Genomic DNA, 72,089 nt, shown 5'->3' with positions numbered 1-72,089 from the left:
ATATATATATATATATATATATATATATATATATATATATATATATATATATATATATATATATCTCTATCTCATCAACTAATGCAAATGTATTGGGGGGCGCACTTGTATGGTATAGACCAGACTACTAGAGATGATGCTGCTATCAGAATACCTGTAAGAAGGGACACTGGACATAAATAAAATGATAGACACACGCAATATATGCAACAAAATGTCTTTTAGTGGCCCAATGTTTTGGCTTCTGCTCTTGATAAAGAACCTAGATTAGACGGTAGCCTAAAGACACTTTTTTTTTTTTTTTTTTGCATGTTTTTGATGTGCCTATCCTTTTGTTATATTTAAGATTCCAAATCTTAAGAACTTGCTGGGGGGAAAAAACTAGCAGCCCACACATACATTGTTAGGGTTATAAAGTAAGTCGACACATGCGCAAGTGCCAATTTCCTGCAAAAGTAGCCTGGCTTTCTTTCTCAGGCTGGGAGAACAGGAGTCTTTCCTCTGGTAATAGAAAAGGGTAAGCACGTATTGTGGCTCCGTAGAACCCTTTAAAAATGTTGACTTTGTGCAATCCCTGCATACAGTACTTAAAGCAGCAACCTCTCCCCCAGAAGACTATATATAGGGTTAACTGCTACAATATTAGTAACCTGCACCGAAAGCAGGGGTGCGCAAACTTTGAATCCTACGCTCCCCTGTCTGCACTCCTCGCACCCCCCTCCTTACCATGTCTAAGGTGTCAAATGACGCCGCGGGGGTCATGTGACGTCACGTTACCATGGCAACGCAATATCACATGACCCCTGTGGCGTTATTTGACGCCATGGCGACGTGTCGCCGGAGACCAGGTAAGTGAAGTTGCAGAGGTCTCACATGATCCCATGGCAGCACAGATCTGACATGCCGGGGAAGATCTTGCTCAATCTACTCGGGGTTAGGTACCACTGGAATAGGATTTTGTAAATATTTTCTTTTGTAATCGTACAAATTGAGGTCTTGGAGGCTGCCTCCCAGACATCCTTCCAATCATCCATATCTAGTTGTAGGTTGAGGTCTGTACACCACTTTTTTGCATATATGCGTGGCTTGGTTTCTCCGATGTAGACTCTAACCCCCTATAGATCCCTGAGATCAACCCCCTCTGGTAGGAACCATTGACGCAGAGGGACTCAAATTTGGTTGGTTTGGGAAATTTGGCATTTTGGGAGAGCGCTATAAGAAAGTACCTAATTTGAAGGAATTTAAACGGGTTGAGATCTCGTATCTGATGTTTAGTTTGGAGCTCTTGTAAGGACAAGATTTCCTCTTTCTTCAGCAAGTCTGCTACCCTCCTAATATTGAGGTCTTGGAATTGTTGAAATTGTCTTTGAGAAAACCCGGATTTCCCGCCCGGGTGATCAAAGATGGGGGTAAGTTGAGAGGGGTTGGACGACAGGGCATACTTCCCTTTGTTTCTAAGCCAAATGCCCCACGTACACCTCATTGCCCCAAGATCATATTTCCTAGACCCTTTCTCCCTATCGTTCCGAGCCCATAGAATCGCCGACAGGGGTAAAGGCGCAGCGTAGTGGGATTCTATCTCAAGCCAACATGATGTGGCCGGGTTGTTATTCCAAGTCACCGCTTGGCGTAGCTGGGCTGCCTTGTAGTATCTAATCACGTCAGGGACCCCCGGTCTTCCACCCAACTTGGGAGATAACAACACAGACCTCGGAACTCTTGGTTTTCGGTTATTCCATATAAATTGGAATATGTGGGCCTGTATATTTTTAAGTTCAGACATGGGAATGTCTTTAGGGAGCGTTTGAAAGAAATATAGAAGTCTAGGGAGGATGTTCATTTTGGTTGAATTGATCCTACTGTACCAAACCAGGAGATTTGGAGTTTGTTCCAGGACTCTAGATCCTTTTTGATTTGGTTAAATAACGGGGGGTAATTAGCCTGGTATAGAGAATTGTAGGAATTTGTTATTTTAACTCCAAGATATTTTATCTGGGAGGAGTTCCATCTGTATTTATAGTTTGATTGGAACATCTTCAAGGTCGGCTCTGAAAGGGATAGATTTAGGGCTTCAGATTTGTCTGTGTTAATTTTGTAATCTGAGATTCGGCCAAATTGGTCCAAGAGTCTTTGGAGGTTGGGAATGGTGGTATGGGGATCCGTGAGTGTCAGTATAATGTCATGCACGAATAGCAAGATTTTATGTTCAGTCTTGGCAATCTTAATGCCCTGTATTCTTTGATCGTTTCTGATTTTGGCTGCCAAAGGCTTGATGGAGATCACGAATTGTAAGGGCGATTGGGGGCAGCCTTGTCTAGTGCCATTTTTGATCTGGATTGGTCTGTTAGTCCCCCGGGAAGTTTTATGTATGCTGTGGGGTTTTGATAGAGGGCTCTAACAATATTATATTTTAATTCATGAGTTAAGTTATGTTCTAAATTAACAATATAAAACATCCACAAACTCCAAATATTGTTTAATCAGTAGACCCAGTAATAATTACAGCATCTTTTATTTTTCGAGCTTGTGCTGCAACTTCAAAGGGATGACACTCTCGGTCTCATTTTTCAAATGTTACCTGACATACTGTACACTAGCAAAAGATGATCTTGTATGTTACCTGTGTCTGTGCAGTGAACATCTCCCGTTTTCCTTCCCACATTTATTTTACTTATAAAATGTTTTACCAGGAAGTGGTATACAGAGTTAACTTTCGTTTTCAAGTATGTCCTGGGCACGGAGTTATAATAACAATACATGGTTACATTATAAGAACAGGGTTGCACAGTCCATTCAGATATTTCATGGACCGTTAGAGTTGGAATATTGGGTACAGGAATAAAAGGACTGGTGAGTTTCAGATTGAAATAGAGCAGCTTTAACATCCGCAAACGGCTCACACCCTTTAGCTGCCCTTCGGCTGTGTCCGCCTTTGGGGTGACGCAGATGTAGACTGAAGGTATTCAGATTGAATGCAGCTGTGGTTTTTAAAATTTCTTTGTCCTCCTGGGTCATTAACAGTCCAGAGGAATGGAGCCCCACCCCATATAAATCCTGCGTTTCCAGAAGACATTTTTTGGGGGGTATTTGGCATTTGTGCATTGTGTAGTATTCTAGTTGTTGTTATTTATATTTAAGTTCTAAAACTTTTCATTTTAGCAATATAGTAAAGAAAGTAACTTGGTCCTACCTAGTCATGTTTGGGGTGTTGTGTATGGAGAACGATCATTCTGCGATAAATAAGTAAAACATTCAGAGCTCCTCATTAAGGCGGCAATCCTCCCGTACCGCTCTTTTTTTCCCCTGATTGGATCTGGGGGAGGGGGGATTTCCAGAGCTTAACTGCACTATTTTCAGCTCTGGGGACACGCTGGTTCACGAGATACTTACAGGTTAAGTCACTGGGATTACGTTCTGGTTTTTATAGGACATTTAAATGGCAGTCCAATTGGGAGCTGTACCATGATGTTGCGGCTTGCTTTTGGCCATGATATGACAGCCCTTCTGTTCTGAAACTTCACTGCTGTGTCTCTGGACCTGTAACTCCCCCAGCGCTAAAAACGGGGGAGTTAAGTTCCAGGTCGAACCCATCTGTTTAAAGAAAAGAGTATGGGGTGTTTGGTACTTTAGGCTACACAATAAATGATCTTTTCTAGAAGACCAGGACTATATTAACTATGCCCAGGACATACTTGAAAACGAGAGGTAACTCTCAATGTATTGCTTCCTGGTAATACATTTTATAAATAATGTTATATCGTACCAACATAACACACACTTGTACTTGTACTTGTGTCTTTGATCATCTTCAAATGGGACACAAATTGGAAAGGGAAGTTTTGTTTAACGCAGCCAATACAATTTAAATAAGTCTTCTGCTTCGTTCTGCAAATTAATATTGATGTAACCTGTTCAGTATTCGAGGGGTCAGCAGCGCATTGTTTCCAGCATGTTGTTCAAGGATAGTGTTAATGTATATTTTGGTAGGGGTCCAAAGTTTATATGTTTAAGAATATATGCTCCATTTTTGTCAGCTCAGGTACAATGTGTATAGCTGTAGGGAAAAGTATAGGAACTCTGTTTTAACACAGAGAGCAAAAGTCACTGCTAATACAGTTGCTCCTTGCTGAGATCAAGCCCCATATATCCTGTTTGACCAGAATCCTGATATATTCAAACTGTCTTGTCAGCAATGTACGATAGCCACGGCAACTGGGGGTTAGCTGACAGAAAATAGCTTTGTTAAGGATAACTATAGCAACGACAGCTCGGCTGGGGGGTAACTGAAAGGGATATGGCATTCTTAAGGATAACTATAGCAATAACAGCTGGGCTGGGGGGTAACTGAAAGGAATATGGCATTGTTAAGGACAACTGGCTTCTGTTACGTGTACATGGCACCTCGGCAACCTGAATGAATTGTAACTATTTGACAACACCCCGAAAAAGCTATAAGAACTGATCTATATGCCTATTAAATCAGACCAGTGAGTGAGAACGATACCTTGTGTCCGAATTATTCACTTTTCTCCAGGCGCCTGTCCAGCTATCCTGTCCAGCACATTGAACCTGAAAGGGACCTCCCGGGAGGCAGTCTAGTCCACAGGGTAGACCTGGTACCGTAGGCGGAAAGCAGACCATATTTTCAGATAGTGCCCGAGTAACTGTGTGTAAATCTGGAAATGTAATCGATCAGTTATTTTTGTGTGCGCTGTATTCTAGGTTGTACCATCAGCCCCTGAGAAGTGAGCTCCACTGCGCAGCAGCACAGACACTGTATCCGTTTGCTCCAAGGAAACCACAGCTGTCAGTCACAGCATGTCGCAATCCAGGTAGCTGCTTGTATTCCTGTAATAGTAATATTCATTAGTAGTAATAACCCATGCAAACTGCTGCCTTGATCTCCGATTAGTAACGTTATACCGTAGCTGCCACTTTTACAGGTCATTTGTTTCAGATGTGCTTAATTGCCTTGCAACTTAATGCCCTGCAGCTCCTTGGATTGTAAGCTCTTTGGGGCAGGGACTCCTTTTCTTTTTGTTACTTTTATGTCTGAAGTGCTTTTTCTCATTGTGTGGTGTGTATATAGGGGGGGGGGGGTTGCAACTGGGGCGAGACATTTTGGGGTGGGGGTTTAGGAAGGGGGGAGAGCGCGCAAGGCCTCTGTATGTCTCTTACCTTCTCTCTGGCGTGGAGTCCAATTACGCTTCGGGGTCAAATGGCAACGCTTTGTCATGGCAATAGGATGACGTGACATCAAATGATGGTGCCGGGGGGAAGAGCAGGCAGGGGGCACAAACCAAAAAGTTTGCTTACCTGTGTTATGTTATGTTGTGTATTACTTCTGTGAAGCGCTGTGTTATGGATGGTGCTGTATAAATAGATATACATACAAAAAAATACATTAACAAAAAAAAATCTGTTATGGCACATATTCCAAAATGGCAGCTAATAGGGCTGTTTTTAATCAAACAAAAATAGTACATTTTTACTAAAAATTGATGATTTCTCCGTTACCATGAAAAAAAGAGCAAGTAGGAAGGCAATTGATACCAACTCCATGGGACTGCACGTTTTATACCTTTAAACAGGGGTGTGCGAGATTTTTCGGGGGGGGGGGGCGGCGGCATCTTGGCTTCGGTTGCAGAGGCCTTGCTCTCTGCCCCAAGGCATTTTAATTAAATGCCGGGGACCGCGCGTGGCCTCCGTAACTCAGTTTGCAGAGATTCAGCTATGACAACGCGGGTCACCTGTAGTCACATGACGCTGTGGCGTCATTTGACGCCACAATAAGGTAAGGAGGGGTGTGAACACTGCGGGAGACCAGGCAGGGGGGTGCAGCAATAGATGTTTGTGCACCCCTGCCTCACAAACATAGGAAAAGTCAGAAATGCCTGTATGCTGCTGGAAAAGTTGTTGCTGTTAGAAAAAAGTTGTGTTCGAGGCCAGACGGACCATGAATTCACCATTCACTTTGCTTTATGCCATTGTCTCTGTTTTTTCAAATAGTGTCAAACTGTACAATTCGGTCCTATACTTCCAAAGAGAAATCTTCAGAAATGTGTTTTTGGTAGCATTTTTAAGTGTCTTACAAACACTTTAAAGTATGAGATCTGTAATGGTCCTTTGGCTTAAACCTGTTTAGAGAGGAGCTTAACACAAAGTGGAAAGTTCATACAGTACTGGGCTTTATTAATGTTTAAAACATCTTTCCTTTTATTCTTGATATTAAAATGCTGTCTAAGAAGGAGATACCCTTCCTGAACAATGTCGGTAATTGATGTTCCCTTCTGAGCATGTTATTGAATAGATGAGCAAGTAGACTCATTTCACATCCGTAGATAGATTTCTGAAGATTATCCGAGTTCTTTCCCTGTTTTCTGTGAATGAATGGTTTGAATAACATGGACAAAGTTCAATGTGGGACGTTCCTTGAATGTATATGGACTGCATTAAAGGTGTGTGCAGCCGGTACAATAAATGTCTTTATTAGCTCAACGTTTCAACCTCACAATGGAGCCTTTTTCATGAGCCTACACTGAGCCGAAGTGTTGAGCGAGTAAAGACACATTTATTATACCATTTGGCGTACCTGTCTTTTTGACCCTTCTATATAGAACAGTTTACTGCAGTAGCACCTGCTCCAATACTTTGGGTTATTACAGTTATTGTGTGCCCTAACTCTTTTTTTACTATCTATCAAACCGTGCTAATGTTAAAGGGGGAAATCCAGTTGGGAGATTTTGGTTATAGTAAAATAAGTAACCATGAACAAGGTTTTAGGTTAATGAAGCTGAGTTAAATGAAGTGTTTATGTATGGTTAGTATGTATTAAGAGGCCAGTATGGTGCCCATTGAAGTGCTCCTGCTCAAATAGTGGTCCTGTAGTAACATGAAACGGTTGTCTCTGTCTAAAAGATGAGCGCAAAAAAATGCTTCCAGTGGCGTAATAAAATGTAATCACTCAATACAAGGTAAATAAAAATTGCACTCACAATTTAATTGCATAAAAATCGCATGTTAGGAGTACAGGTCCTTAAACCTAGAAGAGTCCTTGTCTTGGTCTGGTGAGTAGGTCGCTTCCTACCGCGGAGGGTGCTGCCCAGCATCCTAGCCGATTCGGGGTTCCTTTCCATCTGGTCTCTGGAGGTGCTGGTGCCAGCGCTGATAAAGTCCTCATGATCTGATTATACCCCTGAGGAAGTTGGTGTCCCACAAAACTAGCAGGGCAAAACCAATTGAGGCAGGCTTGGTTGAGAGGTCATGAGGACTGGGACGTCGGCATCTCCAGAGACCAGACGGAGAGGATCCCCGAATCAGCTAGGATGCCGGGCCGGACACCCCGCCTTAGGAGGAAGCAACCTACCCACCGGACCAAGACAAGGACTCTTCTAGGTTGAAGGAAATGCAATGATATTGTGAGTGCAATTTTTAATTTACCTTATATTGAGTGATTACATTTTATTACGCCATTGGAAGCATTTTTGCACTCCTTCATATATATCTATATCGCCAACTACACCTAAGGTGACTACCTCACTAATAAATACTGATTTTATTCAATGCTAAATACTAGAACCAAATGTGTGTTTGAATCACTTTTACCAAAAAAAATTCACTTAATTGCATAACTAGTTCCATGCAAATATGCAAAACTGTAGCTGTGATCAACCAGTGTAAATATAAATCTAGTGATATTAATAGAAGTAGAATACTAATGTTACACTGTGTCAATGTTGATAAGTTTAAATCTCGCAAGGTCAATGTTACCAAGAGAAATAGAAGTCCAATTGTCCATGATTGACAAAAAAACAGATATGATACTCCTCCAGTTGTCCTCAATGGACAAAAGTCCCCACTAGAAACAATTGTATAAAAAGTCACAGGAGTTTCAAGGCTGCTTTTTACAGGCTAACCCAAATCCAGCAACGAAAATCTTAAGACAAGCGCTTGCTGCATAGTGTAAAAAGTATAAAAAATTGTAATCAAGACCAAGGACAGAATAGATACACTCACAAAGGTAGAGTGTCAAAGCTCATATTTTGAGTGATTCTCAATCACCAGCCTGATAAATAAGGTCGGATGTAGGTGGGTGTTGATTCCTTCTTCTGAACAGCCAGTTGGGTTGACTCCAAGGCGTTCCTGCAGTCATCTTGCGAATACCTCCAGCACTGAGATCACGGGATGACGTGTGCACCGCCCCTACACGTTTCGTCTCATAGATTGCGACCATCAAGGGATATCGTGATGACTGGATGACGTCCTTTAAATACCTGTGCATCAACACAGTCACCAAATGAAAAGCTGCTGCATATAAAGATTTAACTGAACCAGCTGCAGACAGCGTCACTGTATGCAACATTTGTACGAAATCAATTGAGCCACACAGAGCCATTCAATGTTATACAACAAGTAAAGCACAAAAAATACATATGATTATAATATAAACCGAAAATATAATATTAATAAAAACAATATTCATTAAGCTGGAGATGCCATGAGAAATGAGACATTGCATAGATAAATATTATATCGACCCTAGATAGTAAATAAGGATCCAGATATACATCTCTGCCTTGTGTGTAAGTGAAGATTAATCAATAATTGTATGATGACAGATGAAAGTTATGACCAATTTGGTCCACAGAAGATGGCAAATGTACTGTAACTGTGCTATATCTGATTCGTATATTGTATTCACACAATAACAATGTAAAAATCCCTATTGGGGAATTTATCATGCCAAGAATTAATGGTAAATGACGAAAATGTTAATTCGATAAAGGAACCATAGCCATTAAAATAGAACCAAATATCACACCAGAGTGTTGGTGTCCAAATACGCATTGAAATGCTCCGGTAAATAGTAATGAATGGTGTAAAAAAGGTTGCTGGTGCACCCTATCGTGGAGAATGGTTTTTACTCCTACCCCAAAGTAAGGAAGGTCATTGTATTCTTATTTGGACATTATTGTACCTCCCCACGATACCTGGAAATATATAAAATAAGGAAGAGGGAGAAAAGTAATCCATACCTGTACTTGTTTTTTTTTTTTTTTTAAAGCATTCATTACTATTTTTTTTACAGATAAGGGAATGAAATCTACATAACTTCAATGAATTATCCTGTTTATTTGGAGTCCACACTGTGCCACTTTATGGATTCTAATGTTATTGATAACTAAGTATATTGTTTCTTTAAAGTAGTAATACCAACTATTCTTCATAGTAAGCTGTACTGTACTTGCATTACTGTATACTGACTATGCCTATTATTTACTGAAACAAGTGATTTGAATGCTATAAAATTAATATCTGGGTATTTGAGCGAGTCTACATTGTCACTTTATTGATTCTTATGTCATTGGCAATAATGTATGTTATGTTTCTGTAAATGTTTGGATCATTGTGTCATTTATGTATTAATGCATGTTTGGGTTTCCCAGAATCCTGTGCTGCAGTGGAAGCACTGTATGCTAGTTCAGTGGTGCGCAGACTATTCGTGCTGCACCCCCCCTGCCTACTCACCTCGGTGCTTGCGCCCCCCTCCTACCTTCATTTCTGGTGTGCGGGGGTCATGTGACATCACGCCATGACCCCGCGGTGTCCTTTGACACCGCATCGCTGAAGACCCAGCTGGCAGGAGGTAAGTTACATAGGCCTCACACCGCCACCTGGGGGTGCGCCCCCCCAGTTTGCGCACTGCTGTGCAAGGTGATGGTGAAAGTCAGGGTTGCAGACCTGTCTTAAGACGTGAATGTGCTCACAAGTGATCTTTTTATGAGAGAGAGCGCGCTCTTATCAGCCTAGAAATCCCTAGACCAACCCTGTGACGCGAAATGCCTAGAGTTATTGTGGTCACCACGTTGTGATGTAAGAAACTGTGATGACAGACGCCTGACGCTGCCACGACGATGCTGCAAACAGCCACACAGTTTTAGCTGGGACATTCTTTGCTCTGGTGTAGTCCCGCTAAATCCATCCTACAGCCCGGTGTCCGCAGCTTACACCATCAGGTCCTCCGTGTGGGGAGATCATTTGCACATGATGTACTATCATCTTTTTTTACAAATGTAAGGTTTTTTTTTTTTTTAACTTGTTTATTGAATGATAGTGATTTTATATTTTTTATTGATTCAGTCTTTCCATGCGCTCTTTTATTCATATGTCGGTTGTCCTCTAGTTAACCCCGTTGATCGCACGGAAATATGAGCAGTAGGAACGACTGTGTTTTGGATATTGCTCGCGCGCCAACTATAAGACAAGCCTACTTCATCCATCAAGCGAGGACATGTACAATCAAATCATTATCATAGCCTTTAGTGATACAAGTGTTTTTTAATAAAGCTAAAACAATGGACAGACAACTGTTTGACAAGTGACAAATCCGAGAGACTGGCTAATTCTGGGAACAATAGTTATTCTTCTACTTGGGCTAATTATGGGCCTCCAAAATGTATTACTAAATGTAATCAAGCTGCTGATTCAATTAAGGGTGTTCTCAACAAACATTGGGACATTTTGCTAAGTGATCCCATTTTGGGCCCATACTTACCAAGACAAGCTCCCATTGTATTCAGGATAGCTAGCAACATCAAAAACATTCTTGCACCCAGTAGATTTTGAGAGGTTGGGATGATTGCTCCCACAATACAAGCAATCTCCTATGGCAATTACAAATGCTGCAGGAACCTTTGCATTTATACCAAAAAAGTTAAGGATTACATTTACTGTTTATATGCAGTATGTGATTTATTAGAACGGTGGTCCCCAATATGTGGGATGTACTTTAAGTACAGTATGAGATTTCTGGAACATAGGCGCCTATTAAAGGGAATAATGTGCATAGCCTTTCCAGACATTTCCTACTTAAACACAGCAAGGACCCTCTGTCCCTCTATCATGGGACTTGACTGTGACAGGTTTAGCATACTATGAAAGAGGAAGAATGGCTGGATTTACAAGTGAGATACTGTCCCTAGGGGTCTCAATGTGAGTGTTCGGACACAAACACCCCAGTGTGATATATTTGGTTCTATTTTTCTTGCTATGGTTCCTTTTTTCTTTGAGATGACTATTTATCCATTTACCATTAATTGTTGGCATTATAAATTCCCCAGTTGGGATTTTTACATTATGGTGTGAATACAGTACACGAATCAGATATAGCACAGTTACAGTACTTTTGCTATCTTCTCTGTGCACCATATTGGTCATAACATTCATCTGTCATCATACAATTATTGATTTATCTTCACTTGCACACAAGGCAGTGATGTTTATCTGGATCCTTATTTACTATCTAGGGTCCATGTAATATTTATCTATGTAATGTCTCATTTCTCATGGGATCTCCAGCTTTTTAATTAATATTGTTTTTATTAATATTATATTCTGTTAATTATTATATGTATTTTCAGTGTTTGACTTGTATAACATTGCATGGAATACAATGTACAGACTGATTTTGTACCAATGTTGCATACCATGACGCTGTCTTCAGCTGGTTAAATTGAATGTGCACCAGCTTTTCATTAATGCACGGGTATTGAAAGGACTTCATCCCGTCATCACACTACCCCTGATGAAGTCGCGATCTATACAACGAAATGCGTAGGAATGTTGCGCATGTCATCGCACCAGTAGAGGAGCACTGGGAGGTACGTGATCTCGGTGCCGGAGGTATTCGCAAGATGCCTGCAGGAACTCCTTGAAGTCTACCCAACCGGCTGTTCACAAGAAGGCATCAACACCCACCTACATCCGACCTTATTTATCTGACTGAGAATGATTCTCAAACATGAGCTTTGACACTCTACTTTTGTGAGTGTATCTATTTTATCCTTGGTCCTAATTAAATCTTTTTATACGTATTTAATGTGTACACACACACACACACACACACACACACACACACACACACACACACACACACACACACACACACACACACACACACACACACACACACACACACACACACACACACACAGTGTTGAACCTCTTCAGCTGTATCATTAAGTGCAATTACTTGTGATTTTTTTTCTTTTGTACAGATGCCTAAATGTCTCTGTAGTCTGTTTTTATTTTTCATATTTAAAGGAACAATCCCACATGTCTAGTGGAATCCATACGAAAATTAAACTCCCCTTTCAGCTTTCACTCATTTTCTCCCTGTGGGGTCAACAATGCATATGAATACGTTTCTTCTCTCCCTTTATCTGATGTCACTAATGATGTCAGCGTGATTAGTTTAAACAAATCTACTTAAAGGAGAAAGGCACGTGTCAATGATTTTACCTGTATGGGCAGCAATTTACAGTGTTGACAACCAAAGAGATTGGGGAAAGATTTTTAAAAAAAAAGACACCTTCAAAGCATTTACGTACAATGCAGACCATAAACCTTATTTTTTTTATATACAGAACTCAAACTAATGGTTTCTCTAGAGCTGAACTGTGCTATTTGTTTTGCTTTGGTTCCCGATTTACCGGTATAATTTCCGCTGTTTTCCTCCTCTTTAGGGAAATCAAAATGGCTTAACAAAACACAGAACCCCAGCAAGCTCTTTTTGGAAACCCCTGAGCCCCCACAAAATATATATATGTATATGTGTCAAAATGGAGTGCTATTGAGCGTGGCATATGTGTAGAACAGACGACAGAGAAGCCCAATGCTACATCCAACATGACAGAAATACACAGTAAAATACTTATATATTCTCTTGAAATAGGGTCATTTAGTTTAACCCTTTGGCCAAAGCGTTGTAAGCTTGCGAGCCACGTCAAGGCAGACACCTGTTCGCAAGTCCTAACACTACCAGATAAAATACTAATATACCTCTATTAGGATTAAAATTCTCATTTACCTCTATTAGGAGGGAGAAAGACCACAGTGGGTCTATATCCAGGTTTTAAGCCCGCCCCTCCCCACTTCCCTAGTTTGCAGGTTCCTCATTCTGCTGGATATAGACCCACTGTGGTCTTTCTCCCTCCTAATAGAGGTAAATGAGAATTTTAATCCTAATAGAGGTATATTAGTATTTTATCTGGTAGTGTTAGGACTTGCGAACAGGTGTCTGCCTTGACGTGGCTCGCAAGCTTACAACGCTTTGGCCAAAGGGTTAAACTAAATGACCCTATTTCAAGAGAATATATAAGTATTTTACTGTGTATTTCTGTCATGTTGGATGTAGCATTGGGCTTCTCTGTCGTCTGTTCTACACATATGCCACGCTCATTAGCACTCCATTTTGACACATATACATATATATATATTGTGGGGGCTCAGGGGTTTCCAAAAAGAGCTTGCTGGGGTTCTGTGTTTTGTTAACCTAAATGACCCTATTTCAAGAGAATATATAAGTATTTTACTGTGTATTTCTGTCATGTTGGATGTAGCATTGGGCTTCTCTGTCGTCTGTTCAAATCAAAATGGCTGCCAAATCTTGCAGGTGCTGCGGGCTAGTAGGAACCTGCAGCTTAGTGTGCATGACGCAGCTTCCTATTAGGTGACCATTTAAATTTTTACTGGCGACAAAACCAGTCGGTATCTCGGGAACCAGAGCAAAAATAGGGATTGCAGCTTTAAACATTTATTTAAAAGTACTCGCATTTATCTGATTTTGTTTTAAACATCATGTGTCACCTACATTGAATCCATGCAACATTCACTTTGGTCCTAAAAGTGACTGCACCTTTAACCGCATTGAAGTCTACAATGGTATTTTAACTTTTAAAGTGGCAGCTGTGGTTCTTTAGGGTTGTGGGGCCTTACTAGTGACCCGCTCTTGTTCAGGCAGGGTGGGAGCACTATCTTGCATCCGGTATTGTTGGGTGTGTAGTGTACGTAGAGTAGTATTGCCCCAATCTTTGGCAGAGGTGTTTTCAACACACTACACTCCTGCTACAAAATGTGCAGGGATAACCTTTAGGATGTGATGAGATCTTTGATACGTTCTCTGCTCCCCTCCTAGTGAGATGCATGTTCATCCAGACTCAAGACACGCCAAACCCCAACAGTGTCAAGTTCATCCCTGGGAGAGCCGTTCTGGAAGAAAGAACCATGGATTTTCCAAACCCTTCCGCTGCCTACTGCTCACCTCTAGCCAGGTAAGGTGCACGCAGTCGCCGACACTGAAAGGAAGAGGTGAATGTTTGTAGGAAGGGGGGTGAGCAAGTCATGGTCGAAGCCACAAGAAGAGATGCAAGTGGGGGAAAAAAATTGTCTGCAATGTGTTTGCGGATTAGTAGTTAAAGGTGCAATCCATGGTAGCTGACCCAAAAATAAGTTTGCAAATACTACTTAATCTAATTGATAAATATAACTGCTTAAAATACAGCTCTAGCTGCCTTGGGGAAGCGTTTTTCAATAGTGTTTTCTTTACCCTCAGCCCACCAGAGACATAAGGGGGCTCTGCCTGTGCATACTCTTGAACAAGCGGTGACCTCAAACAAAAGGGAGCAGCCAGAGGAAATCATGCCCCTCCCAATTGTCAGATCAGTGTCCACAAATTGAAGTAAAAAGAAATTATAAATAGGTTATAAAAAGAAAAAGGTCCCTCGTGCTATCTGCGCTCACAAATGGAAGAATTTAAAACATAACTTTTAATAAGTTGTTACTATTATGAACCATCAATACAAATAAAATAACCTAAACTGAGTTCCAGTATTAAATTAACATTTCCATAAAAGACCCCTTACTGGCCACAGTGATGAGATGCATTTTATGAAACTTATGTTTTTAAAGTCGCAATACAGTTCTGTTTTTTGTTTGTTTTTTTTTTATTACAAGATTGAAGCAGGGGCTGAACTGTTGGTTTCAACTCCGGGGACCCCCTGCTTCCTGAGATACCCCCGTAGGAGGTGCCAGTGTCTCTCTGTAGGTAGCAGCTTCAACGGGGCTTGTTGGGGGCTAATATAATGGCAGTGTTTAAATGTCACGCTGGCCAATAGGAAGCTGTGATGTCATCCCGTGTGTCTTCCTATTGGTGTGCGTGACCGGGACATTTAATCCTGCGCAGAGATACCGGCAGTCCCTACGGAGGTGAGTATCTCAGGAAGCAGCTTCAATCCTAAAAGTATTAATAAAAAAAAAAAAAGAAAGGGAAAGCAGGATTGCTGCTTTTGGCCAAGTTTATAGTAACTGCGTCGTTGCGCAGCGTTGTAGCAAGTACATGCACTCCATCGCGGGTGCCCATAATGGGCGTGATGGCGACAGGTGACGTCACGCAGTCTCGATTGCTAGAAGTCAAAGGATTTTTACTTTTGCAGCGATCGCTGCATGACGTCAGTGGCGCGTGAGCGGTTCAGCCAATGAGGGCGAACCACTCATGGCCTGGCCTCCGCCACGCCCACCGGTCGCTATCTCTGGTCTCCTGCACCAGAGTGCAAGAAACGCTGTGGCGACGGCTGGCGTCACACGGTCGCGTCGCCGTAGCCCCTTCTATCTCGGCCTTTGAGTTGAGCTTATGAGAGAGACCTTAATACTCAAAGGTGAATATAAATTTGTAATAAAAACGAAATCTATAATACAGTGAAAGTACTAAATGAATAACTCTGTTGTAATTGCAGTTGCAGCCACCCAGATCTGTGTTTATATGGATCTGGCTGGATCTGTAATTGTTACAAAACACAGAGAAATGCTTATCGATCTCCAAAAACACCACAATTAACATAGAATCCCATGGTGCATAGGGAATATAGGATATAGGAGCACAAAAATCTAGTCTGGATAATGATCCAAGATGGAGAAGAAACCCACTATTGCATTCTATGGGGGCAACAAAAGATGGGACCATGTATAATCCCAAGGTGGTAGCCTAAGTGCCCAACGACGCAAAAAAAAAAAGATTTATTGGGGAACAATAGATAGTGTAGCCTTTAAGTGTAGGGGATATCCAAGTGTATTAAAAATAAGGTTAGGGTGACACGGTGTTAAAGAGGGTTGATAGGGCTCCTCTAAGGCCCACCACAGGTATCCCAGATGCGTAGGAAATATAATCCCCAAATTAGTATGGTATGGGGTATAGATAATGCCCAATTGGCATATACATGGGGTTCCTGTGACGGCGCTCTGGTGATAAGCTGAATGAAAGCTGGTTGTTAGAAAACACTTTATAGATATGTCAATGGTGTTACACATTCATGAAATGTAACAAAAAACATACATATAACAACATCACCCAAACATATAGTTAAGCTGTCAGTCTAAAGAATAACATTGCAATAGCAACAGAGTATGCGATCATGGATAGTGTGTCTGTTTCATGCTGTGTCTGTTTTACACAAGCTTTACTCAGACACACTATCCATGATCGCATACTCTGTTGCTATTGCAATGTTATTCTTTAGACTGACAGTTTAACTATATGTTTAGGTGATGTTGTTATATGTATGTTTTTTGTTGCATTTCATGAATGTGTAACACCATTGACACATCTATAAAGTGTTTTCTAACAATAGCTTATGGGTTAAATAGACAACACATAAAGATCAGGCTTTTCCCAGCGATTTTAGAAAGTAGCTCTTGTATATATATACCTGAGTATATCTATATCTATAACTCACTCACTCACCCTCACACCAGAGCTGCTTTCTAAAATCGCTGGGGAAAAGACTGATCTTTGTGTGGTCTATTTAACCCATAAGCTTTAACAGCAGGGTGCCATGCATAAGGCTATCTCCACATAGCGACAGTGTAAGCAATGTGTAAAGACTTTGTCCCATCTTTTGTTGCCCCCATAGAGTGCAATAATGGGTTTCTTCTCTAGCTTGGATTATTATCCAGACTAGATTTTTGTGCTCCTGGATCTGTAATTGGCATGTTTAAATCCATTATATCTACTCTTATCAGTTCATTTACTAGATCTTCTGTTTTAATTGTTCTTAGGTTTGCTTTAAATTCACCAAGTTGAATACTCAGTGTGTATGTATTATGTATGTATGTATATATTATGTCATGCAGTGCTATTTCCCAATGGGACTTCACAATTACAGTATAGTTAATAAAATTGTAATTCTAGTATAGTACAGACAGTCCCTGCCCAGGTGATCTTACAATCTATGTTTTTGGTGCCAGTGGCACAGGGAGATAAAGTGACTTGCCCAAGATCACAAGGAGCCACCACCAGGAATTGAACCAGTTTCCTGTGCTTCAAACTCTGTGTCATTGTTTACCATTATTATTGGCTTAATAAGCCGAGAACTAAATTCTCCGCTTTTAAGTAACCGTATGCAGCCAATTGACTTATGGATACGGACTTGCTACTTTTCTGCTGTTATCAGTAGGACAGGGCTAAATTCTCACTGATTTTACAAATGTGTTGCCACTTGGATATTCTCGTGTGTGTGTGTGTGTGTGTGTGTGTGTGTGTGTGTGTGTGTGTGTGTGTGTGTGTGTGTGTGTGTGTGTGTGTGTGTGTGTAAAAATGGGTGTAAGATTTTGGTAACAAAGGTTTAACTCACACATGTGACCCCTTAAACATGTAGCTGCCATTAGTACACTTTGGTCCTAGCCGGGACTATCAATTTTGAAGTAGACCTTTTTAGGAGCAGATCATTTGTGGGCTGGGTAGGTGGAGCAGTCTAGTGGCAAGATCACATCCTTCAAAATGTGTCAACCCAGTTTGAATCTAGATCCGTGCTTCTTATGACCTTGTCAAATCCCTTGGCCTTGTGTGTTTGGGGGTCAAAGTGTCTGTCTGTCTGTCTGTCTTTTTTTTTTTTATACGTTATACTAAAATGTATTATGTGAATGTTTGCGCTGGTATCTCCTTTTTTACTTTTCTCTTATATTGATGTTTTGAGCCATCAACTTATACTAGCTGCATCTTTTCACATATTGAGCAAGAGTTTGCCTAACTGTTTACCATAATTGGAAATGGCGCCATTGAGCGCAACTTTCTCCATTTATCAACTATATAGCTATGTTCTTACCATTTCATCAGTAGTCTTTATTACTTTTTTTTTTTTCTTTTGACAAAAGCATTGTGGAGATATCAAGTCAATTCGCATAGGAGTATTTTACAACCTGTTTTTCCATTACGTTACCAAGAGTCAGAAATCCAAATCATGGAGATTCTAGGTGATTTTAAATGATAAATAAGACGCTGAGATCTATATATACTCCCTTATTATTATTACCTTTTAATCAGGCGTCTTTATTACCTTCTGTGCGTGTTACTGATGTGGCACTTACACAGAACAGCTCTACAGACCATGCAGGGTGGAGAATAGGAAACAATAAAGTAAACCTTATCTGCCAAAAATCATTTGCGCTCTGTTAACAAAAACAAAGACCTATGTATTAATTGTATTTCCTCTTCTATGTTCGACCTGTGTTTTGTAAGTTTTTGATTTTTTTTTTTCTTCATAAATAAACATGACCATTTCAAAGTGGTTTTTTTAAATTGCCATTGTTTTGATAGCCTGTATTTAAAGCAACCCCAGAGGTTTATGCTACCCGAAGCGAGGAGTCCTGGAGCTGTTCTGTGGTCCCCTGATGTCTGGAGACCCCCCCAAGCCTCCATAGATATTTGTAGTCTTCTCCCCTCCCCCCCCAAAAAAAACCAGCACAAACAAACTCCTCCAAATATGGCTGGGGGATCACAAGCTTACTCATGGCCATCTTGAATCAGGAGGGGTTCCTCGACGTCGGGTGACCACACGTGAGCTTCGGGAAACTTCCCGGTTCAGGTGGATCAAAAAATAATAAAAAATCAAGCGGAACTGCTGCTTTCAACAAAATATGTACCACAAATTATTTAAAGTATACGAAGGCACGACAAGATGATTTCAAGCTTGATAAGTCAAGGCAGTAAGGAGCGTCCACTTATACAAATCCTTTTATTTCAAATGGTGCATGGTCTTTGTCAGGAAAGACTAAAAGACCTTATGTTCAGTTTGGAGGGGGACATGATCGGATCTTTCAAATAAAGGGTTTTAACGAAGGTGCAGGAGGGAAGCGCATTTCCGAGGAAAGTGCTAGAACAAGGTCACACTCTGAAGCTGGAGTCTTGGGGAGCCGTGAGGAAGGACTTCTTCATAGAAAGGGTAGTGGATTAGTGGCCTAGCCTCCCAACATAGGTGGGTTATACAGTAAGTGAATAAAAAAATGCTTGGGATGGACATATAAAGTTATCCTAAATATGACAAGAAGCCAAGGATCAAATGGGGTCTGTGGTTTTACCGCAGGTGGAAAAATGGTCAGACTGGGTGGGCCAAGTGGTCCTTATCTGTCATCAAAATCTATGTTTCTATGTGAACGTTTATTTTTACAGACATCTGTTCCGGATTGAAGGGGTGAAAAGTGTCTTTTTTGGGCCAGACTTCATCACGATCACAAGGGTAAGAACAGTAAAAGATATCCCTGGGGAATGTAATGGGGCCATCTAGGTTTAGAATGGTAATGAGTGTATTGCAACCACTTCCATTGAAACAGGAAAGTGAAGAAACAGACTGGAACTTGATCAAGCCTGATATATACGCAACGATCATGGATTTCTTCTCTTCTGGGCTACCTGTAGTGACCGAGGAAGCTCCTCGCAGCGATACAGGTAAAATTTATTCATTAAACTTGCATAGATGACAAGGGTAACTATTAACCACAAGGCTGCAACATCACTCTTGTGTGCTACGGCAATGCTGCGCAGGTCCCTCTGGCGTTAATATAATGCTTACTCATCAGTTTAGTAGAGTGGGGGAAGGATGGATTAGTAATACTTCTCTTCTGTCTGCTGCAATAGCTGCTTTGGAGGACGATGACGAGGTTGTGGCTATGATTAAAGAACTTCTGGATAGCAGAATCAGGTAAGTGGAGCTCCTATTCACTGGATTCTACCAAGTGGCTAAATCTATATCGGCCAATGGTAATTTAGTCAGAAAACGGCATTGTTTGCAGTGGGTCCCGTATGGCCGCTTTGAACTATATAGAATTAGAGTCTTAATGTTTAGCCGGCAGGTTATTCCAGCAATTATTCTACCCAAGAACTGCAGTTGGAAGAGGTTAGATCCGTGATTCTCTACCAGGGTGTAACGGCCTTTGGTCTAGTGCAGGGGTGGTCAACTCCAGTCCTCAAGGGCCACCAATAGGTCAGGTTTTAAGGATATCCCTGGTGTCTCAGCATCTGTGCTGAAGCAGGGACATCCTTAAAACCTGACCTGTTGGTGGCTCTTGAGGACCTGGGGTTGACCACTCCTGGTCTAGTGTCACAAAAATGTGTTGAATCAGAAAATGGATAAAGGATGACAATAGATAAACACTTTAAAGTTTAAAAAAATAAAATGTAAACATTATGATTTTTTTTTTTTTAAATAAAACAACAAAAATCCCAGGAGTTCAAATAGTTCTGGCATCAAGAAGCATGGCCTAAAATGAGTGAGGATGTCGCATTTTGGTTAAATATAGCTTGGTGTCTCATTACATAAAGGTTGAGAACCACTGGGTTAGATTGTGACTTTCACCTCTGCAGCTCCTCTATCGAAGGGAGTGAAGTTGTCTTCGCTAAAAAGTTGAGGTGATCAAATGACTTAGTTCTCATATCGAGGCTGGGATCTGAATTGGCCATTGGAGTTCAGAAGTCGGGTGACATTCCGTGAACTTGAACAGGATTCGGGTCGGTGTGAATGAGCACCAACTCTGCTAACCCAACTTCACATGTTGTGGTCACAGGGTTTTGCAAAGCGGTTAATGGGCTACATCCGAGATGCAGTTAGCACATGAGCTTTAGAGACCAGGCAAGTCTCTTCAGCGGAGGTGGAAAAGCTAAGTTTCCCGCCCTGTCCCTCCCACAGACCGACCGTTCAGGAGGACGGTGGGGACGTGATCTTCAAAGGCTTCCAGGACGGCATTGTGCAGCTGAAGCTCCAGGGTTCCTGCACCAGCTGCCCCAGCTCCATCATAACACTGAAAAGCGGCATACAGAATATGCTGCAGTTCTACATCCCGGAGGTGGAAGGCGTTGAACAGGTAAGGGCAAGTCAGCATTTTTGTGCTCACCGGCCACGGCGCTAATAGCATTTGATCACGGATTCCTACAGAGCAGCTCCATATGTGAAAAGAAAGACACGGCTAATTCTATTCAAACGATTTAGAGCAACAACTGTCCAGGGACACCTGGGTTCTTGAGATGCTTACCGGTTAAGTTAGCATGTTTAAATCTCCCTGCAAACGAAACAAAATGGCTGCCAAATTTTGGGCCAATAGAACGCAGCAACATCGGTTGTGGCTTCCTATTGGCCGGTCATTTAAATCCCCTCCTTTTAAAAACTAGGGACAAATACCGTTGGGTATCTCCTCGGGAAGTAGTTAGTCCGTGCAGCTGAAAATAATGCAGATCATCTCCTGGAGGACCTTTCCTTGTTCCAATCTTGGAGAGGGAACCGCTGTTTTTATACGAATCCGCATCTCAACCAAGAATCTTGCCTGTGACCCAACCCCACGTCTCTAACTTAAGCTCTTAAATTCCCTCTGCTCTTGATAGTCAGAATTAAATATCACTTGCCTTAGCAAGTCCTTCTCACAGTTTAATCAAAATAGATTAAGTGTTACACGTAATTGTTAATAAAATATTAATCATTCAAAAAAACAGTCTACCGTACATATTAACAATTTTGGGGTGGAATCGACCTCACTCTATAAATCAAGGCAAAAATGCGGCAACAGATGTAGCAAGATGTACTTTTTTTTATTATTGTATGCACAATGTATCCCGGCCCCCAAGAGCTCACACTCTGATGTGAGGCACAGGGAGATGAAGCAAATTGCTCCGGGTTACAAGGAGCCGACACTGAGATTTTCGAGCTAGGTACACCCACTTCACTAGGCCCCGTTCTCACCGGTAAACGTGCACATTAGAACGTTTGCGCACGTAGTGTATCCTGGCTTTCCAACTGGTAAATATGTTTGCTGCCTTTGGCAGGACTGAATCGCACACTTGGCATGTTTGCATGGTCCCTTTGTGCTGTCCTGTACAAGGAAGTAGAGCACAGTGCAGATTACCATCAGCAGTCTATTTACAAGTCACAAGAGAGGATGTTTGAGATGAGACCGGTTTTATGCGTGTGGGATCTGCTAAACGTTGCAGCTTTGTTGTGAAGCCTGTTCAGCCCCTTCTGCACTACCAGGCTCTGCAACATTCTCACTTTCTTGGCCTATATTTTCCATAGACAAACTACCGTGCCCTTGTTTTTATTATCCCTGTTCCCTAAAACCTCTTTTACTGGTTTGGGCCACACCCAGGTCTGCTTGTGATAAGGGAAAATCACATGACCGTGCCTCATCTGCTTTGGTCTCATGCTGTTCAACATGTTGTTGGGGTAAACCTTAGTCCCTCCCAGGGTCAATGTGCTAAAGACACTTCTAAGGATTAAGAAATCATTTATATAAAATTCCGTTTGTAAATGTGGAGAGATGAAACTTGGGAGGGGCTGCTCCAGTTTGTCTGATTTGCTCCACACAAGGATTAGCACAGATACGGGGTCTCTTTCTTCCTCCCCTTATCTTTATTGGGTCTAAAGGTAAAGAACACACCTGGTTGACAAACGCTCCACCAGCTACGAAAGGAAATTTGGAATTAATTTCCGGAGAAACCAAAAAAGCCACACATTTTTGTTTTTAGCATGGCTAGATTGGTTTAGGAAGCCTATGTGTTTGGTAACTTGTTTAGAAAATGTCTGTTTATTTATAAAAACGTTTTACCAGAAAATAATACATTGAGAGTTAGCTCATGTTTTCTAGTATGTCCTGGGCCCAGAGTTATGGTGATTAATACAGTACCTGATTACATTAAATGAGGAGAGGTTATACACTCAATTTATAAGTCCTGTATTACTTGAACAATTCTTCTTATAAGGCCATACACTCCTCTGCCCCTCCTTACATCTCAGCCCTAATTTCTCGCTATATACCTGCACGACTCTTGTGTTCCGCTCAAGGATGTCTTGCTTATACACATATATACATACACATACAACTTACAGACATTTTATCGGCAGTTAGATGTTTTGTGAGCAAAGAAGGGTGGGTAGCCGTGCTGGTCCTTCCATGTAGTAACAAAGGAGGGAGCGGGTGTAACACCTACTACTCACTCTCCCTCCTTTGTTACTATATGTTTTGGGGAATTGTAACAGAGCATCTCAAACATCAGCGAACGGCTCATACATTTGGGGAGATGTGTGGCCTCATATCAGAGAGTCCTGATGTGAAGTGAGCACTTCCAGCTGCTAACAGACCCGCCCAGCAAAAGTGAAGAGGAGAAGGTGACAAATTCCAGGTTTTTTTTTTAAGCTTTCTGTCCTTGATAGAAATTATATCTGTCCATGCTGGATTAGTGGACCGGAGCAGTGAAGGGGGAGCATGGTGGGGAAACCTCTTTGGGAAGCTGCATTTGGGGAGAGTTGGGTGGTCTCATCAGTCCTGGTGTGAAGACTTGTTGTTTTTCAGCCAGCTACATGGGATTGCACCTTTTTAAAGATAAGTTTACTTTTGTTCAGGGCCATATATTTTTTGCAGGGGAGTTCCAACACCTTCCATTCTTTCTAAGTATTCTTCTTTTTTTTTTTTTTTTTTAAATATGTGATTAGCTGGCAATTTTATATAGCGGTTACAAAATTATTAGGACGTGGGCTGGACACAATAGAAATGGGGGGACAAATATATTTATATTCACATTTGCCTTTAAAGCTGACTTTATTGTTGTGTGTGTGTCTTTGCTTAAGGTTCTGGCTTACTTTTTCTACTGCAAAACCATAGTTTGTAATTAAAAATAAATTTTTGTAATTTCAAACGCCAATAAAATGTCTTTGTTCCTTTCCAGGTGACAGAAGACGACGATGATGATGAAGACACACTGGCAAAGAGCTAAACTCCCCTTGAACCTGCATCCCTAAACAAATCAAATTGTATAGAATAGCCTGGTACGCTGCACAATTGCACCAAGACAAAATAACAAGCTGCCACCTTCATCCGCATTAGTGGGACGGTTTGCTCTGGATATGTGTGTTATCCTCGAGGTCACAGAACATTTTTTGAGACCCTTGCATCAACTGAAGGGTTACAGCAGGTTTCTTTGGGAAGCGCGCACTCAGACATTGTGTTTTTACGTTTTATTTTCTGTCCCAGTCTTCTAAGCCGGGGTATAAACTCCCCGTATTTATCTGTTTTGCAGAATAAAATTTTGATCTTATCTGATATTATAGGAAAGGCTTTTCTTAAGTCTCCCAAAGTTATTTCCACATCATTGGAATCAATGCAGGGAATGCTGATGGGCTGCGCACATTGTATTTGCAGGGAACTTGCACATTCCCTCTTTGACACAGTGACAATCTGGTGTAGCAAAGAAAGGCATTAATATCTTTGAAACTGTTATATTTGTTATGTCAGTAGCTGAAGATCACGATTTAGAGAGATCTGTTTTTAAAGCGATATCTTCCTTTTTAGCGTGAAAATATCTAGGTTATATCCCCAATCTCTTATTTAATGATGCTGACAGTGTATCCATCGGTGTATAAGATGCTGTATACGCAGAGGTACCAAGAGGTGCAATCTAAGGATTAATGTCCAAGGTTTGGTGTAGTTCGGGAGCAGTAAGCAGAGCACGGCAGAGAAGGTTTCATTCCAATTTTTTTTTTTTTTTAATAGAGCTGATCTCTACTCCAGCACTGGGAAGTCTCTCAAATAACATTGAGTAGGATTAGAATACACTGCCAGGTTTCCACCTCAGAGTGGCTGCAAATATATGTGGGGGTTGGGGGGGGGGGGCGGGGGGGAGAGAGAGAGTTTGTGCAGCCATTCGGTATTGAACCCCACTATAGAAATAGACGCGATCAGCATTTTGTAAAGCCATTGATGGTGGGTAACCGCTCATTAAACTGCAGTGGATCAGGGCACTAGAGCATGGGAATTTTTAAATTGAAGTTCATATCTTTCCATTTGTCTACTCCCAACTTTCTCCCATGCTGCGCTGATGTTATCCTTTTAGATTAGGCAGTGTGTCATTGTATTGAAGCTGTAAACTAACTTGTGTAGCCATGTATCCTCTTGGCTACTAATCTGCCCTGCCTAACACATAAGCCCTGGTACCAGTGCAGGCAGTGTTAGGGTTAATCTGGGTTCCACTGCAGTAAACAACTCCCTTGAGTGGCAAGGGGGTTGGGCCTGAAGCCTATGTACTGCTCTATCTGGGTCTCAGACCTAGGACCTTCCACCTGGGTACAAAAGGGGCTGCAGAGCTGACTTTACTGGTTGTTGGAAGTGTGGAGCTCGGGCTCTGCCCACCTTCCTTACCCTCCCGCAAGGAAGTGGGATACTACCCTTTGCTCCACCAGGGATTAGGGGAGCAAAGGATAGACCATTTGGGGCCTCAAGCCCTGAGGGTTGAGTCCAGGGACCCCAAGAAGAGTGTACCTGTTGTATGCTGTAATGCAGCGGTGCGCAAAGTGGGGGGCATGCCCTGAGACTCACTGAGGGGGGCACAGGGTTTAGAGGCCCCCACACGCTTCCCGAATGCATTTAAATTAATGCCGGGGGAGCTAGAGGGCCTCTGTAAACTTCTACTTACCTTGTTTCAGACGCTCCTGGTCACGCGTCGCCATGGCAACGCTGCGTCAAATGACACAGCGGGGTCATGTGACGTCACGTTGTGGCGTCATGACCTCTGAAGCAAGGTAAGCAGGGGGCGCGAGGAGAGGGGGACAGATGGCAGGGGGGCGCAGGGAAAAAAGATTGCGCTCCCCTGCTGTAATGTGCTGTTGGACTATGAAGAATAAAGACCAGTTGCTGCTTTTATACTCGTGCCTCTGACTGCAGTTTATCAGGGGGAGTGCAAGAAGGTTTTCCCCACAGGGACTGCGCCCAGCACTGTGGGGCCTGCGGTGAATGGAGGTGCTGCACCCAGAAAGAGCTCTATGTCCTGAAAGCCTGTCCACTAACATCGGCGGGCACTCGGCAATCCTGTAAGCCTCACAGGTACAGCACAGCGAGAGTACAGGTAACGGTGACATCTCCCAGAGGGCGGGGGAACACAGCTCCTCAGCCACTATGTGCACCCCCACCCCTCCGCAGCCACTGTGTGCGCCCCCCCCCCTCTGCAGCCACTGTGTGCCTCCCCCCTCAACAGCCACGGTGTGTGTGTGTCCCCTCCGCAGCCGCTGTGTGTGTGTCCTCTCTGCAGCCGCGGTGTGTGTGTGTCCCCTCCGCAGCCGCGGTGTGTGTGTGTCCCCTCCGAAGCCGCGGTGTGTGTCCCCCCTCCGAAGCCGCGGTGTGTGTGTGCGTCCCCCTCCGCAGCCGCGGAGTGTGTGTCCCCTCCGAAGCCGCAGTGTGTGTGTGTCCCCTCCGAAGCCGCAGTGTGTGTGTGTCCCCTCCGCAGCCGCGGTGTGTGTGTGTCCCCTCCGAAGCCGCGGTGTGTGTGTCCCCTCCGAAGCCGCGGTGTGTGTGTGCGTCCCCCTCCGCAGCCGCGGTGTGTGTGTCCCCTCCGCAGCCGCGGTGTGTGTGTGTGTGTGTCCTCTCCGCAGCCGCGGTGTGTGTGTGTGTGTGTCCTCTCCGCAGCCGCTGTGTGTGTGTGTGTGTGTCCCCTCCGCAGCCGCGGTGTGTGTGTCCCCTCCGCAGCCGCGGTGTGTGTGTGTGTGTCCCCTCCGCAGCCACGTTGTGTGCGTCCCCCTCCGCAGCCACGGTGTGTGCGTCCCCCTCCGCAGCCACGGTGTGTGCGTCCCCCTCCGCAGCCACGGTGTGTGCGTCCCCCTCCGCAGCCACGGTGTGTGCGTCCCCCTCCGCAGCCACGGTGTGTGCGTCCCCCCACCGCAGCCACGGTGTGTGGGTCCCCACCCTCCGCAGCCACGGTGTGTGGGTTCCCCCCCCTCCGCAGCCACGGTGTGGGTCCCCCCCCTCCGCAGCCACGGTGTGTGGGCCCCCCCCCCTCCGCAGACACGGTGTGTGGGTCCCCCCCCTCCGCAGCCACGGTGTGTGGGTCCCCCCCCCTCCGCAGCCACGGTGTGTGGGTCCCCCCCCCCTCCGCAGCCACGTGTGTGGGTCCCCCCCCCCCTCCGCAGCCACGGTGTGTGGGTCCCCCCCTCCGCAGCCACGGTGTGTGGGTCCCCCCCCTCCGCAGCCACGGTGTGTGGGTCCCCCCCCCCCTCCGCAGCCACGGTGTGTGGGTCCCCCCCCCCTCCGCAGCCACGGTGTGTGGGTCCCCCCCCCTCCGCAGCCACGGTGTGTGGGTCCCCCCCCTCCGCAGCCACGGTGTGTGGGTCCCCCCCCCCCTCCGCAGCCACGGTGTGTGGGTCCCCCCCCCCTCCGCAGCCACGGTGTGTGGGTCCCCCCCCCCTCCGCAGCCACGGTGTGTGCGTCCCCCCCTCCGCAGCCACGGTGTGTGCGTCCCCCTCCGCAGCCACGGTGTGGGTCCCCCCCCTCCGCAGCCACGGTGTGTGCGTCCCCCTCCGCAGTCACGGTGTGTGCGTCCCCCCCTCCGCAGCCACGGTGTGTGGGTCCCCCCCTCCGCAGCTACGGTGTGTGGGTACCCCCCCATCCGCAGCCACGGTGTGTGGGTCCCCCCCCTCCGCAGCCACGGTGTGTGGGTCCCCCCCCCTCAGCAGCCACGGTGTGTGGGTCCCCTCCCCTCCGCAGCCACGGTGTGTGGGTCCCCCCCCCCCTTCCGCAGCCACGGTGTGTGGGTCCCCCCCTCTCCGCAGCCACGGTGTGTGGGTTCCCCCCCCCTCCGCAGCCACGGTGTGTGGGTCCCCCCCCTCCGCAGCCACGGTGTGTGGGTCCCCCCCCCTCCGCAGCCACGGTGTGTGGGTCCCCCCCCCCTCCGCAGACACGGTGTGTGGGTCCTCCCCCCCTCCGCAGCCACGGTGTGTTTGGGTCCCCCCCTCCGCAGCCACGGTGTGTGGGTCCCCCCCCTCCGCAGCCACGTTGTGTGGGTCCCCCCCCTCCGCAGCCACGGTGTGTGGATCCCCCCCCTCCGCAGCCACGGTGTGTGGGTCCCCCCCCCTCCGCAGCCACAGTGTGACGGTCCCCCCCCTCCGCAGCCACGTTGTGTGGGTCCCCCCCCTCCGCAGCCACGTTGTGTGGGTCCCCCCCCTCCGCAGCCACGGTGTGTGGGTCCCCCCCCCTCCGCAGCCACGGTGTGTGGGTCCCCCCCCCTCCGCAGCCACGGTGTGTGGGTCCCCCCCGGTGTGTGGGTCCCCCCCCCTCCGCAGCCACAGTGTGACGGTCCCCCCCCTCTGCAGCCACGGTGTTTGGGTCCCCCCCCCCCCTCCGCAGCCACGGTGTGTGGGTCGTCCCCCCTCCGCAGCCACGGTGTGTGGGTCCCCCCCCCTCCGCAGTCACGGTGTGTGGGTCCCCCCCCTCCGCAGCCACGGTGTGTGGGTCCCCCCCCTCCGCAGCCACGGTGTGTGGGTCCCCCCCCCCCTCCGCAGCCACGGTGTGTGGGTCCCCCCCCCTCCGCAGCCACGGTGTGTGGGTCCCCCCCCCTCCGCAGCCACTGTGTGTCCCCCTCTTTTCTGCAGCCGCCGGCCCCCCATGAGCAACAGTCCCGACCTGACACCATCCCCAAGGCAAGTCTGAATTTTATTGGGGAGGTGGGGTATTTTGTATATGTATTTGGGGGGCGTGGGGATATATTTTATGTATGCATGGGGGTATATTTTATATGTATACAGAGGGCGTGGGGTTGCATATCTTACCATTGTGTCCAGCATTTTTGGACAAGCCACCTGGCAACCCTACACCCAGCACTGATGGGGCCTGCGGGGAATGGAGGCGCTGCACCCAGAAAGAGCTCTATTGCCTGAAAGCCTGTCCTGTCTTCCCCACTAACATCGGCGGACACTGCAATCCTGTAAGCCTCACAGGTACAGCACAGCGAGAGTACAGGTAACAATGACATCTCCCAGAGGGCGGGGGCAATCCTGTTACACTTATCTTAATCAATGATTATTGTTGCACTGGGAAGCAGTCATTGTTAAGCCATGTGCCCTGTCTGCTTTCATTTATCATATTTGGGTTACATTAAAACAATGCTAATAAACACTGATTTAATTTAGGTTCAGATATTCTCTCTGACCGAGATCCACCCCTGAAAATCTTAATACCAAATAAAACAGGTTTTCTTTGCACGCTCTCCCAGTACTTTTCATGATGTATTATTAATGGTGCCTCATATTGAGAGACTTTGCAAGTGTGATTATAAATAGTGATGATCATTAATTATCTATTTTAATTTTAGTAATTGCTATCATTTCAAAAATGAATTATGGCCATTATATAATAAAACACAGAATGACAACTATAATGCTAATCAAGATCATAAATAATATAAATGATCATACGGCAGGCATAAAATGGAGAAGCATAAGGTCACTGGTAGTACTGTCATTACCCAGAATCCCTAGCTGCAGTGGAAGCATTGTATGCTAATAGATAATGGGGAAAGGCAGAGTTGCAGACCTGTCTGAAACATGTGAATGTGCTCACAAGTGGTATTTTTATTTGATATGATCATGTAATAATGAGTGAGAATTCCAATCACCCTAAAGTAACAAAGGAGGGAGAGTAAGGTGGTATACCTTTTTTTCATTGTACCAAGAAGTAGTTGATATTTTCCAAGCTTTCAACCCTTGATCAGGTATGAAAGAAATACAGAAATAAAATAATATACAGTATATGTAAGAGGGATATCTGGTTGCAATGGATGTTGTTTGGAAGTGGGAATAAGATAAGGTAGAAACAGGTAGCCAAGTGTGAAAAATTAACAGAGCGATAAAAGGCTATTCACTATTGAAATGCAAAAGGTCTAGACAGTAAGGAGACATCAGGGGGGAGTGGAATAGAACAATTGATGGGACAATACCACCCCCTCCTCATGCCTCCTTACTGTCTAGGCTGCTTTTGCATTTCAATAGAGAATAGCCTTCTATGTCTACTGTTCATTTTCACACTACCTGTTTCTACCTTATCTTATTTCCCACTTTCTCATAACATCCATTTCTTATCCCTCTTACGAACTATGTATGTATGTATGTATGTATGTATGTATGTATGTATGTATGTATGTATGTATGTATGTATTTATATAGCGCCATTAATGTGCATAGTGCCTCACAGCAGTAATACACGTGACATAATCATATAAATAACAAATACAAATAACACAAAAATGCTTCAAGTTCAGACATAAGTGCCATTTAAGAAAAGGAGTCCCTGTCCAAAGCGCTTACAATCTAACCATATATTTTATTTCTGTATTTCTTCCAAACCTGAATAAGGACCCTGAGCGGTTTGAGAGCTTCTAAAATATCACCTACTTGTTGGTCCAATAAAAGGTATCATACCACCTTCTGTCTCTTGCCCTCTTTAGTTACTACATGGAGGAAAGGACCAACACAATATAATACACAGCTATCCTTCTTTCGTATAACAATGCATACTGTATGTGTGTGTATATGTATATGTATGTGTATTATTATTTTTTTTGTTAATTTTTAAAATTGTGTTAAATGTTTTTATATGGATTAGAACAATTTGCATGGGCTCCTTTTTAATATACATGCCTTATAAAATGATGACTAAATAATAGTTTGGGGCCTTTACAGGGTTCCATTGTTGCTGTATTCCCAGATTTGCTGGGATACACATGCGAAAGGGTTAAGCGCTATTCGAGCCACGCCCACTGACGTGTCTCCCCGTTCCTTTGCCGAGTCAATGCTGGACAGGTGGATCCGGCCACGTCACTGCTGCAAACAGTTGCCACGCCCCCTCCACTAGAGGCAGACCGCCAATTAAGAGCGCTCGCCGGGAGCTCTGGGTTCCAATCGGAAAGCCCGCCATGGTAGGAGGCGGGGCCGTGAAATCTGTGCGCCCAATAGGGAGACAGAAGGGGAGGCAGCCAATGGGGCGCTAGGAATACGGGGGGCTCGGTTTTGACGTCACGGTCCGGGTGAGACCCTATGTATTCGCTGTGAGGCGTACCCCGGACAGCAGAGCAGGACAAGCCACAGGAAAGGCAGGACCGAGAGGAAACTGCTGCGACCATGTGTGGTGAGTGCGGCGAGGTCTATCCCAAGACGCACACGCCAGTGTCGTCGTCCCCTCACCCCCCCATCACTCACTGTGTCATCTCTGTCCCCACCCATCACTCACTGTGTCATCTCTGTCCCCCCCCCATCACTCACTGTGTCATCTCTGCCCCCCCCACCCATCACTCACTGTGTCATCTCTGTCCCCCCATCACTCACTGTGTCATCTCGTGTGTGCAGTGTCCCCCTATCACTCACTGTGTCATCTGTCTGTCCCCCTATCACTCACTGTTTCATCTCTGCCCCCCCCATCACTCACTGTGTCATCTCTGCCCCCCCCATCACTCACTGTGTCATCTCTGCCCCCCCCATCACTCACTGTGTCATCTCTGCCCCCCCCCATCACTCACTGTGTCATCTCTGCCCCCCCCATCACTCACTGTGTCATCTCTGCCCCCCCCATCACTCACTGTGTCATCTCTGCCCCCCCCATCACTCACTGTGTCATCTCTGCCCCCCCCATCACTCACTGTGTCATCTCTGCCCCCCCCATCACTCACTGTGTCATCTCTGCCCCCCCATCACTCACTGTGTCATCTCTGTCCCCCCCATCACTCACTGTGTCATCTCTGCCCCCCCATCACTCACTGTGTCATCTCTGCCCCCCCCACCCATCACTCACTGTGTCATCTCTGCCCCCCCATCACTCACTGTGTCATCTCTGCCCCCCATCACTCACTGTGTCATCTCTGCCCCCCCATCACTCACTGTGTCATCTCTGCCCCCCATCACTCACTGTGTCATCTCTGCTCCCCCATCACTCACTGTGTCATCTCGTGTGTGCAGTATCCACCCCATCACTCACTGTGTCATCTCGTGTGTGCAGTGTCCCCCCTATCACTCACTGTGTCATCTCTGTCCCCCCATCACTCACTGTCATCTCGTGTGGGCAGTGTCCCCCTATCACTCACTGTGTCATCTGTCTGTCCCCCTATCACTCACTGTCGGCTCATGTGTCCCCCACTCACTGTGTCAGCTCGTGTGCAGTGTCCCCCTATCACTCACTGAGTGTCAGCTCTTGGGCCAAGACACGCTGCCTGCTGGCTTCCCGTCACGGAGTTTCCGCTCTTGTTCTCTGGCCCCCCCATGTCCTAATAATACATTTATACCCGGGTCTTCTGCCCAGTGATATATTGTCCTGGAGACGTTATAATGTGTTTAATATGACGACACCGATTAGCAAAATCTTCTTTTGAGCTATTTCCCCCCCCCCCCCCATCCCCCGTCTCTTCTTACTAATTAATGTATGTATTATTGTATGGCACGCATTGACCTTAAGCTGTTCTACTATCCCTCATTTCTGTGCCTTTTAATAATTGTTTAATAGTCCGTGGTCATTTAGTAGCTTTCAGAAACTGATCATTTTATTAACTGAATATCTGTAATTGGTATTGCTCCAAGCATGGGAATATATATATATATATATATATATATATGTCACAATAGATGGACACTCCAACCAACCGTCTAACCAACTAACCAATAGAGTGGTGCTTAGTAAACCAATAGACTAAATGGGAAACTGTATAATCTACAGGGTGGGGACTCGCTTACATATTGTTGCTGTCATGTCTGCAGCGCTTATTCCCCTAGTGTTATATTAGTATGTTCAGTGTATTATTGCTGTATGGTGCTATATAAATAAAGATATACATACAAAATTGGCCAAATTCTATGCAGTTAGCAATGCTTCAGTTAATTGAAGTCCGATCAACGTTGACAAAGGCCCTGCTGGGGCCGAAACGTTGATCGGGCTACAATAAACTCTGAAGCATTGGCGATTGCAAGGAACTTGGAATATGTATGTTATTGTGTGCCCTGACGTACATGCAGAAAAAGGGAAAACCGAAGGATTTAAACTCTCCGCACCAGACAAAGTAAAGCAAAAAAGGTGTTTATTCACCAATAAAACACACGGCTAACAGTGTTTTTTTTATCTGTCCATAAACAAAGATTGGAGCAGTTGCTACTAGTAAGGTATTAAACTACTATATAGAAAGGTGTAAAAAATAAAAATAATAATAAAAAAACACACCAACTGGTACAGTACAATAAATGTCTTTGACTCGTTCAACGTTTCGACCTCAATGAAAAAAAAGTTGAGCGAGTAAAGACACATTTATTCTACTGTGTGTGTGTGTATTTATTTTTTCACTGCTCACACAGAGGTAGTTACGATCTGCATTAAAACAAATACATAGCCATATACACTCTGGAAAAGATATTTAGCCTTTCTGCATGTAGTGAGCTCCTGTGTTTTACAGTAGAAGAAGGCGGGGATCCTCTTTTGCCTTGTAACACTGTGTCTGTTTCTCATTACACACTTCATAATACTGCAAGATGCTGGGCCAAGAAAGGGGCAAAGTTGTGATTTCTTTAGCACTGGTTCAGTAGCTTATTTCATTTATATTCCATCTCTGCAGCCACCTCCTGGGGTGGAATGCGTTTGTGCTGCATCTACAGTGTGGATATACAGGAGTGATGTACGTGGAAATTACCTGGTATACCCGGCACTATTTCCAGTACCTGGAAATTACCCGGACCCAGCACCATGGGGCTGGAACCCGGTGCCGGCTAATGTCCGTTCTGCTCTGCTCCCTCGGTCCTCCTCTTGGAGAACGGCAGGAGCAGACCAGCACAAAACATACCTGCTGAGGGTGAGGAAGACCACGGGCGACATCCTTCAGGCGCTGGCATCATCAGCCGATGGGAATAGCAAAAGACGTTCTTCACAGCCGTGGGAGCGGGGGAGCATGTGGCAGGAGCGTTACTATTGGACAGTCTAGGAGGAGCTCTGCCCTTCCAATAGTCACCTTCCCCTGCTCCCACCGACACCTGCTGTGAAGGACGTCTTCTGCTGCTCCCACCTGCTGAAGAATGATGCCACCGCCTGAAGGATGTCTGCCGCTGCTCCCACCGCCACCAGGATGTCGCTGTGGTCCACCTCACCCTCCGCTGCAGGCAAGTGAAAACGACCCAGCAAATCCTATTTTTTTTCCCCAGGTTACCGGTACCTTTTAGGACCCTGTACAACACTAATATACAGGGCTCCAAGAGAAAATTCGAAGTGCAGTCATACTTAACGTGTGTGTGTGTGTGTGTGTGTGTGTGTGTGTGTGTGTGTGTGTGTGTGTGTGTGTGTGTGTGTGTGTGTGTGTGTGTGTTTGTGAAACTGAGCTACAACTCGGTCTTTGACTATTGCAATATTTGCATCATTGCCAACCTCCCCCCAAAAATGATCTTCCAGGGAAAGCAGTGTGTATTATATATTTTTATGCTTAGATGTCAAATTATTATACTTATTACTGTCTGCTTATTTGCATGTAGTTTCCCAGAATCCCTGGCTGCAGCGGAAGCACTGTATGCCAAGAGATAATGGGGAAAAATAGTGTTTCAGACCTGTGAGACGTGAATGTGTTCACAAATAATCTTTTTTTTTAGTTGCTGTACAGTGGAGGGGTTTTGTCACTTCTTTTTTTTACATACTATAACTTTATTTAATGTGGGGTTGATACGTATTAAACAAACTTTAAATGTTGCCAAGTAGGTCTGCAGCTTCAAAACTGTGACAGAAGATCAATGACTGTAGTACAATTTGCATCTGTGCCATGTCAGGGGAGTGGTGAAGAAAGGGGATTTTTATGGGTTTATGGGTACACTCCCAAATATGGGTGGTGCTTGTTAATCAGCTTGTGAGTGTGTGTTTGTGTGCGTTTTAAATATGTTCAGTGGTGCTTTGTATCTGAAAGGGTGCTTGAAACCTAAGCGTGCAGGGGGCAGGAATCCAGCTTTTAAATTTAGGGGAAATTAAGCTCGTATTTCCCCCCCTTTTATCCTAAAATAAATTTTAAAGGGCCATAATTCTCTTCTGTGTGTGTCACATTAGTTGCAATGCCACGTAGTCGGACACAAAACAACCTTTTGTAAATAAGGGAAGTCTAGTTGAATTCCCTAAACAAATCTAACTGTTCTCAAAGCAAATATTTTTCTGCTTTAATGTTGTTGGAAATTAATTAAAAATTGCATTTGCTCAAGGCCTGTGTTTCCACACTGAGTAAAACATTTTTTTATTAAAAAAACACTTATAGGTGTCAGATTTAGTTAAATACTAAGCACGGAAATCGTCTAATTGGGACCCCATAACATGTCCCTAGCATTCATACACTTTGGACCTAGGCGCGGGACTGCCCCTTTAAGAGGGAGTGAGCACATATAGCTGATTTAGGTCATGGTTCACTTAAGACTTGTGGTATTCATTTAAACATTTACATCCTTGTTCCTGATTCTTGATTACCTGACTATACCTGAGCTACATGTTAAAGCTGGTTTGTTAGTCAACAAGTGCTCAATTCAGATGGGTGGAGAGATATTTAGCAACCAAGTGGAATGATTATTGGTGCCTATTTGTTTAGTGGTCTTACATTGTTGTCTGTTGACAAACTGATGAAGCTCCGGACAAAGCTAATGCTCAAAAGGAGAATCATTGATTTAAACCAAGTAGTGTTCTTTACCTGCTCCACCTCTTGTGCAATTTTGGAGCATTAAAAGATCTACATTAAGCGTGGTCAGAAGAAAAATACTCTTGATCATTTAATAAAAGATGGGTTATGTGATATGTCAATGGAAATGTTATCTCGCTCACCTGAGCTGGAAATACATTTCCATGTATTTTTGTGGCGGTTTGGCACCTTTTATTTAATCAGAATTATCAAGAAATGTATATGGTGATTCTGAAATTAATAGGTATGAGGCTGGATTTGGACATTGAGTGGGTGAATGATTTAACAATTTTTTTTGTGTGTGTATCCCGGGCGTCTAAAATTTCCCAGCTGTGTGCAGTGATGACTGTCCTGCCAATCGCCACAGCGCTCCCCAGTGACGTTAATGCTGGATCTGGTGTGCTGTAAGCTGCAGCAGTGGTGGTTGGCAGGTCACGTCACTGCCACTCAGTGAGCTGGTTGATGCGGGCAGAGACATCCTCATTGGAGAGTGGGAGGCAAAGACTGCATGAGGTCTGGGGGCAGAGTTAGGCCTCGGCCATGTTCCCTGCTGGCGTGCTGAGCTGGCCTTGCGGTTGCTTACCGCACGCACTGTCAGGGGGCGGGCCGGGGGTGGGCGCGTCACTGGCCGGGGGCGGGCCAGTGACGTCACGGAGCTGGCTCGCCCTCATTGGGCGAACCGCTCACGTGACCGGCCTGTCGCGCCGGCAAGCGGGGAAATTTAAAATTCCCCTAAGACTTGCGCCCCTACTTGAGCCCCTACTAAAGCCGCTCTAATTGCGGCTGTAGGGGCACAGTGCTGAGCGGGAGCGCGCGTCAGCACGCTTCCGCCAGCAAGTGCTAAACATGGCCAAGACCTTAGACACGCTCCCTATGAGACGTGCGCTCTCCCGAACTGGAAGTGGGTAGCCGACACATCTCTCTAATCTCTTCCTCCCCCCCCACCCCCCCCCCACTAGTGCAATGTGGCAACTGGGATGTATGTCCCTCTTTTTACAGTATCATTCACTTTGATTTAACATTGACCGCTATTTATGTTATTTAATCTGCCCCCAGCACAGTAAACCTTCATTGTTGCTTTTCTTGCGTGTTTGGGTTTTAGATGGGTTTTTTTTTTATTATTATTTAGATTTTTATGTAAGACAAACCCTTGCTTAAAAAGCTTATTCGAAGCGTCTTATTCTATAGAAGTGTCCTTTTCAGGCTGTTTTTTTTAGGGGGAATAGCCCAATTTCAAATCGATAACCACATTCGTCCGAAAACAACCCTAACCCGACGACTTCGGACAAAGTGGACTTTCCCATTACATGTTGGCCTCTTCACTATGAGCAGCGACGGCTTTAATAGAGAGGTTGAAAGATCTGCAGCTATTGCGACACTTAAGTGCTGCTCCTCCTGCTCATTTAAGGAGAAGGAGTGGATCAGTGAGTAAAGACACTGACTGGCACTGAGAGTTTGAAGCAGGGGACCCTGGTTCAATTCCCGGTGTCGGCTCCTTGTGACCTTGGGCAAGTCACTTTATTTCCCTGTGCCTCAGGCGCCAAAAAATAGATTGCTATAGAAGCTCCACAGGGACCTGTGCCTGCAAAATGTCTCTGTAAAGCGCTGCGTACAACTAGCAGCGCTATACAAGAACATGCTATTATTAGTATTATTATTAACTTCCATAAGGCCCCTGTGCTGCATAAAGCTGACGCCAGGGGGAAAAACGCTGAAAACCTGTTTCATTGGCATTTGGCATAGTTTGCTCCGTTCCAGGTAGGGCAGTTCATATCAGTCACGGCTTGTGCAATGGGTATCCTATGCTCGTACAGCAGCAGTGCCAGGTGACAAGGAGGAGTTGTCACAACGCAGTGAGACTCTCTTTGGCCTTTGAAATGTGATTGTTTTGGTTTCTTTCATCGCAATCCTACACGTTTCTGTGTTTGTGGCATTGAAACGTCGGGTGCGGTGGTGATACACAAATGGTCTCCATATATACTGCATCTCGATCATTTGTCACACAAACCTCCGTGTGAAGTCACTTCATTTTATGGGTCACACACACACGTCATAAGTTCAAGTGTGTATTGGAAGTTCATGGTTCTTTGTAGGTGACTTTTCAATTGGCGTACAGGAAAATTAAATTCCATTTGGCATTTTAGTTGTGTTATAGTGAAAGCCGTTCCCAGGGGAACCCAGAACATTAGTTGATTATATGAATTAAGTTGCTTTTTCTGATGGCATGCTACCAAATTGTTTTAACTTTTTAATACCCAAAGTATTTGAAGGCCAAGTCCCAGATAATGGGTAAAAGAAAATGTAAACTTGTAATAGTAATTTAGTCTACAGATTTAGTTTGTGTATTTAATCTATTAAACATTTCCCTGCAATTAGTTAATTTTGGTACTTCCAGTTAATAAAGCAAATGTTTTGTGCTGATCGCAGTTAGGCTGGGCCTATAGCGACGGTTTGGTCGCGATCGCTGGATGTCATCTCAATTTGATTTCTCCAGCAGCCGCAGCCTGGCGTCAGCGTCGCCGGCACTATAAGCGCTGCCTTAGTTTGCAACGCTGTTGTTATTTTAAAAATTGAATTCTCCTTGTCAGGAAATATAAGCGTTTGAAATAGTAATTGTCCTGGATTTTACAATGGATCTCCCCAAAGATCCCAATGCAGTGTAAATGTTCCCATGATAACTTCAGAACCTAGAGATTAAGAAAATCCTGTCTCTTTATTTTTACAGGACATGGTGAGAGGGGCAATATACTGACATTCTTATGGGGGGAGGGGGCAATTGCTGTTTTAACTATATCTATAGTATGGTCCGATAAAGACAGCTCTTGGTAGCTGTCGGTATACAAAACTATAATACTCTGTGACTAATAGTACAGGATATCTTGGTCCATGAATCACCGGTTGGGAACCAATTAATAGATTAAGGCATGCGATCTGTTGCACAATTTAAGCCGTGGAGAGACTGTCTTTACTGGAAGAGTGTGTTTGTTCAAAGTGTCTATTTAAATGAGCAATCCATGCAATATCCTACATGGTTTTTTGTTGTTGTTGTAATCACTTTTGTACTTTTAGATAATACTTACATTTCTCTTTCTCCCTCCCCCCCCCCGCCGCCCCCAACTCAAAATTCAACACTTTCAACACTTTCCAGTTTGTGATCAATATTCCCAGCAGTTTGAGCTGCAAACTGTAACAATAGATAATGTTACCTTGGTAATATTAGAATACATTGTAGTTGCTGAGTTACACTGACTGAAGGATTGATTGAAACTGAAAGGCAGCCAGTTAGTGAACCCTGGGAAGCAGGATCTTTGCGGATCGATCACAGAATAGCTAATTGTTAGCTTGGGTTAATTCGTTTTCAATAAAGGTAATCAAAGGCTGCATATATTTTTTAAAGTATATTTTTATTTTACGTACCACTTTGAGTACCAGTGTAATAGGCAATCAGTGTTTTTCAATACATTTCCAAGTACAGTATCCCAGACTTCTTGTGACCTCGGTCCTTTTATCTCCTACCTTGGGCACAAAGTTAATTTGTAAGCATTTTCATAGCAGTGTTTAAGGGACAGTCTGAACTAGAACTAATTGTACTAATGACCATGACATGTTGATGGGGTTATTGCTCCTTTTTTTTTTTTTTTTAAAGCCAGAATTTGACTTTTATATTAAAGCAGCCGTCCCCTCTAGCATTTACTAATCGTGTGTGTGTGTCCCTAACAAAACACTGGCTCCTAAAACTGTCGGGCTCCTAAAGTGTCTTATATTGTTGTCACCCCACGATTATGTGTTACTGTTTAACGTTTTTTTTAATGAGGAAAACTTGATCCATACAATCCTTATGTCTGACCTGAAACTGCCACAGCTGAGCAGAACCACTGTAACTTTTGCCAATACACACCTGAATTGACACGCCTGTCTCTCCAGGGCAAACCACTTGGCCAAAATTCCTTAATACAACACTTTCAATACCTGTGATTAATCAATTGTTCTTAGTCAAGTGTTAGCTGGTCCATCCCTTTTTAAGGAGGAGGCGTGAATGTATTTCAAGATGAGCTTAATTGTGATTGAATTGACCTTTTTTAACGACTGCTGCCACCATGGCCTGCCCTGCATTGCTGTGTCTATTTGTTGCAGGCTGCTTCGGCAGCAATGATGGACCAATCCCTGCAATGCTGCGGATACGTGACATGCATTGAACACTAAAGGGGGCACCCCATGTCTTTGGTGCGGGAGGGGTAGAGGACAGACCATGTTTAATGATGCGTGTGAAACGACACTTCCAATACACCAAGCAGCCAGTCTCTACGTCATGTCTTCCGTATGTCTGTAGGGTTCACCAACGCGCACACGTTTAATTCCCTGTCCTCCGTATACACTCCGCTTCTATTCATTTACACAGCTATGTTTAAGGGAGATTCCTAATTGAAATGGTGTATCTGAGGGTGGCAGCCTTCTTCAACGTAATAGAAAATAATATTTGATTAATGCAAATTGAACTCCGCTGGCAACATCTTTTCGACCATTGTTTACTTTTGAAGCTCTTTTATTTGAATTTACTTCCTAACAATCCTGGACGACCTGCAGTAAAGCCGTCCATTGGCTGTAGTTAAGGACTGTACTTTGAGTATGGGCGTAATATTTCTTATACCTGGCTAGGATTATGGCATAAATACTTCTGGTTAATGTTGGCTTTTTTTTGGAAATTGATAATATAATGTAGTTTATCATTTATTTGTAACGCGCCAACATAGTCTGTAGTGTAGTACGAAGGGGCTGGAAGACTAAAGTCGGTGAAATAACAAACCTTAACATATTGTCACACAAAGTAAGCGGGGCCCTGCCCCAATGGGCTTACAATCTAGGAAAGGGTACAGATGCCCCCTGAAGAAGTTTTGTGTAAGATCAGAGTGAGATTTCCTTATAGATGTATAGTGGTTAAAACGACTCCAGTGCCTACATCATTGGCCAATGGTTTATCCTTGGCTGTAAGGAACCTATGTGCCATTTATAGCTTTAAGGTGTTATACCGTATTGAAATGGAAGCTGGAAAGTTGGCTCACACACTTAAAATGTGTTTGGTAAGAAGCTTGAAAGGGTGCATTATAAGCATGGAGACACCCTCGCCTCGTATCCAAAAAGGAACGCTTGTTTCCTGGGATATCTTGAAATTAGGGTTCTGAGGCCTACTGAATGGCTTTTTTTATTCCTAAATATCAATGGGGCATGTTAAATCTGGCAGAGCTCCTGCTGTGCTATAAAGATTACCTTTGATTGCCATAGCTGCATGCTTTATCCAACAATGTTTATTTTAAACCACTGGTCCCAGCCATTGACTCACGCACTAGCACCAGTCTCTAGAGCAGGCCTCCACAACTCTTGTCCTCAAGGGCCGCAAACAGGCCAGGGTTTTGGTATATCCCTACTTCAGCACAGCTGGCTCAGTATGACTGAGCCACTAATTGAACCAGCTGTGCTGAAGTAGGGAAATCCTGAAAATCTGGCCTGTTTGCGGCCCTCGAGGACTGGAGTTTTGCAGGCCTGCTCTAGATCATGGGTAGGCAACTCCAGTCCTCGAAGACTCAGCCACTGATTGCGCAACCTGTGCTGAAGCGGGATATCCTGAAAACCTGACAATAGCGCTTGGTGGCACTTGAGAACTGCAGTTGCCCACCCCTGCTCTAGATTGTTGTTCCCTGGAAGAATCTCTGCCCTGATCCTAATATTTCTCGAAATATCCCATAACTCCTAGAAATCCATAGGATCACAGATTTTTATTGGTCAATTTGTGCTCGTTGGTAGTTGGAAAGATATTAAAGGGCTTAGGGTTCATTCCACCTTTTTAAGTTGGGCAATAAGCAATCAATCTTTTAGAGCAGGATATTTGTATGTGAGGTCTGTAGTAATATTTGAGCAGGGTTGATCTATGAATGTGGGCCAGCCTGTATTAATAATTAGCTGCCATTAGAGATGACTATAGCATGTTTCCATGTAATGCAGGTATCTACTATGTCACTTTATTGTGACAGTACCCCAGAAAACCTGTACTACAAGAAGCCTCTGTTCTTGGTTTATTTATAGTTACTTTCCCATTTACTCTGGGAAGTAGTAGTCTTTAGTCCTTTTTGTCGATTTTTGGTAGTTTTGCTGATCTTCATGTATCTGACCTACTTCATAATAACTCTTATTTCATATTGCACTTTTAAGACAATGGCACTCAAAACACCTCACTAGTACAGTATAGTGCGCAGTACACATTTCATACAGACAGTCCCCGTCCAGATGAGTTTACAATCTATGATTTTGGTGCCTGAGGCACAGGGAGATAGTGGCTTGCTCAAGGTCACAAGGAGCTGACACACGGAATGGAACCAGTTTCCTCTGTGTCATTGTTTAGAGTCTATGGGGCCTATGCAGAGAGCAGCGCTATTTCAAAACTCGCCATTTTTTGGAGAAAATCGCGCAGAAAATGGCGAGTTACGAAAAACGCGCCAATTTTGTTTTTCTATTTCTAAAACTCGCCTCGCGGCTGGCGAGAACCTTCATCTCGCCAGTTTTAAAAATATCCTTATGCAGAGAGGCGCGAACGGCATCTAGCGGCTGTTCGCGCCAATAAAATGGCGCGATTGTCTCCTTTTTTCCTCGCCAGGAAAAGTTGGCAAGAAGCTGCCGCTCGCGGCCATAGCAAAGGGAAAAAAAAGGCGCGATTTTTTTTTAACACATTTCTGCAGCGCGCATCTCGCCAATTTAAACTTGCCACACGCATTCATGTTAAACATAGCAGAATTCGCACATTTCTGCATATGGAGAATAAAACTCTCCAAAAAAGCTACTTTTTATTAAACTCGCCATTTTTAAAATTCGCTGCTCTCTGCATAGGCCCCTATGTCTTTACTCACTGAACCACACTACTCCTTATTAACTGGACAGAGATGGGGGAAAAACGCCAATCACAATATGTAGTCTGACACACCACTCGGATTAAAAGGCTTTTATACTTTTTTTTTTCCCCCCCCTAAAGGTCATGCATTGAATGCAATATCCAGTAACAAACGCATCTCGTACTACAATACTCCTGTTATCAGAAAAGTATACAAACAATACAAAAAGGGCTGACGCACCTGAACTCAATGTTTCAGGAAACAACGCTTTCTCGAGAGGAGGAAAAAAACATCTCAATTGATTTAAATAGAAGATGGAGATTGAGTTCCCTCTGGGCGGCCGCTCCCTCCTCCTGTTAGCGTGACATGGTAACTGATGTCATGTGCAAGTATCGCCAGCGCGGTATAGTAGATTACATTCAACAGCAGAAAATTCAAGTTGCCCTGCTGTGTACAGGGGAGATTAAGTGAAAGAATCCCATCAGATACATCAATACACAATCCCACAATCCATGTAATATCCTGTAGTGTTGCAGGCTGATTAGATGTTGAGATACCCATATATTCCTTAACCTTACAATAAGTAACCTAATGGAGACAAGCTCATGAGGACTGCTCATCATTTCAAGATGACTGTAAATTAGGTAACATGTAATGTCCCTTTCCTCATTCATACCCTGGGGAGACAAGGCATTCATTGTATAAATCCTGTGTCATTCACATTTTCTTTCAAAACAATATTATATTCCCCATATCCGCCCCCTCTTGGCAACTATCCAGTCAATGGCCTGAAGCTGACTTGCGAAATGCTTAGTCACTGGAGATTTCTCATCCTTATTCCTTGGCCTACTTTTATACTCACAAATACATTTACATAATGGTCTTGTAGTTTCACTCACCTAGATAAATCCACAAGGGTACTTGATAAAGATTACAAAAGATGTTTGGCAATTGCCAGTCATTGGGTGAACAAACTATTCCCCATGAATTACACTATTACATTGTACACATCTCCCACATGGTAACATAACCTTTAACTTTCGGGAACCATGACACTGTAGATTCAGTATGTGGCAAATCCTCTCTTATACGCCATCAGTGATTTTTCTGAAGGTTTCTGCGATCTACAAGTCCACTTGCAACCAACCACACCAAAATGTGTTGATTATGTGTTGCCTTTTTGTGCGTTTTCGTGTGTTGTCACAACAGGTACTTGTTTGCATGTCTATCCCTTAGACATTTGATTAAATAGGGTCTCTAGGCATTCATTCAGCCTCCAATTAAGCTCTTTGCAACAGATGAGATTTTTAAATCTCTAGAGAATTTTTGGATCTTCCTGGTACGTTTTTCATAGACTTCATTTGCAATCTCATGTATTGACTCTTTGGTAGCCCCTCTTTCAAGGGCTGCGGGTGGAAACTACAGCCTGTAGATATGTTATAATCCATGGGTCCCAAACCTTTTACTACCCAAGGGCACACTTGCGAGTTCAGAAGAGTGGCAGGCACCAACCAATACACACACACCCACCCCCTTGGGCTGGAGGCCTGCAGTGCAACCCCCTAGTGGTTTATGTTGGTCTCTCAGAAAAACTCTGCCTATCTGAATTGCGATTAATTTATCCCCCCAGTCAAAAAAAGACGGAGATCCAGGTCCGAGATGTAAACATGGCACAATCTACGAGTCTCTGCTTATCTTGTAAATTGTATTGTATGTCTTTATTTGTATGTCTTTATTTTAAATGCCATACCTAGAACATAGCTTCTTTCAAAGGCAGTCGCGGGCACCCACAAAAGGCTTGGCGGACTCCATGGTGGGCACCCCTGTTATAATAAATTGGCTTCACATATAGATGTGTCCTCAATCCTTGTTCCAGGAAGTTAATCTACTCAAAACTATTGTAAAGGAAATTGTCTTGTGAAGGTGATTGAGGCTCTGTTGGAATTCTAACAAACTGTCAACTCTCCCCTGCCAGATATAGAACAGGTAATCTATATATCTACCCCATGTTAAGATGGCCATGATAAATGCATTAGATTGGCATCTAATGTGGCAGGGGGACACATTGGCCCCCATCATGATTAAAAAAATCAAATTTAAAATAAAAACTACATTCGAAAAGAAAATAAATAATTTGTAGTCAACATAATGCTTTTGGAAGCTCAAATTTAAAAAATGTAACTCTAAAGAGTAGTCTGGTTTTCAGTTGTTCTTTAACAACTTCCAATACTTCACCATGTGCGATGGAGGTATACAGACTACTCAATTCGTAGTGCAGTGTAGATCATATAGCGTACAAAGAAGTATATTTTTTTTGTAGTTCAACATGCCACCTTTTCACTTCCAACATGATTGGCATTGAGAAATATACCTTTAACTGTCTTGTCTGTCCTGCTAATAACCATTTATGGATATGGATCTCGGATATGTCTATAAACCTCATTTTGAAACCAAGTCATAATTCTTGCAATCACTGCCTTCGTGTCACGTTAAGTGAAGACGTTCTTCCTATTTGTGTTAGAAACACCTCCATAGTCTTTCAGTAGACGATCACTAGTCTTGGTAATTTGTGAATTGGTAAGTAAGTGGGCCCCACTTATCCAATGCTCTTAGGTTTTGAGACCACTCAAGTGTTCTCCTTTACATGAGCCAAGAAAAGGCTTGCAAGTTTTTTTTTAATGTTACCGTGATATAGTTCCGTCACATTACAACTACTAAAGAATTTTGGTTCCTTAAGGACCAGTTTGGATCGCTTGAACTCTACAGCTACTATCCGTGTGAACCTAACACGACACTTATTTTTCTTTCTCCACAGGAATATTTGCTTACCTCAACTACCACGTTCCCCGCACGCGGCTGGAGATCTTGGAGAGACTTATCAAGGGCCTTCAGAGGTTGGAGTACAGAGGATATGATTCTGCAGGTGAGTAACAACCCAATTTTGGAGTACTTAGAAGTTACCCCTAAGAATGGAGGCTACAGGTGATCCCAATGTGATGTGTGGCCAAATTAGTGGAAATGAGTTTAGTTAATTTAGGATTTCTCAAATGGTTCATTTTTAAAATAATTTTCTCGATTTTTATTTAGCAAGTTCCTACATTGTTATATGTACATGGTTGAGTTTTAAAAGGTGACAATAACCCACACACAAGGGTGAGTTGAGGTGAATTAGTCGGACTATGGTATGACAGGTATGGGGTCTTTGATATTCTGTGTTTTTGAGATTTAGGGTCTTGATTTGTGCACTTTGCCTCAAACTGTTTTAATATAGCAACCCTGTCCCCCCAGTTTATCATAGATAAGCATATCATAGATTGTCCCATATATCCACCATTTATGTGGGAGATTAGTTTATTAACTTGCAATGTACTGTTCAGACCCTGATTTGGTTGAAAAGGTTACTAGAACTTGCCTCCTATTTGGTGACAAGATATCATGGGATTACAGCAAGATGGTGCCCCCAACCCAGTTCTAAATATGGTAGTTTCTATAGCCTAGTGTTTTCTAAATTCTTTACACCGGAGACCCAAAAGCAGTATTTTTGGTTTTTGTGTTTCCTTTGGAACCCTCATCCATGTTTTTCAGATTGTTTCCCTAAAATATGCCATTGGAAATAATGCAGAATATTTAATTTGGTTATTGATGCATTAAACCGGCCTTCCTGTTTGTCATTTTCTCCCCCCAACACTTTTTGTGTATCCTCCACCTTTTAAGTACCCTAAGCCAACCCCTCCCCCTCAACCCCCTCCATCCCAGGTTGGTAAACCAATACATAATGAACACTTGAAGTATAATACATCCAGGGAGAATTTGGGGAAACTCTTTTGTATCTGATTTTCCTTCCTACATCATGCCGTAGTATCGGGTAGAAAACGCTGTATGCCCAGGTTAGGGGAATAGAACACACAATCTGACATTCTTCTGGTTTTGGTTTTTATTTTAGGCGTTGGTATAGATGGTGGGAATGAGAAGAACTGGGAGAACAACACTGGCCAAATCGAGCTCATCAAGAGGAAGGGGAAAGTGAAAGCCTTGGATGAAGCCATCTACAGTACGTGTTACTAGATTCTTCTTTGGAGTTTGGTTGTAGTTTGTAATGCCTTTTTGGGGGACCAACATTACGGGAGCTTCATGGATTAATTGATGGTGCACAGAGATTTCGAAATAGCATAGGCTTCTACAAGCAGAAGTAACCTACGAGATTTCGAAAAACCTACAAGAGAACTTCATTTCTCCAGAATTAGTATGGCTACTAATGCTTAGATTCATCTTAGAAATAATACATTATCTGAATTTTTGGGGGAAATCCTCAGAAAAGAACATGGTGTTGCTTAAAAATAGATACTTGAATGTTACGGTCCAAGCACTGTTGACAATGACAATCAGAATAACCACTTCAATCTGTTGGAGGTATCTCCCAGGATGTAGGCCTGACTGAGTAATTCAGTAGTAATGTCCCTGCCTTTTAAATTGGTGAACACAGTTCATATCCCAGTGTCTGCTTTCCATGTGACAGTGTTGAAATCACTATCTCCCTATACATCAGGCATCAAAATTAGATTAGACGTTCTTAAAGGAAGGGACTTATCGGGCCTGCAAAATTCTAAGTGCTTGGTTGACTATCTGTCTGACAGTGCCCCAAATCATTAGAAATGGTTTTATAACCCTTTCCAGATTGATGAACACCAATAAAAGCTTTTCTGAGGTCCTCAGATTTCTTTTGATCGTGACATGACATGTTTCCACAAACAATGGTGAAGATGAAACCCACAAAGTTTCTGACCTTTTTTATTTTTTTATAGGGTGGAACCTCCCAAATTTACACTAGATACACCCGATTGTTGTTATCCCCTTAAATTTAGCTGATAATGCCAGGATCTCACTTACATTTGCACATACCCTGACTTAATTACTTATAGTTTTGTCTTCAATTCATACATCATTTTGTTTTCAAAGACACGGAATTGTTTAATATAAAGCCTATTGGCTATGTAAGAAAAGACCTGGTTTTGATTCAAGAAGGTTATCATGGAAAAACTATGGCATTTCTGTAATTAGCATCGGGGTTCCCAAACTATTTGTCGCCGCTGTATATCTGAGATAATTATACAATTTTGCCATCCTCATTTAGCTAAGAGTTGGGATGAACTATGTATAATTGCTTGGCTTTTATGTTAGTTGTATTTTAGATTTGGTTTACATCATGAGATTCTCTGTCGGCAGCACTCACTTTCTATCAGAATATATAACTCTTTGATTTTAATGACGCCGGTTCGTGTCTTGGGACCTCCGTCACCGAAGGAGTTAAATTATTCCCGAGCTGTACACGTGGAGCTTTAACGGAAAGTTTCTGTTCAGTCTCGCTAATGACGTGAAATATAACACTTTCTGCTCTATTAGCCGAGTCCAAACGCTCTGCCAATTTTGTTTTCCAACAAAAACACTGCAATGTAGTCAAATGTCTTTTTTTCAGCTCCCAAGTGCAGTCCAAAACCCATGCAGGCTACCTAACGGAGCATGGGAGCAGGATAAAAAAGTAAATTGGGCCAAAAAAGGGGAACTTCGAGAGCTAACCTTTAGCATGGTTGGATAATCTGATAATGAATCATTTGCCTTCCTGAGTGAAGTTGTTTTAATGTGCATTTTTTGTCTTTAATATGTCCCCCTTCTTCCCCCCCCCCCCCCCCATTCATTATTAGCGGTTAAAGATACCACCCTCCCACTGCTACAAATGTACTTTTTCTGTTGATGTTACAATTGTTAACTGCATTGTTTTTGTTGTTGCTTTCCCCCCGTTCTGTAATGGTGTAGCTCTGAAGAGATCTGCTGCAAAACCTGTAGTCAATTCATCACTTCTAAATGGGTCCTGTCTCCTTCCACTTCATGTTACTGGTCATTAAATGCCTTTTATTGCAGGAACACGGGGAAGACAAGAAGACTATATACTGTAGTGTAGGGATAGCCATCTCCAGTCCTCAACGGCCACCAATAGGTCAGGTTTTCAGGATGTCCCTGCTTCAGCACAGGTGACTCAATCGGTGGTTTAGTCATTATGATTGAGCCACTTGTGCTGAAGCAGGGATAACCCGAAAACCTGACATATTGGTGGCCGTTGAGGACTGGAGTTAGCCACCCATGCTGTAGTGTGCAAAAGAAAGGACAAAGAAAGACGGATTTTCGGGTAAATGGCAGCCGTGGGGGTAGATGTAAGATCTGTTTCATCGCTTACCCCCCCGTTCTGTTCTTGTTGCGTTTCAGAGCAGCAGGACCTGGATCTGGACATTGAATTTGAGGTGCACCTCGGTATTGCTCACACTCGCTGGGCCACGCACGGCGAGCCAAGCCCAGTTAACAGCCACCCACAGCGCTCTGACAAAACCAACGGTATGCCGGCCCCTTCTGTGACCACCGTGCAGTGTACAGCTCCATGCGGAACTGCTTCCTCCATCGCACACGGCACCAACCGTTGTCTCGCGTTCAAGCTGCCGTTTGGGAGGGAAAAAAAATATTTTTAAAATTTTAATTCAATACAGTATGTGCATCAATACAATCTGCACACTGACAAGTGATAGCCAAGCTGCAGATCGATCCGTTCTCCTGTAATAGATCGCATGCTCCGGGTTGATTAATTCATTTCTTGCACAGCATTGTGGGCAATGTAGTCCTGGAATATGATTGACTGGGCAGTTACTAGATATAATTGGTGCACTGCTAGAGAGAGGGCGGGTTTCAAGAGCCAGAGCCTATCAGAGGGGGAAGGGGGCTGTCACTTTGGAAATGCTTCCTACATTAGAAACATTCAAAATGTCTTTAAAACTTTTTTTTTTTTAATGCTACAAGTATTTTCTCATAGTACAGAACCGATTTATTAAAAAAAAACCACACATGTAGGATACTGCTTGAACTGCTGGAGAAAGCTGACATTTAGAAGGCTCCAAAATATTCCACAAAGCTGAATGGTGATTAAAAAACAGAGTATTTTAAACATTTTTCTGATCAATATAAAAAATATTAAAAGCGCCACAACCATCAATTGATTAAGTTGAAGTTTTTTATATAAATACAAAATCACCAATTGTTAATCATTTATAAAACATTGTGTGGAAGTTAGAGGGTAGGGAGAAAAGGGGGAAGTAACTTTAATTACCATAAGAACTCAAACATGGCCCTGGATTTCCTCAAATTAATTTGTTGTAAACATTCGTGCTATGGAGTTATTATTGCTGAATGTGAACATCCCATTTCTTCTTCCCCATATAGAATTCATAGTTATCCACAATGGCATTATCACCAACTATAAGGATCTGAAGAAATTTTTGGTGAGTAATCTTTGTGCTGGGTAGGTTTCTACCTTGTATAGCGCCATAACTTGACAGCGTTTCACTCGGTGGAGCAATGCATCGAGCACTGGGTTATTGCACCAATTCTGTTGTTGGCTCCCATTCAAGTCAATGAGTTGACGCTGGAACGTTGGCGATAAACCACTGGGCATGTTCCTCACTGAATGAGGCATCAGGAAGGATGTGCTCTAATTTTAAAGAGTATATTTAGTCATTGAGAGCTTTGGGTACAGTGCGAGTCCTGGAAGAGACACCATTATACCAGACTGTCAAGTAAACAAGAATCTGCTCTTTATTGTAAGTCGTATATGGAATCTACAAGTATTTACCACATATAAAATACCTCCGTTCACTGTCACAACCGTATATCAGTGTCACACAGAATACCCTACAAATACTGTATGTATCGATAGCCTGGGTGTGATCACTCGGATCTTGTCCAAAAGAAAAATGATGAGATGTAACTAAAATACACTTAGTATATAGATTTAGACCCTTTTTTTATTATTATTTAATTATTTTTGTGTCCGTTCTATATAGGAGAGCAAAGGTTATGAGTTTGAGTCTGAAACCGACACGGAAACCATCGCCAAGCTCGTGAAGTACATGTATGACAACCGCGAGAGCGGTCATCTCTCCTTCGCCACCCTGGTGGAGAGAGTCATCCAGCAGCTGGTGAGCAATCACGTTTGACATATTTAATGAGCAGTGCAGTGCCAAGACCGCTTCTGGCCCATTCACATGAATAGGCTTGAAGGTGTCTTCTGGCATAGCACTGCCTAGAAATATGGTCCAGTTGACTGTCCTACACATGTGTTTTAATATTATTTTATTTAACATTTTTGATGCTTCAAATTAAAACGGCGTTCTGCGTTTCCTCTTGTAGGAAGGTGCATTTGCCCTGGTGTTCAAGAGTATCCACTACCCGGGTCAGGCCGTTGGAACCAGGTAACACATTTTGGCTTTTCTTTTGCACCTTTCTCTTACATTTTTGTTTCCTTTCTGTTCTGGTTAAAGAGCCTAGTCATTGAATGGCAATGACTTGTTTGTTTGGAAACACATGGAGATATATATTGTGACACATTCAGGGAGAAGATGTTCTCAACACATCGAGCTGTCAAACTCCCAAGTCATTGATCTGTTGTTGTCTTGTAGGAGGGGGAGCCCTCTGCTGATGGGAGTCCATAGTGAACACAAGCTGTCCACGGATCATATTCCTATCCTCTATCGCTCAGGTAAGCGATGAATAAACCGGTGACACTCTGGTTTTGAAGTATCATAAAAGTAATGGGCCTGTGCTTCATCGTAAGAGCACAGTCTCTTAAACATGGTGACAAATTCTCCCTGGGCTCCGTTTTTAAAAGGCTTAATGTTGTATTTATTCTATTAGAAAAAGATGCCTTTTGAAAAATAGATCTGTTTTTAGATGGTGGTTTAATTTAAATAAAAATATACAAGTGTTCACAGTTTATTTTTAAAGTCCTATATTTCAGTTTTGTTACCCTGCTTTGTTACATAGTTACATAGTGGATGAGGTTGAAAAAAGACATACGTTCAACCTGTGCTAAATGTAGACATCCTCCAGTAGTATGTTTTGCAGCCAATCCCATGTCCAATTTCTGTCCCAATATTTTTTTGTTCTGGTTATTGAATATCTGAAATACAATCAAATATATTTGACATATAATTATGAGAAAGGTAGGATATCATCCTATTAAAGGAAGGGGGGGAAGAATAGACGGCTAAATTAAAAGAATAACCATTGCTGTTCAGCTGCCAGATAATACAATTCTATAATGGAATACATTTGTTGTAATGATTACCATATTTTAATGACAATCTGTTTTGTAGGTTATATCTGCATATATAAATGGTGTCATGCAATCTTATGTCTTGAAATGTATCCATGGTCCTCTTCTAAACTGCTTTTCTCATTGGTTAAAGTGCCTTTGCAGATGCAAATAATTTTGCCATTGGTGTATTGTAGTCATATTTACGTGTATATTTTCCGTATAAATGGTGTAATGCAGTGGTTACCAACCTCCTGCGAACTTCTAATCATTAAATCATCAGACTTGCTAACAAAACAGTTTGACCGTGTGTGCTGACAGGAAGGTTGGTATAGCTGTCGCTCACTGTGGGAATGTCCAAAGTCGCGCCCCACAATGCGCAAGCAAAACGACACTTTTTTGGGTAACCCCCTTGGAGACGCCTCACAAATTCCGTGGGGTTCCCAAAGCCCCTGTTGGGCGTCACCAGTGTAATGCCAGCTTATGTCTTGAAAATGAATTGATACTGTTTAACAAATGAGAAAAGCAGTATGGAAGAACTTGTTAGTGGCCATTTACTCAGATGCAATTAATTCTGCCGTTGATGTATGTTGCCTAAAATGCATTGCAGATCTCCTGCAATGCATAGCTTGTCCGTGTCCAAGATATATTGTCTGATTTGTGTTGTCCCACTTTCTCGTTGTACTTTCAGCGGTAAACAGCATAGACATTTCACTTGTCGGAATGCCCATTAAACAGGAACCAGGTGCCCCATCCAACCTCATTCTGTTATTCCTATTGTACCGATTTCCATAAGTTATTGAATGAGTTCAATGAGAGAAATGTCTGGTATTGTTTCCCATACAGGTTTGTGTGTATCTGTGTACACGCACATCACACAAGCGCTTCCATTTTTCTGTTTGATTTTTATGCAGTGCAACGGTTTACAACCGCTCCGCATACGGAGAACTTCTAGTTTGTGTCGGAAACACCCAAAGTTAGAGAGCCATATTCAGTAAGCGCAACGCCATAAGACACTAGCCGGTGCTGGAAGTGCCCTTACAGCCCATTTACTGGAATTGAAAGGAATTTCTGGCACTGGAAGGTGACCTAAATGGCATATGATTGCTAAATACGACATATTCTGTCTTGGACACCGTTGCGCAAAGTGGCTTCAGAGTAATCTTTCAAACCTATATGGGGAAGCTTGCCCTACTCTGCCCCCCCTTCCCCCCCAATCGCCAGCGGCTGCACCTCTGTGCAGTAACAGGCTCACTGCCGGTGATGGGCGTTTATACTTATTGGACTAGTCAATCCCAGTTTTCCCCATTGGAGGTCACTGTTTCCCCATAAAGTAAAGTATCATCTCTTGCATTTTAATTGAATTCAACAAAAAGTAGGTTGACGTAGCAATATCGTTCAGTCACAGGACTGGAATTAAGAGGGTGATTTGGTGTAACTCCATAACCTACTAAAATGTAAACACTTCTGTGGCTCTGCCCTTGCGCTGTGGACCCCTCTGGCAGAGCAGACACTGCAGTTCTGCTCTTCGTTTTAGCAGGGTTTTTTTTTTTTTAAATTCAATTACACAAATGCATCTTTGGTGGGGATCTCTTCTCACATTCACTATGAAACCGTTTGTGGAAACAATACCAGAAGTGATCCATAAAATTGTTCTTTATTTTTCTTATTTCTATCCAATTGGGATTTTTGGGGCAATTGGCTGGTAACTTTTCAGTGTAGCTTCGGTGCTTAAGTTGTAGGGGATGTTAGCAAGGAATTTGTCTTCTGCTTTGTAGTTTACTACAATGGGGGGTTGAATTGTCACCCTATTTTGAACCAATTGTCCCTTACCCCAAACAGCCCAACCCCATCATTTGATAACAAAGGCCATGTGTATTTGTAAAAGTTCTTTTGCTTGAACGCTACAGCTATAAAGCACCTCTTCCTTATTAGAGGGTGATATATCTCGGCAATTGTGATGTATAGATCATTCGTTTCACATTACGTCTCTTGGCGTCAATGCCGCAGGATACTTCACTTGACTTCCACCTTACGTATCAGTTCGAGTGCCACAATAGTTGTGCTGCACGTGTTTAAATGGAATATTACATTCGGCACCCGAGTGTATTATCTTTTCCCAGATGTGAGATGTTCTAAACCTCTCTGCTCTGCAATTTGGCGAATGTAACCCCCCCTCGCAAAAAAACCCCCAAAACCCCTGTTTCTTACCAGGGAGATTGCTACGAGCATAATAAGATTTAGCATTGCTGCCCCATTCTTTGAGTTTCCTGATATTTGTGGGAGGTTGCCAGCACCCCATCTCATGGAGTTTACCATTCCCAGAGTTAGGCCCTCTTTTTAAGCACACTCTCTACGTATTCTATGTTTCATGTGCTTTTGGAAAGAGTAAACGGGTGGTGGGAATTCGTTTTGATATTCCGTGTCCTCTGGAATGAGCAGTGGAAAAGCAGCTTAACCCCTTTATTGCTGGGAGGGCCTGTCACCTATTGCAGGCCCTTCCACTTGTCAAAGGGCTTAAATATCCTCATCTTAAAGGTGCAATCCCTCCTAGGACTCTTGTGAAATATTTCCGGTGACATGTTTAAGGGGTATCATCTGAGTGATTGATACCTATTTTACCTAAATATGACACTTATAAGTATTTTACATTTGATATTTTTTAGTTGGACTTGGTAGCGGTTTGATTTCACTCCGGCTGTTCCCTTTTGTGTTTAAGTCCTTGTACAGGCAGAGCCCCCCTCCCTCCCCATAATGTTTTTGGTTCTCTGATGAGAACAGGGGGGATTAAGGGTAAAGAAAACACTGCATTAATAAATGGGCCTCTCCATTCAGAGGCCCCTAAGAAATTCAACAGTCCGACTATGTGGGATTGCACCTTTTTAAATGCTGCTCGGTTTAATGCCATACAGACGCACCAGCTTTTCCTGTTTTTAGCGTTGTCCCTGCAGGGCATTGCACCATTCAGCATAGGTGGTGTCTACTTTTCTACATTACATTTACAGTATTCTCCTTGGCCTTTCTTCCAACTTGATTCCAACGGAGTCTCTCTCTCTCTCCCTCTCTCTCTCTCCCTCTCTCTCGCTCTCTCAAATCATTAAAGGAAATCCAGGAAACTTTATTTAAATTTTTGTTTCTATGCCGAGTCTGCTCCAGATTTTACGGTTGTTTTCACAAAAGTTGCTCATGTTGTGGCAGATAATTAAGCAGTGGGTTTACACTATAGACTGGAAATGCCATTATTATTATGCACCTTTGCTCCCATAGGGGCCAGCAACACTGGTTGACTTTTTATATTCCACCGTTTGAGTTTTCTACACGACCCAAGTAGTGCCACCCATTGGCAGGCACACTGAATATAAACACCTTCCCCTTTACACCCTGATATTCCACACAAAATGCTATGGGTGTCTCTTGCTGGCAGACCAGCAGAAGAGCAGCCTTGTGTATGCCTACTTATACACACAACAGTGGTATACCGGTCTCTTTAATATATTATTTGGTTGCTGTCTTGTATAATAAGCACAGAACACCCTGTTAAGTTATTGCCACATCATGAACATCTAATTGCTTAAACCAGGGGTTCTCAACATCAGTCCTCAAGACTACTCTCCAGCAGGTCAGGTTTTAAGGATATCGCTGCTTCAGCACAGGTGGCTCAATCAATTGAGGACTTGAGTTGAGAACCCCTGGCTTAAATGTGTGTCCAAGTCTCTGCCAAGCACTACTCTGTGCTGCGGTGAGCTGATTTTCCTTTTGTTTTGGCAGAGATTTGTCGGACTTAACAATCTTCCCCCCCCCCCCCCAGCCTCTCTTCGATCTCTTCACAGAGAGTAATGTAGAACCTTTGTTTTGTTGGCATGGGCAGGTTTGGACAAGAAGGGTAGCTGTACTCTGCCCAGAGTGGACAGCACTACCTGTCTCTTCCCCGTGGAGGAGAAAGCTGTAGAGTATTATTTTGCGTCAGATGCCAGGTAAGCGCTGTGTGGAGTTGGAGATCTGATGCTTACCTCTTACATGGTGGTGGGGAGCATCATGTATAGAACTAGTGGCAGGCTAGGGTATCAAAGGCCCAAAGTGGGAAACAGTTCAGAGGAGCCCACTATAGGGTCACAACAGACAAATAGGGCGTAGTCGTGTATACACATGCATATAATAATAATAATAATAATAATAATAATACATTTACTTTATATAGCACTTTTCTCCCAATAGGACTCAAAGTGGTTCACAATTACAGTATAGTGCACAGTCCCTGCCCAGATGAGCTTCCAATCTGTGTTTTGGTGTTTGCGGCACATTGAGATAAAGTGACTTGCCCAAGCTCACAAGGAGCCGACACCGGGAATTGAACCAGGTTCCCCTGATTCAAACTCTGTCATTGTTTTCAATCAGTGTTTTTAACCACTGAGCCATTCCTTTGCTCTTGTACGAGTACTCCTAGACAAAGACATGTATACAGCAGATTGATGCAGGTATACACACAGACCTACATACTGAAGTACAAAGTACAGGAACAGGTATCCCAATCTGCAAAAGATCTGCACTATCAATTGCTGGAAGGAAATTTACAGGTGTAGACCGTGGCATATACTCTTGTAATTCATGCGCATGCAGGGAGACTTGTGTTGCCATTATACAGCAGCTGGACTGTTGGGTATTCCATCAAGCTTGTAAGTGTGCCACCCTTTTTGCTTTGCAGTGCGGTCATTGAGCACACCAACAAAGTCATCTTCCTGGAGGACGATGATGTTGCTGCTGTGGTGGACGGACGGCTCTCTATCCACCGCATCAAGCGCAAAGTAGGGGATCACCCGGCCCGTGCCATCCAGACCTTGCAGATGGAGCTGCAGCAGATCATGAAGGGTAGGTCCTGCTTCTGTGCAGCTAGGACAGATGAAGCTGCTCTACCGAATGCATCCATTTCTGCTTGGAATTTGATGGAGTGGAGCCAGTGGTTCTCAAACTTTTCACTGATTGCTCCCAAGAGTCTCTTCAGATTAATATCATATGAACTATAGAAATATATATATGCTGGAGAAACACCTAGAAAATTATGTTTTAAAGTAGAGTAACGAGCATCATGTAGATGAGCGAGAATGCATTGACCTTCCTTTCCCTCTATCGTAGGTAACTTCAGCTCTTTCATGCAAAAGGAAATTTTCGAGCAGCCGGAATCTGTCGTCAACACCATGAGAGGACGAGTCAACTTTGATGACCTCACAGGTAACGCATGTTCGCATCCATACGTTGAAATGGGCACCAGACTTTAATTTACTGTGTTACTTAAACCTGTAGTTGTCAACCAATCTCACATAGTTACACCCCTGGCTGCTTTGCAACATCTTGTGGTAGTCATACACCATGTTTGATTTATTGAATTGAACATCATGTACCTTGGGGTACTAAGTTACTCTGTTCTACTTTAATTGATCAACTACCGCACACATTATGGTGTCTACTTAAGGTTTAACGATCTTCACGTCTTTCTTGGGTTTGGGTGAAAACTCCACTTACTAAAACACAATAGGATTTTCCCTTTTATGGAAAGCACTGGATTTCTCTAAAGGCTGCACTTGAATATTAGCAATAACAGTGATTCTGGGGGTGGGTTTCCCCATCACTTTTTATAGTGACCCTGGGAGGGTTAAAGGATCACCTTAAGGAAATCCAAAGGTGCCGACGACTGATCCTCATTGCCTGCGGAACCAGTTACCACGCAGGCGTTGCGGTGAGTATTCCCAACTATGTACCACCTATATACTATGAAGGCTACTGCATGGTTCAATGCATTTCTGAGCTACGTTAGATGGGCACCTTGGTTTTTATTTTTTTTGTACAGCACCTTTACACGACTTTATGCTTTACCTGTATGTGTATGCGCTGTTTTGCCTGCACTTCAGCAGTTTGGTTACCGTTGTAACCTTGTTCTGTCAATGCAGCAGTGCTGTTTTTAAGGAATGGAGTTTCAAAATGAAGAGTTTTCATTCATTGGTAGCACGTGCATGTTGCACGGGAGGGTTTGAAACGTTAAAGTAGGGTCTCCCAGTTTTACAACAAGCAGGGCTGACCACCATTTTGTTTTACGCTTTAAAATGATCGTCAAATGTGTACTTAACCCCTTTGCTGCCAGACTGGTTAGTAATGCATTGAAATGCCATAAAAGGGTTAATATTTTCCTCTCCTGCAGATATTGAATATTGCCAACTACGTTTCTTTATGGTGCGTTTCCACTCAATATGATACAAAAAGAGAAAATCAGTGCTAACACGTTGTGCTCCAAAACAATTGTTTTACTGAATTTGAGGGAAACATCATTTGATAATATGAAAAGCTTCTTGGATGCAACACTGAATTAAACAATGCCCTTCCGTGTGTGTGTGGCGCAAAAAAAAAAAACCTTGATCACCCCCAATAGTCATCTACGTAGCGTGCCATAGCATCCGGTTCGCGCCAAAACAATGGTTCAACCATTGGCCCTCCCATTAATCAGTAGATTAGCATAGTTTGGCGCAAACCTGGTCCCATGGCAGTGCCTCTAATTTGCCTGTGATGAGTTGATGTCTTTATTTGTATCCAGAAAATAACTTGCTGCTTCACAGCCCTGGTTGTGATTGATAACGATGTATAAAAACCATCACAAGGCATGTGACTTAAAAGTATTCATCTTTCCAGTTTAAGCTTTGTAAGATATGTTGTAAATCAGATTTCAATGCTTTTACCAGTTCCTTCAAATAAAAATCAATATATTGGGATAGATTTGATGTTACAGAATCAATACCTGATACAATAGGTATTCCTGGATGTTACCACCTTTTATACATAAGGGCATGCGTGAAAAACAGTACCTTCATTTGTAAACAAATGATCGGCATTTTACATCTCTTGGGGATATGTTGGCACTTTTATGAATACAAAAAAAAGAAAAATGTGGGTTATGGTAGTAAACTTTTCTTGAAGTTTCACAAACCGTAATTAAAAATACTACTTGTGGGCACATTCACAGACAGGTTTGCAACCTTGCCTTTCCCCATTATCTCTCAGCATACAGTACTTCCACTGCAGCAAGGGATTCTGGGTAATGTCAGGCAAATGACTACACTGTCGCTTTTTGTATCTAATCCATTTTAACATGGATTAGATACAATGTGAGATATGAAAAAGATACATCCTTAAAAAACTAAACCGGAAAAGATTGGCGATATTGGTCTGTGAGAAATTAGTCACATTTAAAACCAAATTTGAAATATAACAATATTACGTTAAAACTGAACTACTGTAAGTGGGCAATTCTTTGAAACTAAATGAGTCAGATAAATTGAAAAGAACAAAGGAAATAAGACTGAATTAAAAATCTAATTTGGCCAGTGATTTTAAATGCAGACTCTACCCCTATAAATTAACTTGAACCTGAATGCTTTCATGTAAGGCAATTACGTTGTGTGTTAAATATATCAAGAAAGGACTTGGGATCCTATCACGTTATTCTATTGATGCCAAAGTAATGGATTTCATGGTTTCCTTCGATGTGCTGCTATGTTCAGTGTTCTGCATCTCTCTGCTGTCCCCTCCTGTGATCTCATTTCCAGCTCTGCCTGTGACGGGGACTATTTGGTGAGGACAGGAGGGGGGTGTTTGAAAAGAGTGTGATTTTAATATAAAGTTCTCATTTCAGACTGCGTTCCTTTAGCAGTGATGTACCACCAGAGTTAGAAGTATCTCGGCTGCTAAATCATTTAGTTACATTATATCCTGTCCTCTTATTGATGTCACTTTTACCTGGAACTTTCCTGTACCATAAATAACCTTGCCAAAGGGGCAGTGTAGTGTTTGTTTTTGTTTTAAAGAACCAAAAAAGTTTAGGGTGTGGCTTGAAGTAAAGATAGATCGAATGTGACCCTTGATAGTAACACAAATCTTTAATCACAGACCCGTCAAATACTGGAAGAGCTGACCGAGCTGCCTGTCATGGTGGAGCTTGCTAGTGACTTTTTGGACAGGAACACTCCAGTCTTCAGGGACGACGTATGCTTCTTCATCAGCCAGTCTGGTGAGCAGATCTGAACTGTAACGTAAAGGGCTTCTTTTCATCACCTTGACAACCCGGGTACCGTTTTTAAATAGTTATTTTATAGGTGTGGGAATTTGATGAGGGGGGGTGGAGGGGGAGAAAGGTGCATAAATTACCCAGATGTAACCCCCTAAACATGTCACTGCCGTTACACCTTCGTTGTCAGAGTGACAGCCCCTTTAAGTTTGCTTTCATGAGCTGTAAACCGGGAGATAAATGGGAGAAAGGTCTTCTAGAAATGGATAGGGGCTCTTCCACGATCTTGCGCTCTAAGCACTTGTTATCTTTGTATATACCTTGGGAATACTTGTGAGCTACAGTAGTGTGTACACTGTACCCTTGTGATGTTCATTATATATAATCTGCTCATCTTTGTTCTTCACAGGAGAGACTGCAGACACGCTGCTAGCCCTCAGGTATTGCAAGGAACGGGGCGCCCTCACCGTGGGAATAACCAATACTGTGGGCAGCTCCATCTCCCGGGACACCGACTGCGGAGTCCATATCAATGCTGGGCCCGAGATTGGAGTGGCCAGCACAAAGGTGAGTGGTCTGGTAACCCCCATGTACATTGTCAGGCCTGATCACTTTTAATTTGGGGTTGTAGATCGAACAGCCTTATGTGGGTAAGGCTGTCTTTGGAGAGCCTCTCCATATTAACCCTTTTTCTGAATGAGGGACACGAACCCACCTCGGCGACACATCACTTAAGATCCCGTATCCACATTTGTCTCACTATATTCATTCATCGTAGACGTCCTGGAACTTTTATATCCGTGGCTAACAGCTGCCTCTCTTTCCTTAGGCTTACACTAGCCAGTTTGTGTCTCTGGTGATGTTTGCCCTGCTGGTGTGCGATGACCGGATATCCGTGCAAGAACGGCGCAAGCAAATCATGCAGGGTCTGAAATCCTTACCAGGTACGAGGCACACATTTCAGAGAGTAGCCGTCACTGAGGCTGGTGTGGGAGACGGGGGAACGTCTGAGTTCTATCACCGGTTCTGGGCAGTTAAGCGGGAGAGATGCTTTTGTGCAGGCTCTACAGTGTTGTATCTGTAATAGGGCACACAGAGTCTGCACTACTATTTCCAAAGAATAAAAGCACCTAACCCAACCAAAATGATACCAAGGGGGGGGCACCTACTGGAGAAACAAATGCATGCAACTACATGTATGTTGACAAGTGAGAGCACCCAGGGGCTTGCAAAAATCTATAAATCAATGGGAACACGTAGCATTGCAAAATACACAAATGTAAACCAGTTAAAACAAACATCACAAGCAGACTCACACACCTAAACTAAAGTAATATAGACAATTGAGGACTTTTCGTGCAAAGGTAATTTACCTCGACCCACTCTGGTATTGCATCACCTCACGATTTTTGGTCTCCCGTGTCATTTAATTGTTGGGATGTCGTTTGTTTTAATTTGTTTAACAATTCTGTGTAATTTGGCATGATACGTGTACTAATTTGATATATTTTTGCTCTCGCTGTTCTTGGGAGAGTTCTATACCTACTGGTTAGGTTTATTTTATTTTTTTTGTGTGTGTAATACAAGGATGGAAAAGGGGACAGAGAGTAAAATACTACAATCCATGTCTGAAAATGCTTCAGTTTTTTTTAAATTCTCATTTCAAAGGTGACAGAACACACAATGAAAGTATTACAATGGGTTAATGTTTAGTTTCTGACTGATACATACATAATGAGGGTGACGAGGGCGATAACTCTCAATCATGCAAGGTACAGCAAAGATGCAATACCCATGAGTGTATCTTTGTCTTCTACCGGTCCCTAAACCTGCTTCACTCAGCCCATTGTCACACAGTGGGAAAGCTGGAGACAAAGGATTCTGGGTAGTGACATGCAAATGAGCACACTGTTACCATGTCACACTTAGCTTCCCAAACTTAAATTTTTAAATCTAATCCTCTTGCCTTTAAAAATATTTCTTGTATAACGCTGGCAGAGTGCCTGCAAAATACTATGTGTGGTGTACAAACAGTCCCTGCCTCAAAGAGCTCACACCTCTTACTTTGGTGCCTGAGATGCAGGGAGATAAAGTGACTTTCCATGACCCAAGAAATATTGGAATTTGAACTGGATTCACCCACTTCAATGCCCGTGTTCTTACCAGTAAGCTCTTCAGAATTGTTGCTTGGCATTGCTTGACTAAATCTCCACGTAATTTCCCTTCATATAATCAACCTGGCACACTGGGTAAAAGCCACAGTGGCAAAGTAGGATCCCCAAGATAACCTACTCCTTTGTATTGCCAGAGGAGACGTACGTGCAAGTATAGGATAAAGTATCTGTCTAAATTTAGCATAGGTTGAACTTGGTAGGTCTTTTTTCAACCTCCTCTACGATGTATGTATGTATGTATGTATGTAATGTATGTATGTATGTATGTATGTATGTATGTATGTACACGGCATTCGCTTTGGCAGTGACGCGGTTTTAATGCACTTTTTTTCCCTCTTGCTGTAGACTACATAAAGGAAGTGCTGAGCCTGGATGATGAAATTCAGAAACTGGCCGTCGAGCTTTACCAGCAGAAATCTGTACTGATCATGGGACGTGGGTACCACTATGCTACCTGCTTGGAAGGCGCTTTGGTAGGTAGAACAGAGCTGCATTATCTGTGCAAAGTGATATTCACCCGGTCCCTGATGCGTTCACTGTTTGCCTCCACATGCGTGCAGTTGATAACCCCTTATTTGCCAAAGGCGTCTGCATTTCAGCAAATGGCGTGTGTGATTTTAGATTCAAGCACATGCTTGATATTTCCACTTTAGAGGCATTCATTCAGTACATTTATATGTTGCTGGCCTTCATGGTAGCATTCAGGAGTAAGAGATGCAAAATACCATTTTTAATAGCCTAATTGTTTAAGCCGAATCATAGGAGGAGAAATTGTTTTCTAGTTGAGTGAAGTGGGAAATGGTGGTCGTGAGCCCATTCAGGTTAGGCCGTACACCACAGGTATGCCCCCCCCCCCTATCCTAGGGGAAGAGGAGGGGGCCTGTAGAACTACTAAGACTTGCCAGGATAGCATTCCAGCGCACTGGAGTATGGGCCTCTGAAAGCCGTGGGCCCTGTTGCAGCTGAACGGTGGTAGTTCCACTACTGGTCACACAGCTTTGAGTATTGTATACAAAACGCATTACCACTCACTATGCTCCATATTGATTCTGGAAGTCATAGGGTAGGACAACATTATCATCCATCTGTAAATAAGTCTACTTCTGATTTGATACATTTTGACAGTGTTTGAATCTGCAACTTCCAACTCCACGCTCGAGTCTCTGGTGCAAGAATCTAGATCCAGGTTCTGAATGACCATGGCTTCTCATGAAACTGACTTTAGGTTCTCCTTTCTCCCTCTATCCAGAAAATCAAAGAAATCACATACATGCATTCAGAAGGCATCTTGGCAGGAGAGCTAAAACACGGCCCACTGGCACTGGTTGACAAACTCATGCCAGTTATCATGATCATCATGAGAGACCACACATATACCAAGTGCCAGAACGCTCTGCAACAGGTCGTGGCGAGGCAGGTGAGGTCAAAACAGGAGGAACAAGGCAAACAAACCTTGTTTATTGATACAAATAAACTGCCAAGTTTTTACTTCCAGCTGGGACAATCATTTTATTTTTAAGTAGTTGGCGCCATGCTACCCATTGAACATGCCACTTTTGTCCCAGGAAGTACTGCCCTGTTTAATATTAAGATTTCCGGTGAATTAGTAGCTCACTATGTTGAATACCCTCCTGTGCGTGGCTGTTCTCCATTTAATTTCTCCCGGACTTGTTTTCAGGGTCGTCCTGTGGTGATCTGTGATAAGGAGGACACAGAGACGATTAACACCATCAAGCGTACGATTAAAGTCCCTCACACTGTGGATTGTCTGCAAGGAGTCCTGAGCGTCGTTCCACTGCAGCTCCTTTCTTACCACCTCGCTGTTTTGAGGGGATTCGATGTAAGTTATTTACTTCGTATTACATTGTACTTCAGGCAGCGAAAGGACCTCATTTCCAGTGGCTGCACTGAACAGGCAGCTTTTGAGATGGTGCCCACTCCTTGGGTACATCACTCTGGAAGTGAGATCTCCTATTATGTTGTGCAGCTACCTGTCCTACCTGACGCTGCCTGTCCCTGGAAGATGAATTTACCGCGTTCCCAAAGGACACTGGGAGTTGTAGTTCTGCTACACATAGAATACACTATTTGAAACTTTAACAGCACTAGTAACTTGTGTGTATTTAGAAGGTGTATGTCTGGGGGTAGGGTTTCTGTGCAAGCTTAAAAACACCACTAACCACCAGGGGTTCTCAACTCCAGCCCAACAGGCCAGGTTTTTAGGATACCCCTGTTTTTGGCACTGGTGGCTCAACCGATGTGTTTTTATTTTTTATTTTTGAGGACTGGAGTTGAGAACCCCTGCCTTATTCTGTACGCTGTGTAGTAGCTTCTCCATGCTGGTGTAAAAATAGTCTCCGTTCCACTGAATGGGACTAAAGTATTTTCCAGCAGTGGGACAGCTTCACAGAATATATTACATGAAGACAACAGAACGACTGCTCTGACTATTAGGTTAGAAATAATTACACTGCTTTTCATAGGAAACTTGCTGATTTCTGATTCTTCTTCCTCTTACAGGTGGATTGCCCGAGAAACCTCGCCAAGTCTGTCACTGTTGAGTAACTCTGCCCCATACAATACCTGGGAAGACGGACATATATATTTTTTTCTACTTGTATCATTACTCCTTGAATTTTGAAAGCTCGGGCTCGCTGTGCATCTCTGTTACCATCCATTCCACAGTGTGAGATTCATTGCAGCACAGCTTTTTTTGTTTCCCTTTGCACGGCCTACCTGTTATGTACCCCATAATACTGTACACATACCGTCCCTAGTGGACACAGCTTGACAGAGGTAAACGTGGTGGTGACGGTGTAGTGTGACTTTCACCACGCCAGATTTTGATATGCCCACGCACTGACAAAGTTGCTTGGCCCAGAATTTCCCACCGCTCGTTGTTGTGGCAGTTCATTTCTGTCACCCCATTTATCCCATACTTTAAACTGGGATCCATTGTGTTGTCCCACTGTGATTACAGATCTGGATTATGGCCCATATTTACCAAGTGCTGCTATTTTCGAGTGAGCCGCAGATTCTTATCTCGCGGTAAGGTTTGTTTTATGGCACAGCTTGGCAAATATGGCCATGGGTCACATTCATTGGGGGGAAAAAACATTTAATTTAAGAGCGTGCATATAATATAGTGTAATATGTTGTTCAGAGCAGCCTGCATTGCTTCAAGCAACATTGATTAATATTGTTGAAATATTATGTTTCGTTATTGCCGTGTCTCCTGCCTAATCCCATAACTTGATGGGATGTTGGCATTTTGTTCAGAAAGATACTTGACGTTGTGTGCAGCGCATTGCAGACCCCTCTCGCAGTGAAGGAATGAACAGGCCTCATTACTAGTGTTGGTTGCACAATCTAGTAACCAAAAAAAAGTATCTGTACATTAAAAGTACAGTTCCGTCCTGATTTTAAAGTCCTACTGCACCCGAGACCTCCAGTCCTGCTTGTCCACACGCGCAGAACAGAAAAAGGAGCGGTACAATTTAAAAACAAAACATTGCGTGCATCATACTGATGGAGCGTTCCTGTTTTCTTTCCTCTGTGTAGAAGTTTGGTGCCTGTCCATCATTCTGCAATGCTGTATGTTGGGTCTAAAATGCATTGACCCATAGTGCCCATTTAGCGAATTGACTTGCAAACGGCATTTTAATCTTTAAAGAAGACTAGCTTAGTGAGAGTAGTTTTAATTTCCTAGCTTTCAACCAGAATACATGCAACTCCATGAAGAGCCGGCTCAATAAGCTCTATTAGGAATTGGGAGACTATTGATGTAATATTATGTTCTGCTGTTGTAGGGAGTAGGGTCCGATCCAGTAACATCATGGAGGGTACGCATTCTGCTCGGACATCTACTGTACCTGCCATGTGTATTTATATTGATAACCAACGTTTTGTTTTCCCTCCGTGTTTAATACATTAAGCCAGTGTTTGGGCCAGTAGAGTTGTAAGTCAACATCTGGATAGTGGATTTGGGGCTTCTTTGTTGATCTGGAAAGTGAAGCCTGTTCAAGTGCATATTCCACGAGTCGGTTAACCTCTGCAATGCACTGGAACGCTGTAAGATCGCGGGTTAACTACGTTGCAATCCTGCAGCAATACATCGGGCAATGTCGTCTATCACATGATTTCTGCTTTCCAAAGTAATGGGATTAGGTGCACATTACAATCACTTATAGTATATATAGTTTTAAAGGCAAAAAAGTGCTGAATTGTCTTCACATGTTGCTGGTTTTTGCTACTGGAGGGGGAGGCTGCCCTCCCCCTTGTAGCAGCCGTGGGGTTAATGAGCGTCTGATCATGGCGTTTTCTTGACCTCCCTACAGTGAGGGCCAGAAGAGAATGAACCTGCAGTTCTTTACTGTTCCTTCCAGCATTGTAAGGGTTAAGGCCAACACTGACATAAGTTTGTTCGAGAAATATTACTGCACAGTGGATAGGTACTTTACATTCTACATTGAAATGCTGCTGTTTTAATGCTAAATTGGCTGCATAGCAGTCTTTCCTCCTGCATTCGGCACAAACAGGCTAATTGATTTGGCTAATGAAGGATTTCTTAAGCATAAACATGCACTAGTTCTAATGTGTATGAAAACAATGTGACAGGGCTTATTTGTGTGTTTGTTTTTCAGCCTTTTTTCACCATACATGTTTGTATCGAATTTTAAATATTGCTGTTTAGAATAGTGTTTAGTGATATGATTTTATATATATATATTTTTTTTTTAAGACAAATTTTCATGAAATAGTAATTTCCTCTCTTCCCCCTGCACCCCCCCCGCCTTTTTATCAACATTACACAGGACCAAAGAGACGTACAGAACGTATTGTAGGATGCATATCTGCATACAGTAGAACAATGGACAGTGATCAGACAGTCCTCTTTTCTCATGTTCTTTACACTACAATTAAGTCTCTGGCTGCAGATAGGGGGGAAATAGCATCTGCTTTGCAGCCTGAAGCCTGCTAGAGTTTTTATAAATGTCGGATATCGCCCTGTTTATCACTCCGTACCCGAAGAATCCTGCAGCGCAAAGTAGGATTCAGTTCACACAAGCTTATCCTTCTCAACATCGTGCTAAATGTGTTGGTAAATGTTGAATCCGACCTCCTAATCTTGCTAAATCTAGTAATGCGTTAAGTTTTGCTACTAAAAGCTTTTAATAAACACCCCACTGAAGTGAATATTAACATGTTTTTACGTATTTTTTTTTCAAGAGCCTGAATGTTTTAATCTCCCGAGCATACTTTAGATTTTAAAATGTAACTTCTATGCAGAAACTGACTTCCTCTGCATATTTAAACCTGCTTTCCAGAGCCAAAACACCGAAAATAAATAGATTTATGATCATACTACAAGGCCGAGTCTGGAATTTCGATGAGAATAGCACATCTTCTTAGATAAGTCCACAATTTGCATAATCTGTTTAAATTGTCTTGCACATTATAATATGACAGAAAAAGCACTAGGGCGCCAATCTTTTCAGCGCCACCTCTAGCCTAAATTTAACGCCATCACATGCAAGTGATTTTAATAGAGACCTCCTTTCAGAAATTCTCTCCTTGCCTGTGTTTTTAGATTGTTACTAGTTGGTGGCAAATAATTGCACAGTGCCCTTACACAGGTGGTAACTACAAGCTAGAAGATGGTTGTATATGGTTTATCTACATATAGTAAATAAAAAAATCACTTGTGAGCACATTCACATGTTGGGCTAAGTCCCCGGTGAAGGCTGCTGCACGCGCGCCTAGCGGCGCGCGCACAGCTTAAAACTGCAGTCTGTAGGGAGCGGTGGGGGTGGTGCGGCCATTGGTCAACTGTAGCTGCGCTACCATTGGCTCCCTGTATTTGCCCTTGCATTGGCTCCCACGTGACCGCATCGCCACATGGGAAGACAATCGTGTTGTATCCCCTGCTGGCTGACGCGCCTCCACGCTGAGTGAGCCAACACGCACAGACACACTGGTTTCTGCCACTACTGAGGTGAGTGATTGGTGTGACCTAGTTTTAGACAGGTCTGCAACCCTGCCTTTCACCATTATCACCCAGCATACAGTGCTGCCACTATGGCAAGGAACACTGGGAAATGACATGCAAATGAGCACACAGTGTCACCTTTACCTGCATCATACACACAGTATAGATTGCAGCATGTATGCTATACTGTTATGTGCTTTAGGAATAGTAAGGATTCCACAATAGCCCATTACTGTGCAGGCTCCTAAACGAAGGCTGGAAATACCTTTTAAATAGTCTAGATTAAATGTTCGAGCTGCAGTACTTTTTGTTCAGGTGTCACTTTCTGTACAGTATATTTAAGTAGTATGTTTCACTGCCTTTTATGGAGTGTGAGTTAGCGGTTCTTTGCTGCTCGGTGCTTCATACAATGCTTTTAGGATAAATTATCTTTTTTTTTTAATATATATATCTCAAACATTCCTACTGCAGTTTGTTTTTGTGTTTTGCAACAATACAGTAAAATCAACCAAAGCGGCATCGTGCTTCCGTGTGGTGAAATAGTTCTTCTGCCCCCCGCCCCCCCCCCTTGTCAGTGGCCCTGTTGGTAGGTGCCAATATAATGGAATACATAGTCATAAATACGGTTCCCTAGGTGTAGGACAGAGGTATTGAAAAAAAATAAAAATAACGCTATTTCCATTCTCTCTGCCTCTTTAATGTCACCTCCCATGTAACGGGTAATAGACCGTTGCTGGAAATGGTCTACCTATTGCATTAGTCTACCTAAACTGCATGCAGAACTGGCTTACTTTCATTATGCTGCTCCCCATGCAGGAGACGAGATCGACTTCATCGGAAAAAAATGGAGCCCAAATATTCTCCAGTATGGGGAGACCGGTTACCACAACATTGAATAAGGATGTTAATGTCAGAGATGGAAGTCGGTCTTTATTTTGTGACTGCAGTTATACGGAAGTGACACTTTGATATAAAAATTGCACTACGGTGGTTGGCCGCTCCGTGCCCTTGTTTCTCCATTTACATGACGGTTTTGCAGCTACAGGGACTTGACAGGCAATGTGTACCAGGCCATTTTAGGCAGTAAAGGGGTTAATATTGTGTGTCTGTAGATACTGTCATAATTCTTCTGTTTTCGAGGTTTACATATGCCAATTTGTGTAGCTCACTCAAAAAAAAAAAATATATATATATATATATATATATATATATATATATATATATATATATATATATATATATATATATATATATATATATCTGACATTCTAGGCTGAATGGGTAATGAGGCCCCTAATACTGTATATGATTTTGCAGAGTGTTGACATTGAATAATTTGCATTTTTTTCCCACCCACTATTGAATTTCTTTATTTTGTATCTTCCATCAAATGGGTTTAAATAAAGTGTTTTTAAACTGAAATCTCAACAAAATGTGTATTTTATATATCAAGTGTCGTCTTGTTTTTCTTTTCCCCTGTTCTGTGCCTAAGGAAGTTGTACCTTCAGTGTTTAAAAAAAGTGAGTAACATTAATTGTTGCCTAATTAACTCCCCTTGCACTTATTGCTATAGTAAATGCTTTGTTCACGGCTTGACGACTTGCAACACGCTCATAGGCTTTAGACTGTGTAATGGTTACAGAAGGCGTGTTGCGTGCCCAATTCAAATACAGGTCATATGAGGTTTTAATGGCAATTTTTATAGACGCTTGGTTCATGAAAACATTTATTGGGGTGTCGTCTACAAGTTCAGGGATGGCAAAGCCTGTCAATATGAATCAGCTGGTCACACCCATTTCCAAGACTGCCAAACACACATAATGTATCAATTAAAATGGCACACTGTAGGCCGCAAGAAATGCCAAGAAAATAATATATGAAGCAGGGCGTTGGCTGTTAGATTTCCATAGCCTGCGGAAAATAATCTATAGCGAGGTCCCGTGAACATCTTGTTTTGCAGAAACCGAAAACTTGGAACGGCATAGAAATATGGAATCCACACAATTGCCTAAAACCGTTTTAAAAGTGAATTCTTTGGGGTGTGAGCTATTAAATATATGGATTTAAAACAGTATGAATATTGCCTTCTACATGAGATCATAACAGCAGTCCCAGTCATTACTCAAAATAAGAACACATTAACACATTCACTATTTTTATTGAACTTTCAACATTTCCACAGTGAATTAATGCTTTGGAGGTGTTTGTTTGCAATGTTTCTCTAATGTTTCTTGTGGTAAGAATGTTGTCCCCAAAGCCACAGGTACATCGTTCTTTGCTTGCATAGTAATTATGAAGCCATTATTAGTCGGACAAGGAAATCTAAGTAGTTGATAGGCTTGAGTCCTGGACAAAAGCAAAACATTCATTTTTCAAAATATACAGGCAAGTAAAAGGGGTAATTGAATAGTGTTAATTAGCAAGCTGATTTACACTGATACATTCTATGACCAGCTAGTTTGGGTTGCCCCTTTAATAAAAAATAAAAAAAATTCCCCCATTCTAATCAATGTTTAGAAGTGGCACTGCACCCTTAAACTTGGCTCTACCTTATGGCGTTCTCCCCTTAAGGGGTTAAATATATTGCACGTAAATGTGTTGATTTTCCCAAAGGCTGGTTTGCCCGATTTCTCATCTGGCCGATTCCTAATTTTCTTTGGCCCGTGACTCCCAGATAATATTACTGGGCCGGGGAAGTTTAATGGCTCTGACTAATGTTACACCATGTGGGAAATCAAACCACTTTGAGCAGGGCTGTGCTCCATCTTTTTCTCACGCTTGCAGGGCGATACAGCACTTTCACACAGCGGCCTTGGGTGCAAAGGGTGAAAAGTTGTCATGGCGTTCCAGGCTATTTTGCATCTCAACGATGGGACGATGGGTGCGGTCCTCATCCCTTTTTGCTTTTTGCTTAGCAATGCATTGCAGGTATCTGTCAGGGGAGTAGTTAAGATTAGCAAGCTTGAATACAATTTCAACAGCGGCTTCCTCTACCCCAGCAACTCCTCACATTCCTACTCTAAAAACGTTCTGCTGAGCAAAGAAACTGGATATGTAGAGACTTTGAAAAGGAAGCGATGTCACGGGAGCATTTGTTGCTGTAATGTTTGTGTGGCCCTTGGCCTGCAATTGCTGGCAGTTGACCCTCCCCCACACCCCCCCCCCCAAAAAAAATCTCATCAATTTAACATAATGGTTCTTCCTTTAACAAACACATCCGCCATTACTTTGAAAATATATGTGTAGAACAGGCCTGTGCAGTCTGGAAAGCTCTGTACAGATAATAGACCACACTGAAAGTTCTTCATTGGTGTATAAAGAGGTATTGCAACCTATGATAAATCTATGCTTTTCTTCAAGACCAAGTGAGAAATTGGCAACTTTACCAAATTCTACTGACTTGCATTCTCTATTTCTAGTGGCATGTAACAGAGTAACTATTTCCAACGTGGGTACTTTGGCATAGCAAGTTCAAAGACGGAAGAACCCTTTTTGGATGAGTTTGATTGGAAACTGACGACAGACAAAAAAAACATACATTTAAAGTAACTATTAAGAGTAGAAACCTCATTAAACAAATGAAGCATAAGTGGTTTGGGTATTTTGCCAAGATATGGGGTAAAAAATGTCTTCGTCAAACGCTTTTTAGTGTACTTTGGAAGAGGACGTGAGGGATGGATGTCCGAAGGTTGCCCAAGTTACCAGGAACTAAACTGTCCACGGGTGTAATCCGGTGTCTTTCTACAAGCTGTTGCTGTGGTAGTAATACGATTAATATTGATTTACCATTCAGTGTTTTTATCAACAAACTGATGTCTGATTATATCTGGGGGAGGTGGGTGTATTTTGCTTCACCCTATATTGAAACCTACTTAGGGTGACCAGATTTTGAAAATGAAAAACCGGGACAAATTTTTAAAAAAAATTTTTTTACAAACAGTTTATTTATTGTAGTACACTTATACTTTACTACAATTAGTCCTTGGTGCGTGTGTGCGTGCGTGTGTACCTCACTAATCGAACAAAAAAAAAAAAGCCAGAGCTGAATGATTTTCAACCCCTTAACCAGTGTCAGGATGCCCGCTCTTCACAATTTCAAAAGTAGCAATCCCGCCTGGGATCTTACCTGATCCACAGTCCCTCAAGGTACTATACTGGAGGGGAGGTGTTCCCTACCTGTCTTCCGATGTCTCCCGTGTGAAACTTGAGTCAGATCTGGAAGAAAGCAGGGTAGGTTACTTCAATGTAGGTATACGGCAGTTAAGATAAGACAGAGGGTGAGGGAGGGAGAGAGGGAGACAG

General features: G+C 43.1%; 2 protein-coding genes across 4 annotated transcripts in view; both read left to right on the top strand.

Annotated features, from left to right (window-relative positions):
* The window catches only part of NFU1 (NFU1 iron-sulfur cluster scaffold), a 26,013-nt gene extending 1,824 nt beyond the window's left edge, over nt 1-24,189 (top strand). For both annotated transcript variants that reach the window (XM_075601307.1, XM_075601308.1), the window contains exons 2-8: nt 4,723-4,832; nt 13,976-14,111; nt 19,280-19,346; nt 19,441-19,555; nt 19,745-19,808; nt 20,793-20,967; nt 23,816-24,189. In XM_075601307.1, coding sequence (XP_075457422.1) covers nt 4,723-4,832; nt 13,976-14,111; nt 19,280-19,346; nt 19,441-19,555; nt 19,745-19,808; nt 20,793-20,967; nt 23,816-23,863 — 715 coding nt within the window. In that variant the 3' untranslated portion in view covers nt 23,864-24,189. The remainder of the gene's footprint in view (nt 1-4,722; nt 4,833-13,975; nt 14,112-19,279; nt 19,347-19,440; nt 19,556-19,744; nt 19,809-20,792; nt 20,968-23,815) is intronic.
* Nucleotides 24,190-30,831: 6,642 nt separating this feature from the next.
* On the top strand, nt 30,832-69,209 carry LOC142495614 (glutamine--fructose-6-phosphate aminotransferase [isomerizing] 1). 2 transcript variants are annotated; one of them, XM_075601305.1, is made up of 20 exons: nt 30,832-31,032; nt 45,263-45,370; nt 46,391-46,498; nt 48,706-48,831; nt 49,708-49,766; nt 50,328-50,462; nt 50,674-50,735; nt 50,943-51,022; nt 52,269-52,322; nt 55,446-55,551; nt 56,280-56,443; nt 56,708-56,803; nt 57,211-57,308; nt 59,507-59,627; nt 60,034-60,191; nt 60,454-60,568; nt 62,144-62,271; nt 63,048-63,215; nt 63,477-63,638; nt 64,319-69,209. In XM_075601305.1, the coding sequence occupies exons 1-20, from the start codon at nt 31,026-31,028 to the stop codon at nt 64,361-64,363; spliced, it is 2,100 nt and encodes a 699-aa protein (XP_075457420.1). In that variant the 5' UTR covers nt 30,832-31,025; the 3' UTR covers nt 64,364-69,209. The 2 variants fall into 2 exon arrangements, with proteins under 2 accessions (XP_075457420.1, XP_075457421.1); XM_075601306.1 differs by lacking the exon at nt 52,269-52,322.
* The last annotated feature ends 2,880 nt before the right edge of the window (nt 69,210-72,089 follow it).

Source organism: Ascaphus truei, chromosome 5 (genome assembly GCF_040206685.1).
Source record: "Ascaphus truei isolate aAscTru1 chromosome 5, aAscTru1.hap1, whole genome shotgun sequence".
Lineage (NCBI taxonomy): Eukaryota > Metazoa > Chordata > Amphibia > Anura > Ascaphidae > Ascaphus > Ascaphus truei.
The sequence above is the reverse complement of the archived record's forward strand: the minus strand, read 5'-3'. Positions and strand labels throughout refer to the sequence as shown.

Bases quoted from the DNA above. Each gene is read 5' to 3' on its own strand.
- LOC142495614 (XM_075601305.1), top strand. The intron at 50,463-50,673 runs GTGAGCAATCAC...TTCCTCTTGTAG, and splicing joins AGAGAGTCATCCAGCAGCTG to GAAGGTGCATTTGCCCTGGT. The intron at 62,272-63,047 runs GTAGGTAGAACA...CCCTCTATCCAG, and splicing joins CCTGCTTGGAAGGCGCTTTG to AAAATCAAAGAAATCACATA.